Source organism: Gymnogyps californianus, chromosome Z, assembly GCF_018139145.2.
Source record: "Gymnogyps californianus isolate 813 chromosome Z, ASM1813914v2, whole genome shotgun sequence".
Taxonomy (NCBI): domain Eukaryota; kingdom Metazoa; phylum Chordata; class Aves; order Accipitriformes; family Cathartidae; genus Gymnogyps; species Gymnogyps californianus.
Genome location: NC_059500.1, coordinates 44,028,596 through 44,089,543, shown reverse-complemented (window position 1 = coordinate 44,089,543; position 60,948 = coordinate 44,028,596). Strand labels below are relative to the sequence as shown.

At 42.8% G+C, this 60,948-nt stretch overlaps 1 protein-coding gene across 1 annotated transcript; it reads right to left on the bottom strand.

Moving 5' to 3' along the window:
• Positions 1-6,298: 6,298 nt before the first annotated feature.
• Positions 6,299-35,712, bottom strand: ENTREP1 (endosomal transmembrane epsin interactor 1). Its single transcript, XM_050913102.1, has 11 exons — positions 35,353-35,712; positions 32,698-32,754; positions 22,606-22,716; positions 20,641-20,769; positions 19,757-19,864; positions 19,518-19,636; positions 14,910-15,039; positions 14,208-14,280; positions 10,251-10,400; positions 8,102-8,391; positions 6,299-6,958 (listed from the first exon to the last, which is right to left on the bottom strand). Exons 1-11 carry the CDS (start codon positions 35,710-35,712, stop codon positions 6,752-6,754), a joined length of 1,734 nt encoding a protein of 577 aa, XP_050769059.1. The 3' UTR covers positions 6,299-6,751.
• Positions 35,713-60,948: the final 25,236 nt, after the last annotated feature.

Below are 60,948 nucleotides of genomic sequence, written 5' to 3'. Positions count from 1 at the left end.
AAACAAAAATACCTCAGACAAGGCTGAGAGTTTGCTCACACTGATCTAGGGCTGGCTTGCCAACAATGAATGCATGAATGCTTGGAAGGTGTCTGAACTTCTCTTTCGCCACTTAGTCTGAAATAATACTGTATGAGTTTCTGCAGATGTGAACCAATGCTATTAACTTTATTTTTAAAACCTTATTTTATTTTCAGGTAATTTTTCAGGTAAATTCAGCATTATTTTCAGGTAACAAGTGACACTAGTGCTCCTAAATGAAGCTGATTCCTTATTAAGGTTGCATCCCAGTTTTTACAATGTGAAATGTCACCATGTTTGCATCTTCCAAAAATATGTTATTTCAAGATGTCTTTTATGTGACAGAAATATTATTTCATTGTCTGAATAAGTATGCTTTTTTCATAAATGAGGCCTTGCTAAAAATTCTTTACACTTCCTATCATTTCTGAAACCACTCTTTTTCTTCAAAGGTCATCAGCATGGTTTATTCTTAAAGAGCTAGTACCATTTGAATAAATAAAAAGTAGAATTGTAATATGTCTGTCCTTAGAAAAAATCCTGGAACTGCCTGTGCTAAGGCTAAAAAATATTTGTATAATGAGAGATTGATTATGAAAAACATGATGGTATTTGAAAGACAACCAACAAAAGCCAGCAAAGGAGCATTTCTTCAGGTAAGGCTTCATAAGATTTTCTGTGCTTCACAGGTTGTCATGAGTACTTTGAAACTACAGAAATGAAAACATATGCCACAGCTGATTCAGAAGAAAACTAAACGTGGGCCTTCAGCCACTGAGTGGCTATTCGTAACATGAAATACAAATATTGCCAACACAGGACAATGAAATATTTCACCTTATTTGCGTAGATGATAGATCGGAGAAATTGTGAAGTCTCTGGTAAATGGTGCAGCAGACAGGCTGAGCTTGCTTTCTGTGTTTCCCTGCATGCCACCCTCCATCCTCCTGTTTATTACCATTCTTCTTAAAGCTTTACATTCTGATTTCTATAGTAGAAAGTTTTTTGCATTTCAGTGGATAAACCTAAGTCTGACTTTTCCTTTAGCAGTACAGATCCAAATCTCACAGATTTGCTGTCTTCACAGGGGACATTTTTCTTGCCCTCACCTCCAGTGTTTTAATGGTTTGGATCCACGCTGGGAGGACAAGCAGACCCCACCCCAGTTCCAGCACCCTGTAGTGCCTTGGAGGCTGGAGAGGTGGTGCTGTGGGGTGGATACTCTGTGGGGACTGAGGGTCTGAGAACAGGACTGGGATGGTGATTTAAAGAAATGTTCAGTGCGGGAGCATATGGTAGCAATCCCAACCTGAAGAACATTGCACATGGAGGAGTCGGTGATCCACACATCAGTTAACCTGAGTAGGCCCAGGCCTGTGCTGTGCTGCTCTGTGCTGCTTGTACAGCCTGGCCTTCAGGGATATCCCTCGGCCGCAGCATAAATTTAGCTGGTTGATTTTAAGAGAGAAGCCTGCAGGCAGCCCCTGCTTGGCTTGGCACTGGTGGTGACACCGCTTGTGTGTCCTGGCCTTTGTCTGGAGGTGCAGCAATAAGTTCTCATGTGAACATCCTTTTTGTTTGACAGTAGAAGTGATGAATGGAGTTGTTTTTCTTCTAAAAAAATCTTGTAATAGCTCAAATGACGAAAATGGGGTAACCCTTGCATGGATGGGATCTGCACAACCTATTGCGCCCTGATCATACACATCTGTTTGAAGCTGCAAAACTTGGGGTTCCCAATTTTACATCTGAAGGGATACAAAATTAGCTATACTATCCTCTATAGCATTAGCTTTAATAAATAGCATTTTAAATGAGACTTTACAGATTCTGAGTGCCTTTCTTACTGGGATGATAACAAGCCAGCACCTCGTGGTGCAAAACACATATGCTTTGGAGTTTTGGTTTTGGTTCTGTCAGTAAGGCAAGAATAATGTCCTACCATTAAGTGAGAAGGTCACTGAGCCAGAAGAGCAATTCTTTCAGACAGTTTGTATTTTAATTACAGTTTGCAAATTAACAACCTTCTTTTATAAAGGATAGTTTTAGAACTCTGAACACCAGTTTTTCCAGAAAGCCTGCTTTGTATGCGAAGGTCTGCATTTTATGACTGGAGCTTTTAATTTAAACCATAGTACTGATAATTTGCAAGGTTCTTCGATACTGCTTTTGACAGCTGCTTCCACAAGAATGGTGTATAATCATACCCCATAACTGCACAGGTTACCAAACTTCAGAGCCAAGAAAATGTTTCTGTTTTCTAACTTCAGATAAGGTGGCACATAAAATGCCCAGATTGTGAATGTGCATCCTCGTAGATTTTCTTCTTAGCTTTTCAGCAATGTGACAGCCACTGAACAGTGATTTCATTGGACTCCACAATGAAGTGTGACTGTAGGTCATAAGTTGTATATCATAGTCATAGCTCATTAGGGAAACTGTTAGATATTGATACACTTGGTGTACAGGAATAAAGTGTATATATACATTTAGCAAACAGAATTATGTATAAAAGGTCATTATTCATGAATCTGCATGCTGCCTTTTTTGAGGGACGGCAGCAGCAATTCTTAGGAAACCAAAGAATTTTAACAGCATGTTAATTAAGAGAGATGATTCTCAGACCTAGTGCAAAATAAGTAACTGCAGCACGTATGGGAAGGGAGCTGTGGTTCATACTTGAAGAGGTTGATTGTTGCTGTAAATGTCAATCCTAACTACTACTGCTTCTGTAAAACACTCCAGAAGAGACATTTTTTTCCTTCTCCAGTACGATGTTTTTGGATACCCTCATTTTCTCTGCCACTGACCACCTGGCATTACTGCTCTCCTGGAAGCCTCCCCTCCCTTGAAACCTACTATTTTAACTGTTTCTATTCCAGCTCAGCCAGGCAACGTATCTATAATTTATGCTAATTCTCATGCTTTCACAGCAGCAATTTTGTGCGGAATTTTTTCCCCACTGAATGATTTTACCAATGAGCAAATTAAGATGGCAGAAAAATGTGTCTCTCAATCCTAAGCAATTGACTAAAATAGGCTTGTGCCCTCTCCCTTCACCACCCTGTCATTTTTGATAGTCTGTGTGCATGTGTGTATAGGGCTAGGGGAAACAGGGGAAAGACATAAGAATGACTTTCAGAGAAGTAAACTGAAACCAGGTACAATTTTTTTTCCACTTGAAGTCCATCTTTCAAGCTTAGCCTTCTGATAAGCATCCACGTACCACTTATCCACTGATGCTTCTTCATCCCATCTTTACCCTGTCGCAGCCTGCATGTACTCTGCCTTTCCTCCCTGTTCCATCCCATGGCAGCGTCTTCCATGCCTTCTGCGAATTTCCCCGCTGAGTGAGGAGATGTGTGTGCTGCTCCTTCTCCGGAAAGGCATCTTCAGGCAAGACCATGGAAGTTCAGGACATGTACCCTGGCAGCAGTGGGAAGAGAGACAGTGCGACAGGTGATTGCACTGAGTTGTGTGCCCCCTTGTTTTAGAATGAGAAGGTCTCTCTGGGACTAAGAGGGCAGCGTCACGCCCGCTAATAAATTCCCATTGCTCTAACTGGTGGCTTTTCCATTGGGTGAGAGTTGCAGGAGGAGTGGTGAGGGCATCTGTGTTGTTTGAGAGAGTGCTGTTGATGAAGGGAGACTTTTTCATTAGTTCTGAAGGCTGCCTGGATGGGAAATGAGACTGCATTTGCAAAAGGGAAAGGGCATGAGAAGTTTATCTTTTTAATGTACGATAGCTCATAAAGCTGGTAGTTTAAAAAAAAAAAAAAAAAAAAAGCCTCTGGTGGGAGACTGGTTCTGATGAAAAAGATTTGCATAAACTTTTCCTTGACAGATAAAAAACACTTTATGAAATGAAAATGATTCTTCTGTTGCCAAAAGCTGCATTGTCACTGGAACTGTGGTGATTGAAGTTAGCTGCTAGACACCTCGTAGCTCTTGAAATCTGCATGTTTTAAACTTGTTGAAATAGCATTAAGTGTGGTAAGCGTCCTTTACATTCTCTCTTGCTAAGATTCTAATTATGACGAAGAAGAAGAAACTGGCTATGGTACTGTGTCTCTCAGTGCCTGAAGATAATTAAATTAAAACTTGCTACATTGTTTGGATATATGGGTAACATTTTTTTTGAAACTTGCAATGTTATCATTCATCATTCTAATACAGGTAGAGAAACTTAACTTGTATCTTGGAAAACTACTCTGTGAGAGCATTATTTTTCAGTAGATTTGCTTCCTATCTAGAAAGTATTTCATCATCCTTTCTGGATTGGTGTGCCACAGTCAGAGAGGTGTGTGGGGTGCGCTGTAAATTCGTGGCAGTCAAGGTGCGGTATTAGGTGTAGTGGCTGAAGGGGCTGGGCACTAGTGGACAAAACAGAGTCCTGAATGATATATAAACCTTGCAGTTAGCAAGGACCTGCCTGTCCAGTCCATAGCCAGTAAGGTTGTCAAGTCACTGGTGCAGAACAGAGCACAGCCTGGCTACAGAAACTAGCCTACTTGGTGTTCAGGCCAGTCTCCAAGAAACATGGGAATTCCAGTATTTTTTACACACTGATTCAGCTACAACATTTGCAGGTACCTTACATGAGGTACATGGAGAACAGATAGGCTCCTACCCTGACATAAAGTGCCTCAGCTTGTGCGTTCTCCATATGAAGTGAGACTGGTTACTCGTAGTGTACCCTGGGCATAGACCTGGCTGTCAGCTCTCTGGAACACTCCCCTAGGACAGAGAACAGGTCTGCCAGAGAAGCCTGTGATAACAGAAAGGTGAGTATTGTTCAGAAAAGTTGACGACTCTGAATACTTTTTCTGTATCTTTTCCTCTGGTAGAACTGCCACATTCTTTCTCTTGGTGTCTCTTAAAGCATGACTGGCTGAAAAACAGGTCATGTTTTGTGCAGGTCACTAAGGAAACAGCTTACCTGGGTAATAACTTGATTGATACGTTTCATAAATAATTGTGGCACTGGAGTAATTACATGGTCAATTAGAAATTAAGAGCTATGGTAAGCAGGTAATGTATTGAAATCAGATTTTTTTCTCTCCTGTTATCTGAAACATGTACCTGCCTTTTGAAGCACTGTCCAATGGCTGATAACTTTAGCTCAGGTTAGTCCTGTTCCACTGGGATAATGAGCAATTAACCGAATTGTGATCGTGTCTTCTGAAGCATAAGCTTACATTGCATCCTGACTTGGAGGGCAGGGGCCTTTGCAGACTTTTCTCCCAGTAGGGTTGCAGGGAGTTTATGTATAAAGTATGACAGCAAGGTAAGAGCTGTCAAGAGCTACTGGAAGTACAGTTTGCAATGATGGGGTGTGCATAATTTTCTTTTTCCACAACCTAGTTTTGGAAGGGCAACGATTAACTGGGAAAAGGAAGCTAATACTGAAGATCTGAAAGAACTCTCACTTAAGATCATGCATGTAACAAGAAGAGTTGGAGTTTTAAATGTGACGGAATTGCAAAATATGTAACAGAGCTGAGGTAAAAGCTAGCATAACGAAGCAGTGTGTTCTTGTGGTGTTTTCTTTCTTCTCCAAGACAAAACCCCTTAAGTTTTACTTGCTATGCTCTTACTTCTGAGAGCAAAATGTACCAGTACGCCAGTGCTCCAGCAAACCCAATATCCCTAATCTACTTCCTCTACTAGACAGGAAAAATAAAGCACCAATTCCAGTACAGAGATAAGCATTTTGTTTTATTCAAGTTACCATCTTTAGTGAGTCAAGCCATACTGCACAGTTTCAACTTCTGAACAAGCTTAATTAAAACTCACTTTACTTTAAAGTTTTTTGGTTTTCAGGGGGAAAGCTGTTTAATAATTTTTAAATGAAGCTTTATCATTAAAATAGCAGCAGGAATATTTAGCCATTCTGCCGAGACACAGAAGGCTACAACTAGCCTTGCAAATAAAATTTGTGTGCCTCATCCCAGCCTCTGGAAATACTCGTGTATTCCACGTTAGCAGCATACATATAGTACAGAGCTTAACAAACTATCTGCAGTCAACACCTTGAGCCAACTGGCATATATATTTATTAGCCAGAGGGCATCAGCTCATGGGTCACTGTGGCCTAGTGGTTAAGATTGCCAAAACAATGTTTGGTAGTCACCTGCACGTCTGCAGAGGATTTGAGATGGCTGCATACGTGCTTCTGGCACGGATGGCAGCTGGCACATAACAAGCACCTCTACTAGGAAGTAAATTGCTATATGCCAGCCAAAACGGGGGGGGGGGGGGAAAAAGCCCCCCCCCCAGTTTTTTTTTAAAATATCAGTGGAGCTACAGTAACACACACCAGATGAACACAGGCATTGACACTGGCCGTGTTCTCCAATGAGATACAAAGTGCACACATACATTCACTGTCCTTGCCTCACCCCGGTAAACCAAGGCATAGAGCCATTCTGCCATCACTCTTGTAAGCTGAGTAAAAAAAGCAAATCCATCCTAAGTGGTGACAGACAAGAGAGATGTAACAGGACAGTACCATATCACAAATGGACTAGTTGCACCTGAGAGCCCAATAAAGGTCAGCTTGCAATCTCCTTAATAGGCTTTGTAGAACAAGCTTCCCCTTAGGAGCCTGAGGGTATAAAAAAAAAAATGCATTATCAACACACTCTTCCACCCGCTTGTCAGAGATGATTTTCCTGTGCAGCATGTATGTCTAACAGAAGTGCTCTAATGAGGAATAAACAGAAACCAGCTCAAAGTACAGTTTCCCTGACAACACCAATAAGACTGTGAGGCCGTTCATGCTCTGCTCTCTGGATCTTCCTCTCTGCTAGCTGATCTTCATCTGTGGTAAAAGTACTCAGGTCACCACAGCTCTCCAGATGCAGCAATCCAGAATGCCATCTTAAAGGTAACATGTGGGCACTCGATGACATGGCTTGCTGGGCAGATGCTGTCACCTTTAAAAGGAAAAAAAAAAAAAAAAAAGTAAATCAGATTTGTTTTCAGGCTCTTGTTCCATTAAAATAGTTTCTTACCCAACAAGGAAGAAGCTAGTTGCAGTGCTGTCTGTCATATTTAAAGAATAATAAAAAAAGCTGAGACTAAAACTGCTATTTGTCGAGGAGGCATGGGAAAAGCAATCCCAATGGGAAAAGGCATGAGTGTTGTCTTTTTAAAAAACAAACAAACAAACAACCAAAAAAACCTGCACAAGAATTAGCTCACCTCAAACCATAGCATGTCAGGTCTTGCTTAATAGGAACCTAAGTGTTTCTTCCTGCAGAAGCCACTGGACTGTAATAACCTTCAGGCCAGTGTGATAAATTAAATTCTTATGAGGAATTTTTTTTCAGCTGTTTCTGTCAAATCTGTTGAGGCTTTTGTTGCCTGTAGGCTGCAGTGGGAAATCTCACTTTATCTGCAGAGCCTAAATGACAACCTTTGATGTATTTTGCATGAGAACTCAAAGCAAAACCAGTTGTTGCAGCGCATCACTTGTGCGATGCGTGAATCAACTCATCTATCCAAATGATCTGTAAGCTACCAAAACACTTGTTTGATGAAGTCTGTAATGTCTGAAACTTCTGAATATTCATTCCATTAGTGTAAGCACATATTTTCTACTTTCTGCTTTTTTTTTTTCCTTTAGTACTAGGTCTTATTTTTATCCTGGGAGCCAATCACAAAAAGTTGCTTCTAGTGGGTTTACATAAAAATTTCCTTGTCAGCTTCCATTCCTTCCAGTTTATAATAGTAAATGCTTTATAACATCTCTTCCCTCTCCCCTGCCATGCTCAGTATAAAACACTGTCATGTTATTTACAGTTCATGATTCTACCACAGAAGACCATCTCCTTCAGCTTTTAAATACACACATATTCAGTCTTCTGAAAACCTTCCTGGCTGTGTGATTGATAGAGCAAGAGACATCATAGCTGCATAGCCTCTCGCACACTCCCTAAATAAAACTAAAGTACCGAAGGAAGCTAATTGGGTTCAAAAACGGGCATACAAAGCAGAGTGGCAAATGTAAACCCATAGTCTGAAACCAAGGCCAGTTGATTTCCACATCACCTGATAAATACAAGCAATGAAACTACCTGCTCAAGGAAGGTGGCACTGGTGATAGCTTCTGCCATATGTTTCTCATCTGATTTTAAAACAGACTTGATATTTTCCACCAATTCATGTATGTCAGGGCTCATGTTGCAGGAGGGCTGCTCTAGGATCCACGCCACAAGCCGTTTAGTGTCTGTGTAAGACTTGTAGTCTATCAAAGATTGGGGTCTTCCCCTCAAAGCTCTTGCTCTCAAACTCTTCCGGAAGGTCACAGTGCAGAGTTGTGGTTTTACTTCAGCCTGCTTTGCAGCTTCACAGCTGAGCACTGCCCCTGAAGACAAAGATCAAAAAAAGCAAACAATCCCCTTGGTTCATAGTACTGTTGTTCAACAAGTATCCGCTGAGATTTCAATCCTGATTCAGTGATGATGCAGTGCACAGTTTAACCACGTAAAACTTAACAGTCTGGAATGGTCAGGGCAGCACACCAGACTCACTCTGTATCGGATTTACACTAGAGAAAATGCCTGTAAAATAGAGTCGTACAAAGCTATGATTGAGTGCACATCACATGTCAAAGGGTCTGGAGGGACATTTCTGAGAAAGCTATTTGCTATTTTGTGTACGTCGGTTCCTTTCTCTTTTGATTCTGTTCTGAACAGACCTGAAATGAGCATTGAGAGTTAATGTTAACATACAGTTATACAAAGCAGGTTAAGCAAAGCTTGAAGCCTTTTATGATCTCTCCTAAACTCTTTGTAACTTTCAGTTATTATGTCAAGAGGGCCAGTTACAAAACATCTGAAAATAATTGCTTGTTAGGCTGGAAGCTAGTACTACTACAAAGGGGAAATTTAATGGGGGAAAAAAAAAAAATCAAAATTACCTTGCAAGGACTAAACAAGGGGCAAGAGGGAATCAATTCCACTCCCTTTGGTCCAAATAGAAATCCACTGCCTTTGGTCTAAATAACAATCATCAATTTTTTGCCCTGTTCAAAAAAAAAATAAATAAGAGCACCTACAGGTTGTTCAAGAAGCACTTTAATGTTGGCTTTGTGCCAAACACAACAACATGAGGAGGAGATGCAAAACTTTCCAGCAAGAGCACTAACTAACTTGAAGCAACTTCCATTTTTCTGTTGCAGCTGAGTTCCCTTTCTGCAGCACTCATGTATTTAACTCTCAGGTCCAGTGCCGAACAGACCTAACCTCAGGTACACTGAGCCTAAAGCGCCCAAATGCTTCTGACTGATGGAGTCTACAGCAGAAACACTCTGCTCCGCTTTCGCAGCTATGAATAGGCTCTGTGTCATGTAACTATCGCTTCAGCAGCAGATTCTCCAGGGTGCTGTGGTGGAAGTTGATAGGAGGAAAAGAGAAAACACATGATGTAGCAGAGACATAAAAACGTTCCACAAAATGGTAACTGTAATCCAGATAGGCACGCTCCCAATATTCAAAATAAATGGCTGTGACTAACATGCCCCCTCTCCACTTGCATTTTGTGAGCGCTGATATGTATCAGCAGCTACTATGGGGATTCTAATATCTTCTAATAAAAACTGCAAAAAACTCTTGACTAGTGGATTTTTAAGACTATCAACAGAATCAAGGACTTGGCAGTCACACTAGCAGTTTTCCCACAGCAACTGAATTGGATCACTGACACCAAAGTAGCTGCGACCGACTTCATCGGCTCTCCACTGTGGGGTTTTTTTTGTGTTGAGTTTTTGGGTTTTTTGATGCTATGAGGAGCGAGAAAAGGGGTGCAAATTTATGGGCTAATACCAAATACCCAAGCTAATTTTGCTTTAAATTGCTCACATTCACAACTGCCCTTGCAAGCTTTTAGATGCCAGCATACAAATACACTGAGAAATCCTATGTGCTCACTCCTCCTCATCTTCCACCATCCCTCCCACCTCCCCAAACTAGCAATGCTACAGACCCTGTTCCTAGATGTGAAAGCCTAAAGAGCAGCAAGACTAAGGAGTTGGGTGGAGATTTGGCAAAGCACAAACTGCTGTAATGTAGGTACTCTATTGGGAGACAGTAGCTGATTTCTGCAGGTGCTAGCTTCAAGGTACTAACCTTCTGACAAATGTTCTTTTAAGGACTCATTACTTTTATGAGTCCTATTATATCCTACATTACAGGACATAAGCACTGATAGAGAAAATCAAGTCACCTTGAAGCAACCAGCAGTGCAGCACAGGGTCACTTTTAGACTGTTTCCACAAGGGATTGAAGGCTCTCCTGCGTGCTCCTTCTGCAGGCACCAGGCTTGCATTTGAAGGTGAAAGGCTCACTCTGCTGGAAGACACAGGAATTTCTTCACCTGAGTAAGCTGGAATAGTAAAGGTGAAGGAAAAGTAGTCAGAATAAAGTAGATCTGTAGAAGCTGCTATTAGAGATTATTACTGAGGTTTTTTGTGCCCCCCCCCCCAATCTGTAATGATTTGACACAAAAGCCTAGAGGTGCATGTATGTGTGCATATACCCACACTCACCAGTGACACTGGTCTAAAGTCTCCTTAAACATTTGCAGAAACCTGTTCAGCCCAATGCAACTGAAGTAGCAAAAAAATACAGCTTTGCCTAGTATAAACCTCACCTTGAACTACCTGATCAGACAGAAGGGAGCTACAGCTTTCTTGGAGAGAAAACTAAATCTCACAGAGCCTGACATCCTGCATATAAGCAGCTGTACCAAGATATGACAGCATATGGTCACAGAGGTCAGTCACTGTTTGCAATTAGGTAGCTCATAAATCAGTCACCAGTCCCTATAAGGGAATTAAAAATCTTGTTTCATGAGGTTCTTTCTTAAAATAAAGATTTTCCTGAATTCTCATGACGTGTTTCATCTTTCCAATTAATCAACATTCCTCCTTTTCCTTAGGGTGAAATTATGTGCTGTGATTCCCATAACTGCCTTTTAGTGAACAGGACAGGATGAAGCTATGCATTTCTCACCAAGTCTGGTTCTGTGCCTCCATCTGATGGCACCTGGCATATTACAGAAAACAATGTTCTTGCTCATGCAAGCGCAAAAAACCAAATTAATGTAAACAGTCTTTTATTTAGAACATGGCAAATATTTGTGCTGCTACTCTAATAGAAATGTGCCAGTGACTGGAGCATTCGAGAAAATTAAGGCTTGGATGGTATGTACTTGTTGAGCATAGCACCTTATCTCCCACACAAACGCAACCCAGAATCTCTAAAGAGAAGAAACAGTGACACAACCTATAGAAAGCAGATGCCAGCCTGAAAAGTCAGGAGGTAGGACCCAGCAACAAAGCATGGCAGACCAAGAATCAGGCAGGATTAAATAATCCATCACCAATACAAACTTTTTAACACCAGTGGAGTTGTGCTAGCAGTCGGTCCTCGAGGTACAGTGCTGCTGGTACTGTGGAGAAGTTGCGTTTTTTTAATTACTAAACAGATCAATGAACCGATCTCATGATAATTCTTCATAATATTAATGTTTCAGATGTCATAGAGATAACTGGCTTAAGCTGGTGTGTACTGGAAATGCATATACCAAGTATGTGATGATATAGTGCAGCTGCCAAGCATCCCCAGCCATCAGTAGAACGTTGCACATCTTCCTACTACAGTCAGCAGGGAAAGTCCCATTTTGCTTGATAGGAGTGCTTTTAAAGTCAGTAAAACCATTTTCACTGGCACAGAGAAGCTTACAGCTCCTCCTGCAGCCGGCAGCCAGGACTCCCCCGGTTCTGCTAGCAGAGTAGTGCATAGCTTTAACTTCCGTCAGGAGCTACACTTAGTCGATCAGTCCTGATGATGCCAAGGGAATCATGGCATGAGACACAAATGCCCTGGCACGACAGACTACAGGCATAAACCGAAAGTTCAGCTTTTATTTATAGACTGTTACTCTACATCAGCTGAGACAGCCCATGGAGTTACTCTGCTGCAGTTCCAACGTATCCCCTCGTTTTGTATTTCCCTCCTGCTGTGGTTTAACCCCAGCAGGCAGCTCAGCCCCACACAGCTGCTCACTCACTCCCCCCCTCCCAGTGGGATGGGGAGGAGAATTGGAAGAGCAAAAGTGACAGAATTCATGGGTTGAGATAAAGACAGTTTGGGGGGGGGGGGGAGGCGGGGGGGGGGGAACCCAACAAAACAAACCAAAGAAAGACAAGTGATGTGAAAGCAATCACTCACCAGCAGCTGACTGATGCCCAGCCAGTCCCTGAGCAATGGCAACCCTGGAAAACTCGCCCCCAGGTCTTTGCTGTTGAGCATGATGTTATATGGCATGGGACATCCCTTTGGTCAGTTGGGGTCAGCTGTCCCAGCTGTGTCCCCTCCCGGTCGCTTGCCCACCCCCAGCCTGCACTCTGCGGCGGGGCAGAGTAAGAGATGGAGCAAGCCTCAATGCCGCACAAGCACTGCTTCGCGAGAGCTAAAACGTTGGTGTGTTATGAACAGTGTTTTGGTCACAAATCCAAAACAGCACCATATGGGCTGCTATGAAGAAAATTAACTCCATCCCAGCCAGACCCAGTACACCTCCCCAAACACAAATAAAAGGAAGAGATACTGCTCAGCGTATTTCCTTTTCTTAAATTCATTGCCCCTAGGAAGCTTTGGCATCTAGAAGGAGCAGTGTTAATTTTCTTTAAGATGCTCCCTTTCTTCTTTACCTGAATTTAACAGCCAGGCTGAGATTTACAGGCTTCTTTTTGCAGGCCTTTTTTTACAGGCCTCTTTTTTTTTTTTTTTTAATAAAGGACAAACCAGTTGAAAAAATGGGGAGGAGGGTACAATTTATGACATGTACTCAGGTCTGCTTGTGTGCAAAGGAAGTTTTTACATACAAACAATACCTCATCATAGCTTTTTTTTTTTTTTTTAAACACTTTCCTGGCTCTCCTTCACAATAGTTGCATTTTCTACAGTATTCTTTTCCTGTTTTCCATTCTCATAACTTTAAGCAGTCACCATACAGCCTTATGTTTGATATCCTATTTTTGTTTGTGCTCAAAGTGCCCAGAAAAAGCAACAGCAGTTTTATCAATAAGAAGTCCTTGAGAATTAAACTTTTTGCTACAACTCTTCTGAATTTCTTTCTGGTTATCACAACTGATGAGATATCAGAAGCATCCAAGTGCTTGTTTTCAGAGATTTCAGGTAGACTGCCAGAGTGTAAGGGAACTTTGAAAGACTTGTTATTTGGCTAAAGTATGGGTTTATGTAAACAATTTTTTTTCCTGCCACCACTTAGTAGGGACAATTTCAACAGATAAACTTCACACCAAAGTTTTTCTATAGCTTGAGAAGTAGGTTGGCAGAAGAGAAGCCACAGTCAATTAAAAGATTTGGGGCTTTTTTTTTTTCCACGCTGTCCCCCCCTCCCCCCCCAGTGTCTTTACTCTTTATATTCTTGTGGTGTGAACATCGTGCAGATAGCCATCTGTTGCACAAAAGACAATCTGCCCCATAATGGCAAGTTCAAATGAAAAGTAGAACAGATTTTCACCAGGGCCATACCGGAAAAGCTGCCTGTGACTTATCTGGGAGCCAATAATGTTTAACCACAAGCATACACCACAATAAAGATAAGGCTGAAAACAACTTGGAACCATTTCCATGGTTTTCTAAATCCTTGCTGAGCAAATCTTGATGTGGTCTCTATGCGTAGTCTAGCTATGTCCTCTACCAGTATGCAGAAACTATTTAGTAATTCTTCCAGTGCAGGCTGAATAATAGAGTAATTCCCACATTTAGCTCAACACAGTACAGCATTATTTTATCCTTTTCCTATTTTCATCAGCAACAAAATATCAACAGGCACCATCATGTATACAAAACAAATGGAAGCACTGGAGCTGGACATAATTTCTTACAATGTACAGACATAGAATCAACAACTAACTTGTAGATTACTAGGAAGGAAATATATCTTTCTTTTTGTATCTTAAGAGCAAACAACTTTTTATGTATTTTAAACATTAATCCCTGTTCCTACTGCCCAAACCAATCATGATTCTGTATCTCTGGCTTGCAATATGGTGGCTGTCTTTCAAAGAAATAATAATGCTGCTGCTACATTAAGTCATCTGGGTTGGGTAAAAGTGTTCTAGAACAAACTTTAAAATGTACTTTTTACCTTGAGAGGCCTGCCTGTCACTCACTTCCCCCGAATCAACAAGTTCCACGACACTTATTTGTAGTGCACCTTCCTGGAATAAAATAGAAAAGTTGAAAAATCACAAGCCACCATCTTTTTTCTGGTACTTTCTAAGAACTTCAACATCCACCTTAGAAAGTGAACACTTTTGCTTAACTGCACCGTGACAATGGGCTACGTGTTTAATTCCACTGCAAAACCAAGACTAGTGAATGCCTAAAATTAATGCTTGTCATCCAGGTCAGCCAATTTTGTCCTGCTGACTGTTCTCTGGGAAAAAGCACCTGTCTTCTGAAAACACCAGTGAAAAGGGATCAGTGAGCATGGCAAAACCCTGACCTCGTCCCACACGGGAGGAGTACAGGTGTGGAAGGGAAGTAAGGCAAGGAGGCAGCACAGGGGTCCTCTAGAATAACCAGCAACAGGTGTGCTCCACAGAGTATTTTGCTCCTTCTCCCATGCACAGACAGAGTTTTCCAACTGGGGAGAACTTTTCAACTCTAAAGGTAAGTGATTAATCAAATCTTCAGTGAAATTTACAGCAAGCCACATTTGTAACCAAACATATTCTCCTGCTACTCTGAAATGAAATGATACCTGACTTACGTTTACCGTGCCTCAGTGCAACCCTACCCTTATAGTAGAAAAACAAGTTACACTTTAAACTGCTGTGGGCCATACCTGCTCAGAGCTGTTCTGGCTCTGCACAGCTTCGTAAGGAGGAGGTGGGTCCAGAGGGCAGAACACTTCAACATCTTTGATTCGCGCTCTGTAAATATGAGGTAATGGAATCACATCAGAGCAAAGCATCCTGCAACAAACAACACCAAGCACCTCCGTTGGTACGGCTTTCCAGCTGCAGAAAAACATCATCTGCTACCAAACTCCGCTGGCTTTCCCGTGCCAGCTCAGATTTTGGGATCTCATTCACAGCTAGTGAACTCGCCAAGAGCTGCAAGAGATTTTCCCAGAAGATGGCAGGAAATTGCTCCTTAGGAGGTGCCTCTCCGATGTGTTCACCAGAGCTTCAAACATCTTTGGGCAGTACTGCGCCTAGGAACCCATGTCAGTTTTACTTCACAGAGATTCAGTTTTGTTTCAAGAGATTCAAATACAGGTGGTCACTCAAAATGTGACAGCCTAGCTCTGATTTTTGTGAACTACTGAATTCTTAACTGTAACTGAAATTCAAGATACTTCTGATCTCGTGTTTTATGTTCAGATACAGCTGCACTGAAAAAGGCAAACTCAAACTAAAGGCTATTTTTGTGATGATGCTTGACTAAGAATACTATAGTTGATCAATTCACGAAGGCCTGTATGAGGCAAATGTACCTCATGGTTAACCTTACTTCTCAGTTTTCAAAGAGCTCTCTGAAACCTTAAATACAGCAGAAATCCCAGAGACCTTTTGCTGTATCATCCTCCTCTTAGGAAGGTAGCTCTGAGAGGGAAGAAATCAGAACAATGCCTGGAGAAACTCTTTTTGGCAAATGCCGATTTTGATAACCTAAGTTTACATTACCCCATTAACACTGGGACAAAGTGTGGTGGTCGACAGCAGAGCTGCCGAGGGGACCTTCCCCACACAATCTTCAGAGAAGTCTGTGACCCAAAGCGTCTCAGTTTTTCTCTGCTTTTTATTACATTTTAAATTGCTGATTTAGTACTGAGCGGGAACCTCAAGCAACACACAGAAGTCCACGTGTTTTGCTCTCTGGACTCATGTCAGGCTTACAGCTATCACTAGTGGATATGATCTCTCTACAAAGAAACATTACACAAGAGCAAGTCCTTCCTCCCAGAGTTTAGGGCTTCTCTGGACACTGGCTGGAGGGAACAAAGATGACTGTGAAAATGATTTTCTTGCAAGCTGAGAGGAAAGGGCAGAGTGAATGGAAATGCCTATGGAAGGCTGCTTACAGAGGAAAAGAATAAAACTTCCAAAAAGAGAACTGGGGAGCACCGTTGTGAAAGGCTCCTGCCAAGGTAACGGAGGCAATGCTTGGAGAAATTTGAGGAAAAGAAAGAAAAGATTTTGATAACTGGTCATTGCTTTTTTAATCTTAAAAATGGGGGAAATATAACATGTTAAAATAGTTTTTAATTTCAGCCTATTTCACCTGCCCCTAAAAGCTTCAGAATAATTTTGGAGTATGATGGAGACTGATGCTCTGCTGACATTACTTCTTCACATTTTCCAGTACGTTCATGCTGAGCTTACATTCAACGTAGGCCACTGTGTGTTGAGTTTGTGTGGCAGGGTTTGTGCAGCAGGGGACGGGCGACAGGGGTAGCTTCTGTGAGAAGCTGCTAGAAGCTTCCCCGGCTTCAAGTCGGACGCGCCTCTGGCCGAGGCCGAACCCATCAGCGACGGCGGTAGCGCCTCCGTGATAGCATATTTAAGAAGGGGAAAAAGACACTGAAATATCTGCAGCGAAGAGAGGAGTGGGATGCGAGAGAAACAAACATGCAGACCCCGAGGTCAGTGAAGAAGGAGAGGGAGGAGGTGTGCCGCCTCTGGTAAGCAGGACACCGAAGGGGGAAGGTGCATCCTTGGCCACCTCTCGCCCACCTTCCGCCCTCGTACCTCAGCTGCACAACAGCGTCAGGGCGTTGGCCTCCCGGAAACTTTAGTATTTCAATAGCAGGAATACGTTCAGTGGTTAAGAAACAACTGTCAGCAGCATATGGGTCCAATTTGAGACACATACTGAATTTGAGAATACACAACTTGGATAAGCAGATTTGCATTTGGCAAATACCTCTAGTCCCCAAATTGTACTTCAGACTGGGCTGGGGTAGATTTCTAGACCCCAGGCGACTGGTTTGCTGCCCCACATGGATCGCCTCTTCCTTTAAATTCATGTGCCTTATAACACTTTGTATTTTATTCTTCACATGGGAACTCAGCTGTAACTGTTAATGTTGTTGTGCCAATCCTGAAAAAAACCTGAATTGCTATTTCCTTATTTATGAAATAACAAGATTAGAGGTAGGAGTTGACCAGACATTTGTAATGCTAGTTTGTTTTGTCTACCACTAAAGACAAATACAGAAGTTTTCCCATGAACAAATGAACAAACCAATTAATTGGCTTTGCTAGCAGTGCCTCTGGCTCTGTAATTTAAGGGTGGAGGAGAACGGCTACCTGTTCCAAACATGTCCTTGGCACATGTTTTGATCACCGCAGTGTTTCCTGTCTCAAAGGGATGTATCTGTTTTGGAGTCGCCTTAGGTGCAGCTTGCAGATGGTGGCTCTCCACCCTGGATGCAGTTCCTATCACCCCCCTTTCACACAAAGGTTTTGGATGCAGGGTCTGTGGGAGCTCGGCACAGAAAGCCAAGCTTTCACGGATGCAGCATGGCGTTCAGGGTACAGACCAGGCAGGGAGGGGAGGGAGAAGTGCGAGGAGGCTGACCGAGAAAAGGCCAGGTCCCATCTCAGCCACTCTGCTGGACACCCTGGATCCAGCCTGGGCTGAGTCATATTTCCTCATCTGCCAAGAACGGAAATTAGGTCTGTCTGTTGCTTTAACTTCTACATTGCTGCCTAACTACGCTGAGCACCTTGAAACAAGCAGTCTGACTTCAGAAAGATGTCACCATCACTTAAATGTTATTATCAACAAGTTTTAACGCAGTCACAGGCAAGGTAGCTACCCAATATTAGACCGCAGAAGCCTTAAAGAGTGTTCAGTGGCCCCTGCTGTGCTGAAAATAGACAAAGAGAAATACTGCTGCTGAGAAGGAGATAACCACCTAGAATGACATGCCAGACAAAGAACGACAGACCCATTTTAAAGCAGGGGAACTGCGACAAGCATATTTCAATAAATACCTAATCTTCCAAAGAGATCATTAAGCACATCATTCTGTTCTCATAACTAGCTTGAACCAAGACTCACATAGGCGATTTTTAGTAATGTTTGGAATTCAACCCTGGTCTTTAGATTTTAGAAAGAAAAGGCATGTAAAACACTGTTCTTGTGCCATGTTACCATTTTCTAGGTAATCCCAGGATCCGTAATTACCTCTGCAAGGACCACAGAGTCTTGGAAGTCATGCACGCTACTCCTGATGAAACAGTGAAATAAACTAAACAGTCCTGCACACTGCAAAAAGCAGGAGTTTTAAACAAGAGTAGAGTGATACAGTCTGCTTGAGCATCATGATATTTAATGTATAAACATTGTGTGTTCACAGCAGAATAATGTAGCCCCACCTGAGTCAAACTAATAACAAAGTTAACCTGCAAGTTACTGTGAAGAGTGTATAATCACCTGCAGGATGAAGGATAACAAAATCCACAAGTCACCACTGAATTACTAGTGTCTATATTTCTTGCAAGTCCCAGTACAGCAAAATAACAGAGTTGATGCTTAATGGACAAGCTACACAATTTTTAGCCCTATTGTTCTTCAAAAGAACACAACCCCCCCCCATTAAACTTACATTTTAATGTTTCGTAAGACTAATTATACCAAAGGCGGCAGCCTTCTGCAACATAAAAACCTTCTGCACATTTTCTCCTACTCACAAGAAAATTCATACAGCTATTATTTTATCCTGCTCCAAATCCTTCTTCCCTCATCTTTGTAGTAAGGAATTAAAAACCAAAGGGTGGGGGAAGAGATTAGAGTGACTTGTCACTATCCTCCTTCTCTTTCTGATACATGAACTCATCCTCCTGTGTTCACTCTCACTCCTCCTCCGTCCCGCAGCTGCCACTGCAGAGAAGCCCAGCAATAACACCAGGTGCGAACCCTGCCTGACCGCTCATGCCCGAGTACCAAGATAAGGGCAGTGATTACCTGGCCTTGCAGTACCATCAAAACATATCCTTCCGCCAGCCCTAATTGCCAAAGAGGGAGGAGGGGAATCACTCTGGCAGGAAGGTCTGCGGGGGGCCAGGCCACCATTCAGGGGTCTCTCGCACAAGCCTTGCCAAGAGGTTGCGCCTGGCTTTCCATCACTGCCCTGACCTGCTCCTGACAGCATCATAAAAGTTTTCAGCCATGTCAAATTGCGGTTTTTCTCTTACTGAGAAAGAGTTCCTACAGAATCTAAAGTGAAAACCACAAAATTATACCACTCACCCACACTGTATTTATGCTGCCTCCTAACTTAACAGGTTTTTTCTTCTTTTTTTTTCCCCCCCTAAAGTCACCAACCTTTTTCAGTTAATAACAGAGAAAATGGTCTTTAAAAAAACAAACAAACAAAAAGAGAAGATTATGCAGTGTTTCCAAAGACACTAAAGGAAAGGAAGAGAGTGTAGAGCTTTACCTGCAACTCATTTGTGGAGCACAAGAATAAAGAGTTGCAAAATAGGAGGGAGGCGGCACAGGTGGGACAAAATCATCAGGATCCAAAACTTGATCTTGGTCTTCAATATGAGATTCATCCTAACCAAATGAAATTTCTGTTAAAAACCTTCTGAGATATAAAAAAAATGCTGAACTGTGTAATCTAGTAATACTGTTAGTACCACTGTTTATAGAAGGCAATGCCTTGCAGTCACTTACTATGCAGGATCTTCTTGTTGCAAAAATCCGTAAGTAACGCAGGGCAGCTGCTACCATGCAAACTGTGATGGTGAGAGCATTCAGGGCACAAAGAGCAAAGAGAGCTTTCTGAAGAACATGAAGATTATGGAAATTAAAAGATTAAATCAAGGTATTTGTAAATGTCAAAATAATAATAATAATAATAATAATAATAAATTAAACCAAAAACAAACACAGAAAACACAAGGATGATCATACAATTACTCCTTAGAAATGTATGTGATAAAGGCTTCAGGACAGGTAGTCTCCAAGATTGGAGTAATTTGCAAAAGCTTGCTTTGCCCTACTGTGTGTCTTGACAGAGAGATCCAGAAGGGTTTAATACCACTCAGATGTGATTTATAGTCCATCTATTCATCCAAGAATTATAACATTCCTCTTAACTTTTCTGTGGGAAATCCAGATGTGAGAAAATCACCATTAAAAGAAATGTTAAAGCACTTTTATATTTGAAGATGATGCTGTTTGGAAGTTGTATTTTAGCAGTTTGTAAGCCAATAAAGGCTGAGAAGATCAAAAGACCAGTAAAGGCATCAAATCATTAGCTAAATTTTACACCGTATTTACCCATGCAATCTTGTCTGAATTCAGCTGTAGTTTTGGTTGCATAAAACACAGAAAGGACAAGAACTGCATATTGGATCAACAATGCACTGGTCAAAACCCAGAGATGAGAAAAAAAGCCCAAACTGTTACAGAACCATAAACAGCTTCTGACCAGTGTGGAAGACCAGAAAAATAACAATTTTTCACAGTAAACACAGCAGTCACCTCAGCACTGCACTGTCGCACAAGTGTGGACATTATCAAAGCAGTCATGTTAGACAGCATGCACAGGGTACCTTGAGAAGGTGGTGACCAGCACTACATGACTTCATGTGGTATAGCGTCAGTGCAGCCTCTTCTTCTGTGCATTTAGCGAGATGAAATTCTTCACAGCAGAAACAAATCTTGTTTTCACCCATATCCACCTTTAAAAACACAAAACTCCACTTTTTAATTTATTAGCTGTTTTATGCAACATTTTTACCTGCATAAGATACAGCCTATGTGTTAAGCTATACCTCTGACCACAAAGCAGACTGGAAATCCAGGCTTGTAAAATGAAATTTGTACAGTTTGGTACGCCAGTGATTCATGGATTATAAAGCTATATTATGCATACTTCTTATTTGAATGGAAGCATTACTGATAAGCTCAAGACATTTAAATACAACTTAGTTGTAATCAAAGCTGCATGGATTACTAAGCAATTTTAGTATCCATGCTCCTTCAAACGCATTGCAGCCTGGAAATTCTTTGACTGACATGTAAGCCACTGTATATGGAGTGTACATGTTCTGACTCATGAGTATATTTTGCATCTCTACGGATGGAATGAAACCCACAACTATAATTTCAACCCAGTCAAATCACTAATAGTTACATCTGTACACCACTATTGTTTGTAACTTTCAAATTAATGTTGTCATCTTGGTTTTCAAGTAGAAATTCAATGTTTCTGTATCTAGAGATAATTGGTTTTTTAGCTGTCAAACTCTCTAGAGTCATAGTGTCAAAGGTCTTCCACCTACATAAACCATACCACAGAATAATTTATGATTTCAGGAATGCCTTCTGGCTGTACCCTATGCTTCCAACCACAGAGGGCTCTGAAATTCCTGAAACATTTAACCATCTCATCCGGAATAACATTAACAGTTCTCAGTGCTGCTTTGGTACACTGATATTGAGTGAATCTAGATTGCCAAGTACTAGTAATCTTGGACTTCCACTGCAATACACCTACTGGCATGTTAAGGAACAAACAATAGTTTTCTTGAAGCAATAAATGAATGAAAATAAATATTCAAAGACCTTTCCATTAACCCTTAAAGCCCTTCAAGCCTTTACACACGATCCATCTTTATCACCAAGTGACCCTGTATCCTTCAACTTCAGTTATTCCATGGTTTCTGGTTCATAAATAGACATTCTTCTACTTCTTATGACACCCGTTTGAGAAAAGTCTTTTGCATTCTGTCCTTTCTTGCGCAGACTGCTTCCTCCTCAAGCAGAAGTGTTCTGAAAAGCTAGTATGATTTGATCTACCTTAGTTTTTTCCTCACAGTTCTTGCTGTAAGGTATCAACACAAATTGCCCTCACCAGGTGCGGCAAACCAGGAAAAATAATCCCACCCACAGATTAAACTGGCTGAGTTTTTTGTAGGTAGCTCACCAGCACCCACTCAGTCTTTTTTCAACAGTTTATCTTTGTCACATTATTATAAAAATCCTTTATGCTAGTTCTTAAATGACTATGATATTAAAATCAGCGTGTGATGCTGGCAAGAGGGATCTTCTAAAGATATATTTGGGATTCCCTCCTACACGGCTCCATAAAATTGTCTAGAAAGCCTGTACTGAATCAGCTGTGTCTTCAGACCCTGAAGACAGAGGCCAGCTCTCAATGAAGTCAAACAAAACCATTTCTGGGCTAAGCATGCTCTTCTAATGAAGAGGAAAACCTTCCAAAACATAGCCTTTTGGGGTCTTCAGCTTTAGGAGCTGAACACCTTATGAAGACTCCAACGCAAAAAACCCAAGTGTTTAGGAACACAGACAATAAAAATACTGTTGTGGGTTTCAGTGAGTCTGTTCGCAATTTGAACTGAATCAAGGCCTAAACCAGAGAGTTTTCTTTTTTCCCCCACCACACTGTAGCTGCACTACTTGCATCTCTACATTAGTATATTTTGTGATCCCAGCACTGCAAGCTTACGTGGCATGCCATGAAGAAATACGTGTAAATCAGTATGTCTGCTCACCAAATCGCATCTGGGTACACCGGACACAAACTGAACGCCTTGACATCCTAATATAAATCCAGCCAGGTTCAGCAGAACACAGATGATAGACAGCAGAACAAATAGGTTAGCCTGGAACAGCAAAACAAAGTTAACAGCAGTGGGAACAGGATCATGAACGCGACTTAAGGAACCCATGGCAGTGCAAATCCCACTCCCAAATTGAAGCTGGGAATGATACTCCCCTTCTTTTCAAAACTCCCCATGACTTCAGTGCCCCAGAGTGTCTTATCTTAACCCAGTAGATGGTTACTCCAAACACCATTGTCTTCTCTCTCTCTCCTTATTCTGCACTAGTTGTGCAGTAATAAAATACATGCAATTATTGAAAAGTTCAGGCAGCTAAAGATTTTTCCGGAGTGCAAAGTATGATTTGCAAGCTGTCCGACTTCCACTGTATGTCATATCCTTCCATCAAGTCTAGCTCTCAACACATTTAGATCAGTAAGAAACCTGAAGAGGAAACATCTTAAGATGACATTCTTATGCACAGAATTTTCAAAACTGTTTTGCAGCATAAATAAATGAAAAATATTCGCCCTAGTACTGTGAGGACAGAGACACTTAAGGGACTTTGGTTATATGATTTTATTTCCTCCTGGCTACTAAAACCAAAACACTTCCATTCATAAATCGGACAATACCTTCAGTTTTATAAACCATCTGAAAGACCAGCAATGGTAGGAGTAATAGAGTACTTGAAAAAGGGTAAGCAGAAGCAGTGCATAAAATGAAGTCCTACTTTCACGTATGCCCTTACAATCTGCAATCTGTGCTTACATGAGACTTGGGATATGGATTCTAAACACATGAAAGAACTTTTCCTGTCCCAATTCATACATGCAAAATTTTTCTGTACTTCAGGAGAGAGCACTACAGGTAAGACTACTACTTTAGAGACAAATAAAAGTAACAGATTCCTCTCCTGACATGTTTAAGTTTTAAGCACTCAATCCTACAAAGCAAATATCAGGTCTTTAACGTCCAAAAGAATCCTTGTTAATAACAATCTGCTCACTCAGATTCCTTTGTATCAAAATGGCCTAAATTAAAAATGCAGGAGATGACAAAAACCTGAGGAAGAGAAGGAAATCATGAGGGACACGGGCTCAGTTCCGCTCCAGATAGCTTTACAGCGGATCCAGCAACAAGGACTTCCTAAACATGCACGAAGACAGCAATCACTTTCCAAATTAATTTAGCTGACGTAGCATGGTTAACTACCTAGGAAGCTGGATCAAAAAGAAATTGGAGCTGTTGCACAAATTATGATCCCTTCTACTAAGGTTCAGGGAAAAATAATCACCCCTGAACGGACACGAGCCAAAGAGCATTACCGTGCAAGCTCATTCCTTAAATTACAACATCTCTTTACTAGCAGGCTTTACAGAAGCTTGACCATAACATTATCACATAAGGTAGGTTTTAACCTCAAAACCCAATAATTAAAGTAGCCATTAGTACTTCTCTGAAGAGGATTGGGACTATTTTGTGTTCGACATACTGAGAACAATCAATATTAAGAGGAACAGTACTTTCTCCTAGCTTTATAAATATCATAAAACCACAGATAAGAGGTTTTTAATGTTAGTAAGCACTTTGAGTGCCATTTTTCTGTACAAACACAGTATTTAATAATTTTTTTGAAATTAACTCCTTGCTCAGCACTCAAAAGAATCAATACCATTTCTTATGCTTTTATCTAGATTATCTCAGTTACCCTTTTGATTAAAACTACTTTGAGAAAAAGAAAATTAGTAGACACGGGCATTTCATACAAAGAAAGCTTTTCATCTATGTTCAACGCAGGGCACTGCCAACTGGAAATTAGCCAGTTTTATAAGTGAAATATAAGCTGTTTCAACATAAACCATCTTTATAGTACAAATCTCAAGAAACAATATTAAAGAAAACAAGAAGTACATTTGTCCTCTTTCAAGTGATGAAAAAATGGAGGTCCTGAGCAAAGAAGTCACTTGGCCAAAGTAGTAAGTCAAGAAAGATTTAAAAAACAAAAACAAAAACAAAAAGGCAAATTCACATATAAGTTTTCTCCTTTGGTACAGAAGCTGCAATAGAAACAATCCAGTATACAACTATGGAAAAAGTTATATACAAAATCCAGACTTCTAATTGAATGGTCTACAATATCTTGAATAAAAATCACAGATTTTTCTAAAGAAACACATTAAAATGAAAGAAAAAGGAAGAAAAGGAACATTATTATAAATATGCAAAACAAGGATGATAATTTCTACATTTATGTTCTAATAAATTCTACTATACAAAAATGTAATCTTGATCTGTTTTTTATTATATGTATAGTCTATTTTTGACTGCATAAGCTAATATTCAGACAATCCCATTGAAGAGGCAGAAGACAAAACTAATTCTTCTACATACAATCTAAAACACTACCATAATCTGAACCATAACCCTAATATTCACTACTACATATCCAATGGTGCACAAGAGAATATATTGTGCTTTAGTGTCAAGAGAAAAAAACCTTTTTTTTTCCTGCTCCACCACTGGTCAGCATTTTCACAGAATAATTGAGGTTGGAAGGGACCTCTTGAGACCATCTAGTCTAATCCCCTGCTCAAGCAGGGTCATCTACAGCAGGCTGCTGAAGATCATGTCCAGTTGGTTTTCAGTATCTCTACAGATGGATACTTCACAACCCCTCCGGGTAACCAACACCAGTTTTTGACCATCCTCACAGTAAAAAAAGGTATCTTTTCTGTTCAGATCAAACTTCCTGTTTTTTCAGTTGTGCCCATAGCCTCTTGTCCTGTTAGTGGACACTATGGAGAAAGTTCTAGCTCCCTCTTCTTCATTCTCTCCCATCAGCTATTTGCAGAGATGGAGAAGATTCCCTCCCCCCCCCAAGTCTTCTCTGCTCCAGGCTGAACAGTCCCAGCTCTCTCAGCCTCTCCTCATAGGAGAGATGCTCCAGTCTTTTCATCATCTTCGTGGCCCTTCACTGGACTTGCTCCAGTATGTCTCTCTTGTACTGGGGAGCCCAGAACTGGACACAGCACTCCAGGTGTGGCCTCACCAGTGCAAGGAGAGAGGAAAGATCGCCTCCCTCCACCTGCTGGCAAGTCTCTGCCTAATGCAGCCCAGGATGCCATTCGCCTTCCTTGCCACAAAAGCACTTTGCTGTCTCATGGTCAGCTTGTCGTTCACCAGGATCCGCAGGTTCTTCACTGCAGAGCTGCTTTCCAGCAAGGTGTTCCGCAGTGTGTACTGGTGCCTGGGGTCATTTCCCTCAGGACTTTGCATTTCCTCTTGTTGAACTTCATGAGATTTCTCTCAGCCCATTTCTCCAGCCTGTCCAGGTCCCTCTGAATGGCAACATTTGGTGTATCAGCCATTCCTCCCAGTTTTGTACTGCCTGTGAACTTGCTGTGCACTCTGTCCCATTGTACAGACCATTCATTAAGATACTAAGCAGTATTGGCCCCAGTATCCACCCCTAGGGCACAACACTGCTGACTGGCCTCTGGCTGGGCTTTGTGCCGCTGATCGCAACCTTCTGAGCCCGGTCATTCAGCCAGTTTTCAATCCACCTCGCTATCCACTTATCTAACATGTACTCTGTCAGTTTATTTTATAAGCTATATTCTCCTGCAGGTGCAAATTTAAACATCTCCATCACTACTCATGTAAAAGCAGGTGTTCCACTTCATCCCAGTGAAAGAAGATCCCACCCACAGGTAAGCCAGGGGAAAAGTACTCCTCAACTTAGAATAAACAGGCAAAGGCAAACATACTATTTTAAAAGCCAAAACAGAGGTAACTAGTCTTAACTGCAGTGATAAAAATGGAAACAACTCAAATTATGGCTTTAGTTTGGCTCACAGCCCTCATCTTCTGAGCATTAGATACACATGGAGTGTGAACAGCTGCAGAAAGTCTTGAGGAACATTTATATGAATTAAGCTATAGGAAAACAAAGTGTATTCTAATGTTAGACACAGTATTTGCTAATGTCTTGCATGGATGATCTCTTCCAGGTAAAAAAATCATGCACTTTGAGGACTCCACAGCAGCATAAACTTGCGTGATAAGGCTCTGACCCTATCATTCATTCTGCATGGGTAGACTGCTTGTTGTCCTGCTGCTGCTGCTGCCATTGAAGCTAATATCTAATGCTAGAGAGGAACTGCTTTCACTTTAATATGCACACACAGGACTGATGCCCAAGCAGGCACTTAAAAAATAAATGAAAGAAAAACATTTGCTCCACAATCATCAACTCTTATACCTGTTTACATCCTACATATATACTTCATAAACATCCTTCTAGGAAAAGGCAAGTCAACGTATTAATTTTCCATATACACAGCAGCAATAGCAATAATTAGGCATCAATTATGGGACCTTACTAACTTTCTTTCAGTTGTGAGAACTATTTATTGCACTATATGGAGATCTGCAACACAACGATCAACAAAAAAGCCACACAAAGGTAAAAGACAAACTAATTCATTTAATAAAAAAAAAAAAATCACATACTTCAAGTGCAGCATTAAAATACCCCATATGAATGAGAGAAAAGCTTTTTCAGCATAAAAATAAATGATTAAAAAAATCAGAAAAGACCTGACTTTGACCTGATTATAAAGGCTAAAAGCCTCTCTAAAGGCTTTTCATAGTCTCACACTTAAAAGCGTATTTCTTTTTATTTGCTTAGACTGACTTTAAAACCTTTGTATGAATACCATTTTATGACTTAATGGTGGAGACCTGCATGTGAGCCAAGATGTTAACATTGAGCTGTTTTACTTCTAAAATCCAGACAAACAGGCACTACTACAGTAATTCTCACCAAAGCCAAATGACTTCGCTTGGAGAACACATGGATAGGCAGAGATTTTTTTTGCAGGGTTAGGGTCATGATACGCAGCTTCTGTTCACAGTACTTTATATTGTTACTAGCAGGGCTAAAATTTAAGAACAACACTTCACTAGCACCAGAACTAAGTATTTTGGTCTAAACATTAAATTTTGGTTAAATCTATGCAAATTAGTCAAGATGCAGATATCAAGAAGGCAGTAGCTAGCCCTAAGAATCTTTATTTTAAAGCTGCTGGGACATATTTTTCTTCTGATAAAATTTTTCAATTAAATAAAAGGTTTGCTACAAATTTATTCTTCAAAAAATTTCAAGTTTTTAAATAAATACTTGAATTCCATAACTTTTCTGTTTTCCAATGAAGATCTGTAAATTTTTGTTGTAAAACCAAAAATATTAACACCTTTTAATTAAAAAGAGAGAATGTTTCTAATAAAAATTTCAAATCCTTATGTTACCACACTGTAAAACATGAGAAGAAACCCGATTGAACGACTCATGCTGAACATGGGACTTGGACGTTTCCGAGTCAAACCCCACAAACCTTCACATGAAAACTGACGACATGTATGAACACAAAAGCTGGCACACCAGCTAACAGCAGAACCATCAAGCACTTGATGTAGCTGAAAGCCAGAGTCACATTCACCCAGCCTGCATCCACTCTGTTAATTTCTTGATCCCATGCATGGGTACCAAACTGCTCCCCAGTGCTTGCAGCTGCCAGTTACACTCCATCCAGCATAACAGCCTGCACACTTGCACTCCCGTCACTTTTCATGCAATCACAACTAAATCTTCTCTTTAGCAGCAGAATCCAAGCACCAAGCAGCCACCAGAGATATGCTTAACTTGAAGTCTTTGTGAAAAAAAAAACAACAACCCAAAACCAGAAAGCCTCCTAAAAAGTACACTTTACAGGATTGCAACCAATTTGTACGTTACTGGAAAGGAAACGATGCTTCACTAGCAGGATGCTTCTGCATTTAGCAAAGCACATATGGTTCCAGGCAACACCTAGGAATACAACGTAAACTCACAGTGCGTTGGCTAGTCCAAACTGCTATACAAGTAAGGACAGAGGCTAATATAGCAACCATGGCCTATTGAAGATGTGAATTGCCCTCAATGCATACGCCATCAAACAAACAATGAGGAATTGATATACTTTCTGAAAGAAGTTCCTTCAGTTAAAAACAAGACTTAAAGCCCTATGAAAGGAAGGAGTTTAGGAGTAGAGGAAGGAACCAGCTTCTATACAAGTAGAGAGTAACATTGAGCCCAGAACGGTTGAGAGTCAATACCCAAACAACTTGGGGGAGGGGCAGGGTGGAAGTTTCCCTTTCCCCATTAAATACATTCAGACAGGCATGCACAGGAAGAAGCTTCTTCTCTGGAAGAAAAATCAGCTTCAGAGCATAAGCATTACAAGCTGACTTCCAAAGTCGATCGACAGCTGATACCCAGAACAGAAAAGCTTCAGACACCCGAAAGCAAGGTAAGAGTTCAGAGCCAAGGCTTCTCAGCAGCTGTATTGCTGAAGGCCAAGCCTCCCCTGCAAGAACGTCCTTCAAAAAATATCATTATTATTTGATTTTGCCTTGCAGTACCCTGTTTCTGGGACCTATTATTTACCTAGTACCTTCCCACGCTGTAATACAGCCCGGGTGGCAAAAAACAACAGATGTGGCTCTCAATTTTATTTACTCACAGGTCTTATCACAGCCATCCCTCTTCAAGACTGGTTTCCTCTCACAGATGGTGCTACTAAAGGTCCACTACAGCTGTAACTAATGGGTTTCCCTTCCTTTCTCCCTTGCAGGGGAAAAATATGAGCAACCAAAACACAGCAGCCCTCTCTGCCTTCGACACTGCAGCGCACCCCCAGCTCCTTTCTCATGTCATCGCAGCCCTGTGCTCTCTCCAAGGACCAGCAGCAGCAGACCTTTGCCATCACAGGGAAAGAGAACAGTTGGGTTGCTTTTCCCCATGACCAAGGCCTCAGACTGAAGTGGGAGCCATAGGACAGCATGGCCGCTCACAAAGAAACAAACCCAGGCAGTGAGTAATCATCGCCTAAATGGGGAAGAGAGAGAGAAACGTTTTGTGAGCCAAGACACCGCTCCCACTGGAGGAGCTAGACTGCTGCCATGCAAAGGAGCTGCAGGCAAATAGGTGTACACCAGCAGGTTTCAGAGATGAAAATCCTGAAATCCTGAATCAGAGTAGCAAACAGGTTTCTTTTAGAAAGAATTAGTGTTTTTAAAGGGGGCAAAGATAAATGTGAATTGCATTATAAAATTCCTTAAGTACAGCAAACTGACAATCAAAACCAAAAATAAGATAATACAGGAAGCCACAAGAAACAGCATCACCATGTTCTTAAGCCTAAACTCTACCACAAACTGCTCTGAGGACCGGCACCTCCTTGTGGACAAATTCTGTGACACTCACCCATCACTGTAATTCTGTTCAAGACCCAGCTCTGGGAACGAGAGAGGGCTAAATGATGGAGCTCAACCATCTACCCTTAATTACAGCCTAACTGCTACATGTGAGAGCTTTTAGTACACACCATGATAAATTAAAATCTAGATATAATTATCCAACGTGGGCTGAAAACAAAGCTATTTGGGGGGGGTTGGATGCATATGAAGAATTCCAGGGGGTATTTGCACAATTTGAAGAAATTATGAAACTGAACTGAGTGACTGAAAATAGCTCTGCATAAAAAGAAATATGAGAAGAGGCCCCTCCTTATGAAAAAAAGAGCATTTGTAGATTGAGACATAACTATATATGAAAAAGAATAACGATCACTTAATCCCACAAACTTCACACTTTAACTGTTGAGCACAGTTCAAAGTCTCTGCATAAAGACAACTAAATGCTGACATCAGTTGCTGCAACATAAAACTTGGTAATTAATATCACACCTCAGATTTCTGGCATGGCTCTAGCACAGGTACCCAACATGCTAAATATCTGGGTTCAACAGCAATCTGACAAAGCCACCTTCATGTGCAATCAATCCTTTCCACAAAGGTCACTTGCAGCATAAAGGCATTTCTACTCCTGGCACCCGCTTGAGTTAAGGGCTGTCAGGGAGACAGCTGTGCCATCTCTGCTTCCTTCACAGCAGGGAGGTGGCTCTGTGCAGCCACAGGAAAAGGGATTCAGCCCAGAAGTCGGGAGAGATGAATCCATTTGAAGCGTATCTCCAAGAAATAAGTGCAAAGGGCCTTGCATAAGAAGTAAAAAGGGGAGGGCAGTCACAGCTGGAAAAGGGATATGTTTTAGCTCCGAATGCATTTTATAGTTGTAGTTATGAATGTCATAACTCTAAGCCATGGCTGTGTAAGGAGTCTCCTTGCTTAGGTATTTAGGAAACTTGCTTTTACAACTCATACAATTCCTCATAACTCCCAAGAGAAAACATTCAAGTTACTGGAGGGTAGATACATCAGAAGTTTAGCCCAAAATAAATATGCTCCCAGAAACTAACAATCTGTTCTTGATAGACTGTAGCTAGTTCAATACATGATTTCCTTAGCCTCATGAAATGTTTAATGCTAATTTCCTTTTTTACACATAGAATAGAGTATTTCAGTTGGAAGGGAGCTACAATGATCATCTAGTCCAACTGCCTGACCACTTCAGGGCTGACCAAAAGTTAAAGCATATTACTAAGAGCATTGTCCAAATGCCTCTTAAACACTGACAGCCATGGGGCATCGACCACCTCTCTAGAAAGCCTGTTCCAGTGTTTGAACCCTCTCAGTAAAGAAATGTTTCCCAATATCAAGTCCGACCCAATCTGGCTTTCAAAAATCAGACCTCTATAAAATACACATACAAATAAGAAAAACAAAAAAAAAAACCCAACAGGTTCATAGAATCACATCATCATAGACTAACTGTGGCTGCAAGGCAGCTCAGGAAGACTCTAGTGTATCCTCCTGCTCAAAGCAGGGTCAGCTATGAGATCATAGCAGGCTGCTCAGGGCTTTAATGAGTCTCATCTCAGAAACTTCCCCATCTGCTGCACAACATCCCTGGGCAATCTGCTCCAGCACTCAACCATCCTAAAGATCACTTGATATAAATGAAAGGATCAGGAAGAGTTTGGTGCTTTCATATTTAAGTAAAACTAGGAAGGGCGCATAAATTTTATACAAAGGAGAAGAGTGAAAGAGCAACAACAGACAAAAGGAAACTACAGTAACAACATGCTGAAGAAACAGCAAAGAACACAGGCAATATAGAAACAGGGAGCACTGTGCAAGCCTTAAGCATTTTGAGACATATAGCATTTACACTGATTTCCATGAAAATATGGTCCTTCCAGACTGGGAGACCCAGATACCAAGCTCCTCTTTCTATCCACAGAACTGGTAAAAAACTTGCTTTGCCCTGCCTGTGCTAACCAATACACCACTGAGAAACAGCAATTCATCCACAGTGCACACATCTGATCCTTGGTACTCCTCACTGATGATGATGAGGATCCTGAAGCAGCACTGCATAAAAATAAAACAACTGCTTTGGCCTTGAAAAAGTCTTCAGAAGTGACAGTAAGGCAAAAAAAAAAAAACCACAACAAAACCCAATCAACCAACAACAAAAAAAAACCAACCAAAAAACCACTTTAAAACCTTTTTTTCAAATCCCAACTCTGAGACATTGAAAGCCACAGAGCTTCAGATTTCACTTACAAATGGAAACAGCTTACACACCCCGCACGTCAATTTACTTCTCTCAGAGCAATGTAATGTCAACTGTATTTGAAACAGTAACACTGGATACTTACTGTAAGACAGCAATACTTAGGTTAGCTCTCAAACCTGCTATCACACACTAAAACAGTACCACCGAGCTAAGCTTTAAAACCAACTCCCCTGTTCAAGCTCAAGCAGCACTGCCTCAGAGAGCTAAATTATTTATACTAAACCAGCACTTTCTTATACCTACACAAACACAAAAAGTGCTCTGTAAACAACATTAACACTTCTTCCAGACGTAGTCCATTCTTGCCCTTAATGAGGACTCCATCCATGTAGGAAAGAATAAGCCCTTTCATGGGCTTTCACTCCTCTTTCAATAACTATGATTCTACAATTTAAAAAAGAGACTCAACAGTAGATCATCTTCTGATAACTTCCTTCCAACAAGTTTTAAGCCATACTTACCAAAAGCATCATCGGTCTCTTCCATGTCATTATGCCTAAGATTCCACATAAGATTACCTACAACAAAAACACATAGCATCACCAAGAAGCGAACAACTGTTCACAAAATGCCATTTACATGGTATTTATCACCGCTCTGATGCAAGGTACTTTGGAACACTACAACAATGCTGGGAAGACAGGAAGATGCACTTTAAAGCACAGAATAAGAGCCTGCGCTGACAAGGTTCTTCATGCCTAAGAGCATCCCGTGAAATAACACAACCAAATTTTAATCTGCTGTTTTCTTATTTTTTTCCTCCCAGAAAACATGCATGGGGACAAGAAGCTATGCCAGCAACCCTGACCTCAACAATTGCCTAAAAAATTACTTTCAGCCAACTGAGTACCTGTGTTCTGCAACACGGCTAAGCAAATCTCAAAACCAGCTATCTCTTCTCCACCCTCGATTACCACTCCATCACTTCATTCAGTGCCTGCCTCTTCCCTTGTGCTGATTCTGGCCCTCTTCTGACCATTTCGGTGAACTAACTCCCAGAGCACGAATCCTACCAAAACCACTGAAGAGCACCAAAACTATCTCCCTGAACTGACCTGCTATTTAGTCACATGAATGCCAGTATCAGCACGAGGAAAGAAGAGAAAGTAAAAGCCTCCCCTTCTGCAGCAGTAGTCATTAGACCAAACTTGCTGGATCACAGAACTGAACCCTATGACTCTTTACCTTAGAGGGCAAAACAATTAAGGAAGGAGAAGACATTGCTGTAGAACTGAAGCATAGCATACCCAAATACTGTCTCACAGTAAAGATGGGAACCCTATAAAGAAAGGCAAATCAGTTTTTCAGCAAGTCCCGCAAATGAGCGGGTATACTTTCAATTCGTGGGACTTTGACTAAGCCAATTCACACCAAACTCCTACCCTAAAAAGAAACAAGACGACTAGAACAAACAGGAAGTTGCCCACTAGCATTTTAATAAATCCCTTCTGTAACTTCATTCACTTGACATGATCAATCTGATCTAGCGTAACGTGCACATATGACTTGGCCAAAACACCTACTGGTATCATAACTGGTGTTGCAAAACCACATACATAACTCTGCAGTTTCACAACAAACTATTTTTTGAATTCTGTGAGTGCAAAATAGTCATATGATTTTATAACAAAGCACATCAATACTGATGTGAATTCCTGTTTTGCCTTAAGGACAACAAGACTTATCTCATGATATTTGTTAAAGCTTTCAGATACATGAAAAGAAAGCCTTTCTCAAAGTTTTCCTGATCTGCACTTAACCAGTGCATCATAATCAGCATGTTACATCTAAAATGAAAAAAAACCAGACACATCCTCAATTCCAGCTTTTAATTGCCTCTGCCTTTCCTTTCCTTTCTGCTTCTGGGCTAAAATTTTCACTCATGCTGTTACACCTGAAAGGCATTTTTGGTAACTTTTCCGACTGAATGTATTACTGTTTCAGAGCCAGGATTAAAAAAGTAAACACCCTCCATTATTAAACACACTGAATACTTCTATTTTACACATGCAATTTTAAAACATTTTAAAAGCATAAGCATAGTTCTGTGTGCAAGGTTCAAAGAAAGTCCATAGCTTACATATATTTAAACTTGTTTTAATCTAGGGTAAGGAATAAAGAAAAAAAAAAAAAGATGAAAGATCACAAGAGAGATACCAAACATACACATTTGGATGGTCTGAATTCCCTCCCCTCCCTCCCCATAAAGGCTGTCTGTACTTTCACGGACCAGCATTGCTTAATACACATGAATAGGAACTACTTGATCCCCAAACCACAGATCATTGAGCACATTTCCACAGGCTGTGAACAACATCAGAAACGTAATTTAAGTGTTTAAACCGAGGGACAGGCTGATGCTGTTCACACCAGCAGCAGGAGCAGAACACGCCAGCCACAGAACATGACTTGCTCATTGCTCAAGGGCCCACAAACTGGGCACAATCTATCTGACTACCTCCTACTGCTATGCGCTTCTGCTTACTGCTGCCTAGCTTCTGCAATACACACTGTTATATATTCTGTATTTATAAAGGTGCAGTTTAAAGCAGGGCCCGACAGGAGATGGAGTAACTTCTCTCTCTACTCTTTACAAAACTGCCATAAGCCCATCCTTTTTCTTCCCCAGGAACATCACTATTTTCTCTCTCTCACTAAAGTAACGGTATACAATGCACAAAAGCGATACACAACGTCTACATACACCACGCCTTGAGAAAATCCTGTTTCTGACGGCGTATACCAGAGCACATTTTGGTTTTAGGCTAAAACGCACAGCAGGAAACAAATCCCCAACCCAGCTGTCTCTACGTTTGTTACCCCGCTGGGGTTCACGCTGTCACCCTGCTCCGACTGCTACCAAAAGCGTAACTGCTGCCTACTTCCAGGCAAGAGAAAGCTCCCTCGTTGCCGGTACGGGAGCGGGAGCACGCGTTCCTCGGTGACGGACAGCAGCTCCGCCTCGGAGGCCCCGCGTGCTCCCGGCGTAACGCGAGCACCGCGCGCACGGCCGGCGGGTTTCCCAGCGCTCGGCGGGCGCCGGGAACGGCCGGCACCGCGCGGGCCAGGGCGGGCGGGGGTCGGTGCCCCGGTGCGGGTCCGCGGCGGTGGCTTACCGAGGAGCCGGCCCAGAAGGGATAGGAGTTCTTCACCGGCGAGGCGCTGCTCAGCGACAGCGCCCCGAAGTTCAGCGCCACGAGAGAGCAGCCCAGGACGACCTGCAGCAGCCCCAGCGACAGCAGCGGTCGGGCCAGCACCAAGCTGGGGGCCGGGGCCGGCGCGGCGGAGCCGTCGGCGGGGAGCGGGTCGCAGCCTTGCGGCGAGCGGAGGGGCGGCAGCGAGGGGTCGGCGGCCGCGGCGGACAGCGAGCCCGCCGACGCCGCCGTGCCGGCGGTGGTGGCCGCCGCTGCCTGGGGTAGCGGGCCGAGCCGCGGGACGGAGCAGCAGGAGCCCGGCAGCACCACCGGCAGGGACATGGTGGACGGCGGCGGCCGGTGCTCTCGGCGGGCGGCCGCTTTGAGCGCCGGGCCGGGCCGGGCGGGGCCGGGCCGCCACCGCCCCTGTGCCAGCCCACCCGGGCGCCGACTTCCTGTGGCGCTGCCCTCTCCTCGCCCTCTCCCTCTGCCTCTTCTTTCCCCTCCGCCGCGGGAGACGCCGCCACGCTGGCCCTGGCCGCAGCGTCCATCTGCCTCCCGGGGCGAGCGGCCGGCCGGCCGGCCGGCCAGTCGCCCCGCCGCGCCCCGCGTCCGGCGGCACGCCGTCCTGCCCGCCCGCGACCCCGCCAGGCGATGCCGGAGCCACCCCCGCGGCCGGCATCAAGGCCGCCGCAAGGTGCCTCGGCTGATCCTCGCCCCACTGGCCCGCCACCGCACCCCGGACTCTCCCGGCCGCAGAGCCATCCCGCCCCGTCCCGGCATGGATCTCCCTGCTGCTGCTGCTACATGGACCGTTTTGTACGAGTCTTGGCGGGTTTTCCATCTCCCCTCGTTAACGTGCTCCCTCCCACCCCTCCTCCCTTGCCCCTTTTCCTTTGGTCACTGTTGTTACCGAGCAGTAAGCTTGAAGTTTTAAAATAACTCTTCCTGGGAGGAGGGTGGGGGAAGCCACTGGATTGCATTTCGCATTGTTGGCGCCCTTCCCAACAAGAGGAGGAGGTTTGGCAGACAAAATGGTGTGTGTGTGTGTGTATGTGCGTGTTTGCCTGCGCGCATGCACTGTGCCATGTTGTCTGAGCAAAGATAAGGGCAGAGGAATCTCTTTACCTGGCAGAGTTCCGTTTGTTCCTTTTTCCTTCCCCACGTTTTCCCCGGGAAAAGCTTGCCGCGACCATGGTCTGTCCTTCTCTTCCACTTGATGTGCTCCAAGGAAGGAGGCTCAGGAATTTACTTCGGCCGTGTGTGCTGCTGTCTCCAGCTCAGCCACAGCAATTTTATACCTGTTGGGCTTGTCTGGACATGACTTCAAAAAATAGAGAATCTCAGATACAAAAAATAGAGCTTTTAGTACTATAGCAAAATAAGCCGTGTTACAGGTGTCATTGGCTCAGAAGACAGCACTCACTCCTCTGCAGAGAAAGGTGCAGATCCAGCACTCGGGAAAGGATTTCGAAGCTGTGTTACAATAATGCAGAAGGTCTTATACAAAGAAAGGAAAAGATTCATCATTAGAGAGGCTGCATTTGGAGTTACATCCTTTGTGCATCTCTGTTGATTTTCTGTCTGAAGATTCAGGATTTAGAGCACTCCTTACCAAGAAAAAATTACCTGCCAACCTGGACCACCATCTTGCAATCAAGCCCTCACAAATCAACCTTTATGCCAGGGTTTATGGACGAGGGTTTGGAGCAATAGATTTTAACACCCGAAACAACTGCAAGAGGGCTGCCCAAGTGCTACTGCCCTTGCATATGACTATATGCCCTTCCCAGTCTTTAACTCAGCCATTAATTAGTCAACGTGTGACTTTAACCATATATATGAGACTGAAGACTATCATAGACATCATAACTTCTTAGATGACACTTTCTATGATTTTGCCTTTTGTTCTGTTAAATGAAAATAGAATTGCAGATACTGTAAATATGCTGAAAGCTCACTAATACTGAGCCACTGGAAAATGCTATGTCCGTATATTTCAGGGCTTCAGAGTAGATGCCCCAATCTTAGCTTGCCAAATCCACAAAATGCAGCCAAAGATAAAAGGTGCTCCATCAAAGGACAGATTTCAACCCTATCCGACTAGCAGCTTACTTGTAACAAGTAAAAACAGGGTATCTGCACTTCACCTAGTGAATGGGATCTCGTAAATCTTGACATTTATTTCCAATTTCTTCGAACATGCTCTTCTTCTTAACTTCCAAAAATACAAGCTTAAAAAAAGCACTTACGTCAGAACAAAAAGTTATTTTCACTCAAAAGCAACAAGTTGTTACTTCATGTCTCAAAAATGCAAACCTACAATGTACTAACTCATGAGCTCAAAGTTCTCTGTGTTTTGGATCTGCACATTGATTTCTCTGTAGCCTTTTACTGTCTTATCTGAATCTGAGAAGCAGAAAAAGTACCTAGATCCCTTTTCATCACATGCTCCATGCTACTCCAAGTACCTGAAACTCCAAAGAATCATAGAGCGATTTGGGTTGGAAGTAACCTTTAAAGGTCATCTAGTCCAACCCCCCTGCAACGACCAGGGACATCTTCAACTAGATAGGTCACTCAGAGCCCTGTCCAACCTGACTTTGAATGTTTCCAGGGATGGGACATCTACTACCTCTCTGGGCAACCTGTTCCAGTGTCTCACCACCCTCATAATAAAAAAATTCTTCCTAATATCTAGTCTAAATCTACCCTCTTTCAGTTTAAAACCATTACTCCTTGTCCTATCGCTACAGGCCCTACAAAAATTCTGTCCCCATCTTTCTTATAAGCCCCCTTTAAGTATTGAAAGGCTGCAATAAGGTTTCCCCGGAGCCTTCTCTTCTCCAGGCTGAACAACCCCAACTCTCTCAGCCTTTCCTCATAGGAGAGGTGTTCCATCCCTCTGATCATTTTTGTGGCCCTCCTCTGGACCCGCTCCAACAGGTCCATGTCTTTCTTGTGCTGGCGACCCCAGAGCTGGACGCAGTACTCCAAGTGGGGTCTCACCAGAGCGGAGTGGAGGGAGAAAATCACCTCCCTCAACCTGCTGGCCACAATTCTTCTGATGCAGCCCAGGATACGGTTGGCCTTCTGGGCTGTGAGCACACATTGCCAGCTCATGTCCAGTTTTGCATCCACCAGTACCCCCAAGTCCTTCTCCGCAGGGCTGCTCTCAATCCCCCAGCCTGTATTGATACCGAGGGTTGCCCAGACCCAGGTGCAGGACCTTGCACTTGGCCTTGTTGAACCTCATGAGGTTCACATGGACCCACTTCTCGAGCCTGTCCAGGTCCCTCTGGATGGCATCCTGTCCCTCAGGCCTGTCAGCTGCACCACTCAGCTTGGTGTCGTCTGCAAACTTGCTGAGGGCGCACTCAATTCCACAGTCTATGTCATTGATGAAGACATTAAACATTACTGGTACCAATATGGACCCCTGAGGGACACGACTCATCACTGATCTCCATCTGGACATGAAGCCGTTGACCACTAACTCTCTGGATGCGACCATCTAGCCAATTCCTTATCTACCGAACAGTCCATCCATCAAATCCATATCTCTCCAATTTAGAGGGAAGGATGTTGTGGGAGACCATGTCAAAGGCCTTACAGAAGTCCAGATAGATGACATCCGTAGAAGATGAGGACTGAACTGCAACGGACACATTTTGCACGGTGGTTGCATTTGTAACCCAAACCAAGAATATCTGGGCTTATTGTGGGATAGCTTGCCTGACTAAGTGCTGCAACAGATGGATACAAGCCCTTCAGGAGAGACCAGCAGAGGATACAAGAACAGGGCCTGCCCTCTGTCTGAAGGAGCAGCTCAGCTCTATGAGACTCCTCTTTGCAACGGGCGAGAATTTGCGGGTGAGGGTCAGAGGAGAGACCACTGTGATACTGTGGTAGGGGTGTGTTAGTACTGATCACGGTGAGAAAAAGGATGAAATCTTTGAAAAATTAAGAGAAGTCTTAGTGTTGTAGAAACTCTTACTCAGGAGAAGGATATCCCTGACATCTCCTGGAAGAGCAATGTGGCTGGATGGAAGCCATCCAGGTGATATTCTGGAGGATGTCAAGGGTAATTTCTTATACAGGTACTGGATGGGCCAACCAGGGCTGAATCACAGCAAACGATGCACAGCTGGATCTGCTGTTCACTGATAAGGAAGAACTGATTGGGGATGGGCTAATCAGTGGCTGATTTTGATGTAGTGGAGGTCAAGTTCCTGAGGCAAGGGAGAGTGGCAGGGAGTGGCAGAGCACAGACCCTGGTCTTTAAGAGAGAAGACTTTGGCTTATTCAGGGAGCTGGCAAGTGAGATTTCATGGGAGTGAGCTCTGAAGGCCAAAGGAACTCAAGGAAGCTGGTCGGCCTTTAAAGGAGAGCATCCTCCATGCAATAAGGATGGCCAATCCCAATACTCAGTAAACCAAGGGGACACACAAGAATGCAGATGCCCAGGCAAAAAGAACTGCCTACAAGGCAGGTATTCTGAGACAGACCACAAGGAAGGAATTGAGAAACATTGCCTGGGCATGCAGGGGTAGTGTCTGAGAGGCTAGTGCTCAGCTGGAGTTCAGGTTTGCGAAATATGTCAAGGGAAACAAGAAAAGTTTCTGCTACTGTTAGCGGTAAAAAGCTGACCAAGGACAACTTGGGCCTGTTTCTGAATGGGGCAGGTGATATAAAGGCAGCAGACACAGGTAAGGCAATGGTAATCACTGCTGCCTTTGTCATCACCAGCAAGGTCTGTCAGGCCTGTGCACCTAGTGATGCGGCTCAAGGAGAGATGAGCTACCTGTAGGGGATGAAGACTGAGGCAGGGATTGATTGATTTCAAATACTTGATCCACACAAGTCCCTGAGACCTGATAGGCTGCACCTGAAGGTGCTGAGGGAGATGGCGGATGTCCTTACAAAGCCACTCTCCATCAGCTCTGAGAGGTTGTGGATACTGGGAGAGGCTCCCAATGACTGGAGGAAGGCAAATATCACACCCATCTTCAGAAAAGGGTAAAAACTAACCTGAGGAACTTCAGGCCAGTTAGCATCACTTCAGACCCTGAGAATATCATGTGGCCAGGCGTGTTCTTTGTCTGGGCACATGGAGAAGGCAGTGACTGGAAACAGTCAGCATGGATTTATTAAAGATAAATCATGCCTGACCAACCTGATCATTTTCTATGGTAAAATGACTGGATTTGTACATGAGGGAAGTGTAGTGGGTGCCATCTACCTCTACTTTAACAAGGCTTTTAACACTGTCTCCCACAGTATTCTTGTATTGAGGTTGGCATATTACAGTCTGAATGGGAGGACAACTACACGGGTAGAAAACTGGTAGAAAAAATGGTCTGGCTCAGAGGGTCATGGTCAGTGGGTCATATCCTACCTGGAGGCCTGTACCAAGAGTGGTTCTGCAGTGGTCTATCATGGGACCTGTCCTGTTCAACATCTCAGAAGAGTGGATGGAAGGCACTCTCATCAAGTTTGGAGATGACAACAAACTGGGAGCAACCAGTTGATAAAGGTGGAAGGCAGGGCTGCCGTTCAGAGGTGCCTGGACAGGTGGGAAGAATGGACCAACAGGGACCTGAAGAAATACAGCAAAGACAAATACAGAGTCCCGCACTGGAAAGGCAGAGCCCTGCAGTGACACACGCTGGGGCTGGTCGGGCTGGGGAGCAGCTCTGAGGGATGGCTCTGGATGCTGGTGGACAGTGAGCTGAGCTGGGGCCAGCCATGTGCCTGGGTGGCAACAAGGGCCAGCAGTGCCTGGGGTGGTGTGAGCAGAACATGGACCTGAGAGCCAAGTGAGGGGTTGTCACTTCTCCTTCGCACTTGTTAGACAACATCTAGACACTGCATCTAGTTTGCCCTCCACCCCCCTCTCAACCCCCCCCAGTCCAGGAAAGACGCAGATAAACTGGAGTGAGTTCAGTAGAAAGGAATCATGATAGTTGTGGTCTGGAACACAGGATCTGCAAGGAGAGGCTTGTTTGGAGAAGAGACAGCTTTACTCAGACCCATAGGTGCAGTCCCCCAGCATACACAGGGAATGGACTGAGGAGATAGAGCCAGAGTCCTCATAGCGGTGTGCAGTGGGAGCGTGAGAGGCAACAGGCATAAGCTAAAACCAGAGAGATGCAGACACAGTATAAGGAGAAACTCTTTCCCTGTGAGGGTAGCCCAGCTGTGGAACCAGGGCCCAGAAAGTCTGTGTCCTCTCCATCCTTGGAGGTTTTCAAGCCCTGATTGGATGAAGCCCTGAGCAGCCTGGTCTGAGCCCAGAGGTGGCCGTGCTCTGGGCAGGAGGTTGAACTGGAGACCTCCTGCAGTCCTTGCCAGTCTGAATTGTCCTATGATCTCATGAGCACTGAACTGAAGGTGCATCCTTTGGCATAGAGACTACCTTTGCAACCCAGATCTAGAATACCCTGGCTTATTGCTTCTAGCTTTGAGCAACTTCCAGGAAAAAGATACATGAAGTTAAATAGCTTCTGTTCACCATTTTGTTACCTCGTTATCCTGGAAAAAATATCAGCCATAGAAGTGAGAGTATAGCTATATAACTAATCACAACATGGGACCTATGTAGAATCATTCCTAGTGTTGATACAAGCTAAAATTCCACCTGGTTGACAATGGAAACTGATTGACTGTGTGGAAAGGCATTTCCTTCCCCTACTTTGTAACTGTTAAAGATTTGGTTTTCCTTCCTTTTGGCTTCTCTGTACTTTTACTTTCACCTCAAGATGCTTATTGACTGAAATCTCAGCATTCTTGGCACCTGGGAATGCAATTGGTTTGTCCATCTCTGTCTCTCTGGCGAGGTTCTCATCATGTAGGAGAGCACTGGAGGAACTTCCTACAAGTTTCCCAAACTGAAATTCTCATCTTCCATTCAAACTATTTTGGACTTCAAGCCATATAAGCAGGTGAGCTTTTAATCAGTATTTGTGCCAAATAGTTTGGAAGAGAGAAAATATAATTCTTTATTGTCCAAACTTGTTTCCAGTTATGAACATTTAGGAGCAATTAGGAGGAAGATAGCAAACTAGCCTTTACCTAGGCACCATGAAGTTTTTTATACACCCATACAAGCATTTGACAGTGTTTGCTGATAAAAAACAGACTCCATGGCATCAGATCTCATCTGCTGTGGCACCTCTTAAACTCTTATCATTAGTGATTAAATATCAGTAGCACTTCTTATAACTAGGAACAAACATTTGAAAGGCCAAACGTATTAGACATTATATGCTAACATTGTTTCTTTTATTTATTTTAAAACAAGTAACTTTTCTACCAGGACACCTGTAACAAAGCTACTTTTTGGGCCCATTATTTCTGAAGAAAATTTAAAAGGCTTGCCTACTTGTCCACTTTCTTGTAGAGGTTATATTTTTACTCCTTGTAATTTGGCAGATACAATCCTGAGAATTTCATTGCTCAACAGCAGCGTCGCAGGAACGAACAAAATGGTGGGATTCATCAGCTTCCAAGTCCCCTTCTGGCTTTTGTGTAAGCAATGACACCCTTCTTAGGTAGCTTCCCAATCTCTGCATTGGGCGATTGTAGTTACTTTTCTCTCTCATACAGAGCATTGTGTTCCTTGAAGTCAATAGGGAGACACTGTCATATATCTGCTCAGAAGCCAGCAGAAATGTTTGTAAAATACTTTGCATATGATTATCTCCTGTGTAAATATAATTATATCCCCCCCCAAATTATCTAAGATATTTGAGCATTAGATTTAACACCTGACTCGTTACATACATACTCATGTATAAACAGCTATGACAGTTGCAAATAAATGGAAGCAAAACATATGCTAGGTGGGAAAACTTCATACTTACGCTTGAAAATTTATACACCTAAGAAAAAAGAGTTGTAAGAAATAAACTGTAAGAAATAAAAAGATATTGCTGCTTATACAGTTGCTCCAAGTGAACTGGTGGGATTTCTAGTTGGTGAAAGAAGCATCCTTTTTTCATTCCTACTTTTATAGTAAGGTGAAGTAATTTAAGATTTATGCTGACCTGTGCTCCTTTAACACTTTATCACTCTTTACAGATTTCTGTTGGTTCATGACATAACTTGTCTCTTTAATGTTGTTCTTTACCCTGGTTTATCCTGGTTTAGGTTTTTAAGAGATTGATGATTTGCTCTAACAGAGGGAAGTAGTATTTCTAATGCAATCACTGTTAGTAATTCTATGCATTTGCAGTCGCTAGACTCACTTGTCAGCTGGTGCTATTTGTGTCATCAACCCTAAGACACAAAAGTATGTCTAGTATAAAACTTTGAATCAGCTTTTGTACTTTTAATAGTGAGAGTCCACGGCAGTGGTGTTTATTTCTCCTTAAACATATGGAAACACACATGTTCAAATTCAGTGAAGAATTCATCTTCATGCTATCTAAAAATTATGAATGTTATTAAATAAAAAAGCTATTGTGGAGCTATTGTGGAAAGAAGTCTTAGAGCTGTAAGAGAATTTGCTATAATGATTTTTGTTTTTTCTCTAAACACTGCATCTGAGCAGGAATTTATCCACTTTATTCATATGCGGATAATATTGACTTTTACAAAGTCATAATGTGCCCCACAGTTGTTCCTTCTTTGTTTACCCAATGCACTGGCTTTAAGACCCCATTTATTTTTCAAAAATAACTGCAGCCAAAGAAGGTTACAAAATACTTTTTAGTTAATGCAATTTTATACTTTTAAGTGTCTGAGTAGACAAGGAGAAAAGAACAGTAAGGTTTTTTTTTTATAACCCATTATGGACCCAGCTATCCATGAGCACGAGAACACCGTTCACTGAAACTGTGATTTTAGAGATAACCAATTATTTTATATGACTGGTAGTCTTAAAAAGCAATCCCTTTAACAATTACCAAAAGCTGAGATGCTATCCTGTATAGACATACTGAACTATTACAAAGAAAGTTGATAGCCACATGTAAAGATCTTATGTTAGAATTTAAACAGTTCTGAATGCCTACCCTTCAAGAATCTGCTCTGAAGATCTTCCAGATCTGTTTGAAATATTTAAATATTTCACATAAATTTCAATAGGGGGAAAGTATTAGCAACTTTTCAAATTACTACTATTATATCCTGTATTCAGCATTGTGGCTTCAATGAGTCTCTGCTGAGGATTGCACTGCAAAATAGTGACAGAAAACTTAAAGGTATTATATTATCAGACCAGGAAAGCGGAATCCTGCTTCAGAAATAAACCCATGAAGACAGAGCACTACATATTTTGCAGGACCACATTCAGGACAAGAGACTCAAAGTTTCTGAAACGTGGAAATAGGAAAAGTCAAAACCAGCAAGTGGCAAAGCCAGGAGTATGACTTTGCCTTTAAACACGAAAACATCCTTTTGAATACCTTAGCAGTTGGTTTTCATGCTGCGTCAGCCACGTGATAGTAATGACATTTAACTGCAACACCTGTGTGGTGGCAATACAGGCTTTTAGTTGCTAAGAGTCTTCTGCAGAAGATTCTGTCAGGACCTTGGCCTTTGCTATCTGCCTTAAGCATCCCTTGAAGCCGTCATCAAAGGGCACCTTGTATATCTTACTTTTTTGATCTTTTGACACAGAAAACCCTTCTTGAATTCATGCCTCTACAAAAAAACCATAAAACCCTACATTAGCACTCTTTCTCTCTTCCCACCCCTCTTTTTTGGGGTGGATGGGGAAGGAAGCAAAGAAACTCAGCAGTCAGTTACAGCTAAGCAATGTAATGCTTTCAAAATAAAACCTTATTTATTAGCCACCTGGACTAGAGACCCTCAAATCAGCATACCTATGACAAACTTAGCAAAGTACCTGTCAACAAGGAAGCAAACCAAATAGACATTTACATTATGGAATCTCTGAGGTTAAGATTTAAAGCTCCTTTATAGTCATTGAGGACTTGGGGACAGGTGTTAACATTGACCAGAGGAATTCCAGAACTTTCCCATATTCGCCCCAGGACAGAGAGGGAACCAGCTTGCTTCCTGGCATCAGAATATTTTTTCCCCTGTGTGAGGAAGTTCAAGCTGTCCTGCTGACATGAGGTTGACTGAACGTCAAACTTGACGGATGGTATTAACTATTTGCCTAGTCAGCATCCTAAGTAAATCTTGCACTTCAGAAATGCAAAGATAGGATTCTGTCCCAATGAGTTTGCAATGCAATCCAGAAAATGGCAGTGACTATTATAAATGACTGGTAGCCGGAGTACACAGGAAAAAAGGCTGCAATGACAAGGTGTCATTCACATGCTTTTGATATAGCATGTGAAACTAACAATGCATGTAAAGTCAAAGGTATTTGTGACACAGCCTTGAGATAGTTCTGTTACATCACGTCACCTCAGTTTTGGCTCTCTGAAACTTTGGGAAACTGGAAAATCTGTGAAATCTTTTCACAGAGACTTAGGAGAAAAGTTAGCCTGAAAAATTGGATAAAACAGAACTTTTTAAAAACATGAAATAATAATACCGTACAGAATCCACTGATTACAATTAAATTCCCTTCAAGACCAATTAAAATCATACAAAGTAAGTATTTCTAAAGCAAGACCAATCTCTCCAATGACGTGTTTGGATATGTGCAGTAGAAAATTTCATACGTTCTTCAAAGTCCTGTCTGTCTTCAACTCAGACATAAACTTAGGGCATCTTAAAAGAGACCATGACCTCAATCAGCATTCCTCCAGAAGCAGAAACAAAGTTGCATTACATATAGCATATCAGCATTTTCAAACCACTCAGAAGAGATACTTGAAATCAGCTGTCTGGCTTCTTTTTCCCATTTTTTTTAAACAGCCACAGGTCAGCTCAACTTCTGTACTCTGGTTTTTCTGTCTAGACAGAGCCTGGATGCTCCAGGCTTTGGTGTGGCTGTCTGATGTCCTGCAGTCTGTGGCCATCTGCTCAGCAGGGACAGAGTCTCAGTTGCCCAGCTGCCTGGTGCAGATTGATACAGCAATCCTGGTGCTCCTGAGCAAAGGGGAAGGACTCTTGGGGATGCCAGATGAAGAAGCAGAGTCAGCATGAAAATGCATGTACTGTTCACATGAACAGAAAGGGAGCTGATAGATATTATGGTCTGAGCAACTCTGATCTAGTCCTAAAAAAAAATCAAACATATTAGTAAGCATTCGGAGAACTCAGATCCCACATAGCAGGATGACGCATATGCAAGCTCCCCTGTGGGAGAGGATCCCCACATTGTATTGGGGATGAATAGAGAATACCTGGAGAGCAGTGAGTGACTTGTTAAGGCCGTAAGATAACATGAGACAGTGTAAGATTTTTAAGTTTACTAATATTATTTTATTAGTAGTATGAGTACTATTAGTATTACTAACAATATTTTATATTATAATTATAATTATCATTATTATAATTTATTTACTAATTAGATACTTAATAAAGACCTGATTTACCTAAGCAGAATTGTGTTGTGATATGTATGCTTGATGGGAGAATTATAAAGAACCATGACATTAAGTTGGTGTAGTCAGTAGGATCCCTCTGGCAAACCACTGTAGCTCACCAGTAGGAGTGTTTAGCGTGGCTCATGAGGTGAAATAATACTAGTGAGCAATAAGATAGGACCATTGCCATGAGGTAAAAGTGTGGAGTATGTGGTATATGGAAAGATTTAGGGCAAAAGTTTCTAAAGAAGGGATATGATAACCTACGCTAGGGTTACTGCATGTGTAGAATGACCCTATAGCAATTTGGTCAGGTTTAAAAGGTGGAAAAATCAGAATAAATTGAAGAAAGGAAAGGGCAAGTCAGGATTATGTTGGTTACTTGATAGTCAGGTTAAAAGACGAACAAGGTAAAATCTCTTTGCTAGGAGGTGAGAAAGAAAATCTTACCCGAAGCAACGTAACCTATAAAACCAGAAACAGTCAACTGGAAGCACAAATTAAATACTAAAACTTAGAATGTAAATTACAAGCCAAATCATTACCGGAGCTCAACAGTGATGACAGTCACTCAAAACCACTCCTGAAGAGCAAGTAGGTCATGCAGGCTCCGGTCATTACTCTCCACGCAAGGGAAACCCAGTCTGGGGCCACTCTTGTGAGCCTGGAGATGGTCACAGCTGAGTGGCTCATTCTTCCTCCCAGGTAGGCAGTGAGTATTAGCCACACATGACTCATGAAGCCCCATACCCTTGCTCGATGCCCATGGCAGGGTTTGGGGAGTTGCAGTCAGGATGGCTCTGGGTGCAGAGGATGCTGACACAGCCTGCAGGACTACGATCTGCCTCTCTCTACAGGCCACTGTGGCCTCCCCATTATGGAAATGTGTCACACTTGGCCAAGTTAGGACACCTTGTAACAAGTTTCACCATGTATTTTTGGCCATTTCTTCTGGTTCCTCATGTGGAACAACTAAACCTCTTCTCTCGTTGCCACTGTCCCTATTATGAATAACATATTACTGTTCTTGTTCTAAGGAGGAGGATGAGGCACTGTTAGCATTCATGTGAGTGCTCTGTGTGTTTGTCTGTGTTATCTGTGTGGCTGGCCATGTGTAAATATGCATATACATGTTGTATACACATGCTCTGTGTGCATGTGTCTGCTGGGAACAGGTGCTCAGCCTCACTAGCAGCTGGACGTGGGGACATGGAGCTGCTGCAGCCTCACTTCTCTTGGGCTGCTGGATCCATTCTGATTCCCCTAACTGACGGTTTCTCATGAAATCTGATGGTTTTTGTAGTCCTTACTCAGTTAGCTTCTGCATGTCAAAATCAATCTTTCATGAACCACAATAAACATAAGAATAGATCATAAATGCAAATAAATGTCTCTTCCTTAGAAGGGATAGCTACAATTTTTGTGCACAAATTGTTTCTTACCTTATCTCTGTTTTATCATCAAAACAGTTATTAATAAATTCCTATAGTTCATAAGAAATTATCATCAAGAGCACAAGTCCATGTCCACCTCACATCCATCTTCAGATTCCTACTGTTCTTTCCAAACTGTGTATCTCGACTAATTTTGTTTTCAGTAGTACATCTTTGGGCAGTATACCATGTTTACTGAAGTCACTATCACTGGGATCTGCTAATCAGGGCTGCCGGCTGCTCATCTATGCAGATATCGTACTTTGCGGGCATAATATGCTTGATGCAGCAAGTTGATAGGGCCATTTCTGAATCAGTTGGCAAAATATTCCCCACAAATACACACATGAGGCGCACTCCATTGCTTCCTGCTTCTGCTGCGTTCATAAAACAGGATGCAAGAATTCATCAGTAGATTCATCAGCTTTGCCTGGGTGAGCGTAATCTCATAATGAGGTAACAAACCAGGCCAAAAGGGAGTAGAAAAGCTCATCCACAATTCTGGGGGCATGAAGAATCCCCAGAATCATTTCTGAGCTGCAACTGGTTTGCAGAAGTGTCACCCAGGAGAAATCTGTAGCAACTTTATCCGAATGTCCAGATCCTGCCACAAAGATGCTACAACGCCACAATGATACTGCACCCTTTTTAAATACAACTCTTTTTAAGCAGGGTAAAGAAAGAAGGAAGAGGGATGCAAACAGTAAAGGCATAACATCCATCTGTAACTTCAACACTGTAAGGAAGCTTGTTTGATTAGCTCACTCAGAGATTTCATGCAACCTGCTTAGCTTCGTCATGGCTCTTCAGTTCTCAGCTCATAGTTCATCAGGGCAGCAGATTTCCCTCTAGATTTCCCATTCCAAAACTCGGACACAGTATGTCCAGCAGCAAAAGTCTCCACAAAGTAAGCAGCACCCTCTTGCGTTCATGGTGAGCAGAGGCCATGGCCTTGGTATGCTGGAAGGCCGTATTTCAGCCAGTATCATATCGCCCGGCTGCTTCTTCCAGACCTGGAGAACAACTCATTGCTCTGCCCCAGTTGAGTACACGGAACACTGAATAGACATTGAGTACACGTATTCGGAAGAATATGAGAAGCAACTATCATGCTGAATATACTCATTAAGAGCTACATGTATGACTAATTCATCACAATGGAAAATACTTTGATAGAATTTCTGGCCTGGCAGTGTGTCCTGATTGCTATCAAAAATAACGAAAGCATGTAAAAACAACATTGCAGGGGTGTATAAGCTGTGCCAGTGATGGACTCCATGCCACCAGGGTAAGAGCCACCTCTGCCTGTCGCAGAAGAGAAACGATACTGGACACATTTCCTGCTCAAAGGAAGAATAAACAGTATGTCCCTGTGCCTGGACCCAAATCAGCCAAAGCCCCCATTGGACTGCATACAGGAGGGTGAGACTGTGGTGCAGCCGTCTGTGTCACAGAGTCTGCAGAAAGGCCACAACAGAGACTGTTTTTGACCAGATTGGTAAAGTTTTGATAATGCTGCATGAAACTGAATGGTCATCATTGGGGGAGTGTGGGGAGGGGAAAGGGGCTTTCAGGTTTTTTTGGTAGCACAATCCTTTCTTTTTATCCTTTATTCTGCTAGGTAGGGTATAAATTCTTGAAATGGTCATGGAATTTTTTTTTTTTTCTCATATAATAGAAAATATGTTTTTCAATTCTCTCCAAAAATAAAAAATAGAGAAGGTAGAACTTCCTTGTTGGAACAAAGGAATAGATGCATCTCAGATGAGAAAACCTGTGCTGGTCACCATAAGTTGCTTTCATTAAGTCTTTTTACATTCAGATGGAGAGAATTTTTTGTCATTAAAACTTTTGTGCTCCTGCTGTATGTTCTTAGATGTGGGCCATCTGAATTTCAGTACTAAAACTCCAACTCTGAAATGGTTAAGTACTGCCTACATAAGAATATAGCTATTAGTTCAGCTGTGCAATAAGCTAAAATAAGAGATAGTCATGATCATGACTATCAGGATGATACCCTCCACCCAGGATCTTTCTGTCATTCAGTTCATGGACAGATCTCACTTAGCAGGTAAATGTTCAGTTCTTTTTTTTTCCTTTTTTACTGGTATCCAGTATGTGGCCTTACCCTTTATCCGAGTTACAAGTAGTAGAGAAATATGCATTTATTTACTTTTCATAATTTCCAACAGAATCTTCAGTGCACTCCAATGGCTTTAACTGTCTCTGGAAATCTAGAGGGAAGCATCTGTTGAAATATACTCTTCTGTGATCAAGCTGCTATGCCTTGCTTACTTCTGAGTGGCTCTACAAATGTTAGGCTATAGACTTTCAGAGAACTTTGTAGTGTGGGTGACACTAAACTGCCTTGAGATGAAGTTCACTTGTTTGCTTTCTTTGGTGTTGGAGTGAGAGAAAATAATTTGGGATTGCTTTTTCTTTGCTTTGCTTTGTCTACAGAGAAGTGGTCCAGGGGCTTGGTTATGAGTTTGGAATCCAGTCCATAAGCAATTCTTGTGGTGTGGCTTTATTTTGCTCAGACAAGTTTTAAGGGAGAAGTGTTGGCTCCCTCACTTCAGAAGACTTTTTAAGGTGCCATGTAATGCAGAAAAAGTACTACTCCTTCACAGTCTAACAACGGAGTTCAAAGGGAGAAACATTCAGCTTTCACTCTCCTTGCAGTATCAGGGTGTCTGAACTCTGGAAGAATGTTTCAGTATTCTGCAGGATGTGGAGAATTTATGTGATGATGCTAATATATCCTGCTCTGATTATCTTTGAGTCCCCAGGGAAATTTCTGCTAGCATCCACAGAGTAGACTTTGGTCTTGGAATGACCCCTACATGTTGCTTTCCTTGTGCCCCCGTATTATGCTGAAGACAAAAATGTCCTGGGTTTTTTTGTTGTCCTATTTTATTGGGTTTTGTACTAGCTAACAGTTATCATTTGTGATTTATCTTCAATGGAGTCAAACTTTTTTCCCTATGATCCTAGGGCAGCAGTTCCCCTGCCCTATTTTTCTTGTGCTGTTTGACATGCATACGTTCACTGTTGCCATAAAAAACCAATGGAATTGCATGTGTTTAAGCAGCATTAAGTTTGCTTTAGTAGTTTCCCAGGACACATCTGTAGGCTGGAATTTTACCAGGGGATTTCAGCCCTGTTTAGTTCCAGGGAATGGAGTTCAGTGCAGAAGTTTTCCAGTAAGATCCTGTTGGTCTGTCAACCCAATTTTGCTCAGCTCGGGAAAAGCAGTAGCATCGTTACAAGTGTTGTGGTAAATATTATTATGGGCATCAGAGTACAAGATTCTTGCACGAGCTATTTAATTTCTGTTCATACTTACTATCCCTTCCTGTAGTCAAAGTCTAAATTAGAAAATCCAAGCCCTTTCAGAGTCTGTATACTTTTTTCTCATTTTCACAGACATTTTTAGCTCACCAGTTGCTCAAAAATATCAGAAGTTTAACAAAATTAAAGGAATGAGAAAGATCAGGTGATAAACTGGAACACAGTAAATTCTTCAAGATATGAAACCTGGGACTTCAGAGAACTTGACTTTGTTTTGCCATACTGCTTCACTCTATCTCCACCTTGCTACTAGTCAGATTATTGCATTGCTGGATTTTTAACTTTCTTAAATGTTCTTTTTTTCTATATGACTTAACATTTGCATATTTTGTGCACTCTGTCATTGCTTACCTGCAGCTACTGCCTGTAGAAGATTGTGTTGGCTCCTGAGATAGTTCTCATGAAGAGGAGTCAGAAGGACAAATACAAACTCTGTGGATGCAGAGATTTTTCCTCAATCAAGTTAGGGTTTTTTGCTGTAAGTCCATAATCACACATCTTTAGTTCAGGTGTGTTTCAGCACTATTTTATGTGTAGTTTGTTTTTTTGTGGCTTCAAAAAATAATCATTCGTTTTATGAACAGTCTTGTTCTGATCTGAAAGATGGTTCTCCAGCTGTGACATCTCCACTAGAGACTGAGATAACCTTGGAGGTATGCTAGCAGGGTGTGATTCTCCTCCTCCTTTTACACAAGCCATCACTGGATGAAAGGGGTACTGAAGTGTAAGTTCAAGATGCTGCTTTGTTACACACACACACACACACACGCTTTCTCACATCATACACAATCAGCACCTAGTAGAAAGCAGAGGTGGCAGTGGGCAGAGCAACATCTATCCTTAAACTGCAGCATTAGCAGCATCCAGGTAAAGATTCAAAGTCTTTCTAGAGCTCCTTATCACACAACACATTTACTTGGGCTAGCAAGAGATATTAACAAATGATAAATAATCTAAACTCACTATAGCAGTGGACTTCAGAGGCCTCTGCTCTCTCAAAGATATAAAAACACATAGGGAAAAACAGAGGTCCACTTACTTTTCAAGACAGTGGAAAGCTGTTGTGGTTTAACCCCAGCCGGCAACTAAGCATCACGCAGCCACTCGCTCACTCCCCCCACCCAGCGGGATGGGGGAGAGAATCGGAAAAAAACCCCAACTCATGGGTTGAGATAAAGACAGTTTAATAGGACAGAAAGGAAGGAAAATAATGGTAATGATAATACTAACAATAAAATGAAAGTGTTGCACGATGCAATTGCTCACCACTCGTCAATTGATGCCCCATTAGTTCCCGAGCAGTGAACCACCCCTCCCAGCCAGCTCCCCCCAGTTTACATACTGGGCATGACGTCATATTGTCCTGGTTTCGGCTGGGACAGAGTTAACTTTCTTTTTAGTAGCTGGTACAGTGCTGTGTTTTGGATTTGGTGTGAGAATGATGTTGATAACACTCTGATGTTTTAGTTGTTGCTAAGTAGCGCTTATCTTAAGCCAAGGACTTTTCAGTCTCCCATGCTCTGCCAGCAAGCAGGTGTGCAAGAAGCTGGGAGGGAGCAGAGCCGGGGCAGCTGACCTGAACTAGCCAAAGGGGTATTCCATATCATAGAATGTCATGCTCAGTATATAAACAGGGGGGAGTTGGCCAGGAGGGGTGGGTCGCAGCTCAGACATCGATCAGCGGGTGGTGAGCAATTGCATTGTGCATTACTTGTCTTTTTTTGGGGTTTTATTTCTCTCTTTTTTTTGTTGTATTCCTTTTCATTACAATTATTATAATATTTTTATTATTCTTAGTTAGTATTATATTTTATTTTACTTTAGTCATTAAACTGTTCTTAATCTTAACCCACAAGTTTTACTTTTTTTCTGATCCTCCTCTCCATCCCACTGGGAGTGGGAAGGGGTGAGCGGCTGCGTGGTGCTTAGTTGCTGGCTGGGTTTAAACCAGGACAGGGCCTCTTCCTTCATATATGTCCTTATGAATCATAGAGCTTTGAGCTCCAGCATCTCTTAAGAAGGCAGTGGAGAAATTGTCGCTGACCAATACTTGTGGACTCAGATGGCGGTGGGCTGCTCGGATGGCTGCCAGCCCTACAGTGGGGCCTGGCCAGCGCTGGTACCCGAGGTCGAGGTGGGGACCTGGAGGAGTGGGGCTGAGGCAACTGCTGGTCGGGGTGCCTGGATATTTTGCGCTGGCATGTTTTCTTCTGCTAATTGTTTGAGAGTAGCTATGGAAAGACCTTGCAGCTGCGACTGCTTTAAACCTTTATCTCAGCCTTTCTGGCTTCCTGCCTCGTTGACAGCAGTCAGAAGTTGTTTGCTTTTTTTGGCTTGCCCATGGCTTTCCTGTGGTGGTGGTGTGGCGGACACGGGCTGGGGGGGCGGGTGGTGTCAGAGCTTTTCTGGGTTTGTATTACTCAGACTTTAGGTGGCGCTTTTAGACCGTCATATAAGGGCAATATGGCCAACACCTGCTGCAGGGCTCCTGGACACTGAGTGTCGGCACCCACAGCTGACATGGTCGGCAGTGCTGGAGGTTTAGATTTTGGGGCAGCCTCTTCTACTATGGGATGGAGTCCAGCTGCGGTGGCGTCTTGCTACCATGGGTTATTCAGAGCGGTTTGTCCACCACTGACCTATATTCCTCTTTTTTGCAGGTCTAAGATGGCACATTTTCATATTGCCTTTTCTAATTTGCTAGCTTTCTCCCAAAGCCATCCATCTTTACCTCCTCTGTCACTAGCGGGTGAGCTGCAAGCCCATCTTACTGCACAATTCAATAAACTATTCACGTGGATATAGGTTTCTCCAGATCTCATGGCAAACCAAGTCTGTAAATCAGTTAACTCTTGAGAAGTGAAACCACAGGCAGTAATAGTAGTAGGGTGCAGCTGCTGTCCTGGCAGTGCGTCAGGCTCTTCTGTTGTATTTATTTGGTGCTACTCCCTGAACCTTGTCATCCTCTGAGTCAAGGAGTGTATCACAGGGTGCTCAGGGGATAGGGGCTTGGGTATCAGAGGGTGTTCAGGGCGTGGGGGTTTGGGGTTCGGATTACACCATGTATTTGTCTCAAACAATTTCATACATAGCAGTCATAAACTTGACTGGGCTTATTTTGTCAGTTTGGAACAGTTGTTGCCATCACTGCAGAGCTTTGGCAATGATATGGGGTTGTAATTTACTTTCTAAGTACTTATTTTGTTCTTCCTGTTGACTATTTCTAGTACTATAAGTTAGATTACTTTGGGTAAGTTTTCTTCCTCAGCTAGAGATTTTATCTTGTTTGTATCGTAACCTGTCTACTGCTGTCCACAGGCAACTTCTGAGTAACCGGTGTAATCCTGACTTGATTTTTCCACCTCTCATACTATGACCAGATTGCCATAAGGTCAATACAGCTTTCCTCTACCCATTCAATATCCCAGTTATCATATCTCTCCTTTATAAAATTTTGCCCTGCGGCGCTGTGGAGAGCTGGAGACTAGCCCTGCTGCAGCATCGCTGGGGCAGAGACTGATGGTCCTGGGTGGCAGAAATGGGGTCCTGGAGCAGGGGCAAGGGGGAAGCCCTGGGGGGTTGGGCAGAGACAGTGAGGCTCATCAGTGCTCTTACATCCCTGACACTTCCTTATAAATTTTCTGTTCCAGCTGTATGAGGCATATAGACATCAGACAACAGGTAAATGCAACACCACCAAAAAAGCCATCCAACCCTTCCCAGATGCCCTAGAGCATGTATCATGTCCTTGTGGGAGGGCCGAGGACAAGAAAATGAACGTCACATCGTGGTTGACAACATTTTCATGGGTGCTGGACACACTGAGGAGAACATTGCTTATGGAAGTTCAGAGACGGCCTCTGGATCTGCCCTGGGCGCTCTTGGCATTTCCAGTCATGACGTCATGGTTCAACCCCAGCCAGCAGCTAAGCACCACAAAAGACCTGGAACACATGCAGGAGACATAGGAATACGAACATGCTGGTCTGAACATCCCAAGGGTTTTCAAAATTCTCGAGAGCTATTGTAATTTGCCTGGAGGAGAAGGGGAAGATAAAGTAATGTGTCTCCCCCATGGATTGGCTCTCTGATGAGAAAAGGTAAAAGGTGTAATTATTAATAGTTTCTCATAGATGGCTCCCGAAGTACAGAGGTGACGGCAGTGCTGAGTACAAATAGAAGATTAGTTTCACAAACAGCAATTCTATCGTATCATAAGCCAGTGTTACAAAGTACAACAACATGATAACTCTGGCCCAGTTCCCACGGGTGATAAACAGCACAACAGGGAGCATGTACTGCAAGTAAGGTATTGCATAACGCACCTTTAAGAACAAATGCACCAACTTTGAGAGTGACTACATCAACATTGTGAGCAGCAACTATTGAACTAATACAGTGAATGTTTATAACAAATTTGTTCTAACGCATTCCAGATTTGTCGTTATCTCAACCCGTACTGCCCCACGCTGGCTGCCAAAAAAGACTGTTGTGGTTTAACCCCAGCCGGCAACTAAGCACCACACAGCCGCTCACTCACTCCCCCCACCCAGTGGGATGAGGGAGAGAATTGAAAAAAAAAACAACCATGTGGGTTCAGATAAAGACAGTTTAATAGGACAGAAAGGAAGGAAAATAATAATAATAATAATAATAATAATAATAATAAATAACAATAATAATACTAAAAGAATTAGACTATACAAAACAAGTGATGCACAATGTGATTGCTCACCAGTCGTCGACCGATGCCCAGTAGGTTGCCAAGCAGCAATCCACCCCTCTCAGCCAACTGCCCCCAGTTTATATACTGGGCATAACGTCATATGGTATGGAACATCCCTTTGGCCAGTTTGGGTCAGCTGTCCTGGCTGTGTCCCCTCCCAACTTCTTGTGCCCCTCCAGCCTTCTTGCTGGCTGGGCATGAGAAGCTGAAAAATCCTTGACTTAGGATAAACACTACTTAGCAACAGCTGAAACCATCAGTGTGTTATCAACATTATTTTCCTACTAAATCCAAAGCATAACACTATACCAGCTACTAGGAAGAAAATTAACTCTATCCCAGCTGAAACCAGGACACTCGAGGACCTGCTCAGCATGTCCATTCACTTTTCTGTGAACACTGAGCCTGACCAGGGAAGATGCTGAGCCCCGGTCTTGCACTGAATTATCACAGATGTGAGGCGGCTGGAGATGATAGTCACTCATAGTCAAGGTCTGCAGGTGTTGTCTCATTCTGCTTTGCAAGGCCCAGGGGACATCAACTGGCAATGGGCAGCTGAGCTGCATAACATGATGGAGGATTTGCAGATGAGGATTTTTGTCTCTGCACAAATATCTTCAAAAAAATGAGCCTTGGAGGCCGTCACAATGAGGCAAAGACCAATTTACCTGGTATCTTCAGTGCCCAGATACTTACTCTAATTTGGCAGTATCACTTTGCTTTGTTCTTGGTTCATCCCTGCATTTCCACCAGTTCTGTGGTTACTCCTGTAGACCAAATATCACTCCTCTGGTTCAGGGGCCCACGGGCTGCTCACGAGTTTGCACAGGAAGCTTTCAGAGCAGGGGCGGTTTCTTTGTTACACAAAGGTATGCTCTTTCTAACAGGAAGACAAGAATCTGGCATTGACATTTCATGACCACATGGGCTCAGCTCTCTGGCTGAGATTTCCCCTCCACAGTTTTAAAATCCAAATCCATAATGTGGTGGGAAACTCTTGTGGTTGTTCTGAAATGCAGAGCTGTTAAGAAAGCTCTTCACAGAGCTTAGCCATGGCCAGTTTGGCTTAGGGCAAACTGGCCAAACACCTTAGGGCAAACTGGCCAAACACCTTAGGGCACCCAATAGGCACTACACACTGTGCTTTTTCTTTTGAAATTTGGTTATTGAGGGTGCTGCCTTCTTGTGTGCTGCTAGACTATAGACTCTGTGTGACTTGATTACTGCTTATTGCACTTCGGGCAAGTCTCCACAGATGTCTGAGCCCTTTCTTTTCTCCTTATTTCATTTTGCAAAGGAAAGGATCAAAGGAAATGGCTGAGTGACCGAGCACGTTATCCTGTTGTCCACCTACCTGCCTCCTCCTCCCTTCTGCCAGTGTGGGGAGCACAGGCTGGCGATTGCTGAGCCACATGCTCCTGAGAGCTGAAGTGATATCCATCTCAATGACAGCAGGGTGATCTGAGGTGGAAAGTAAAAAAATATCCAGTCCCTTTCACTGTATCTCACTGCTGAGCAGGAAGCAGGACCTCATGAGTGGGGTCATGTTTGTGTCGTGGTGGCTCCAGATGACCACTGCAGGGGACATGGAGCAAGAAGCCACTGTGGCTGCAGCCCAGCCGTAGAGCCATGAACTCTGGAGAGGTGAGGCACAAAATGGTGAAACAGCCTTCTTTTGTGGTACAGAGAGAGAAACTGTGGCAACCCCAGGAAGTCCTGGGGTCACTCTGCAGTGGTCCCAGGCAGAGGGACCTCCTCCAGGGACTACAGATGACTTACATGTACCCCCACGCCTGTGTGGCAGAGGGCATTGCTGAATTCACCAGGGCACATGGAGAAGTCCCTGACGTTGAGCAGTGACATCCCCTCTAACCTGGGGGAAGGCCATACTCTCCCAGTAAGCCCATGTGGGACCCATGGGAGCCCATCTGTCCCCAGCTGCCTTGCTGGCCTCGGCAGCATCAAGCATAGCAAGACACCTGCTTCATTAGAGAAATAGCTGAAAATGGGAGAAGAGGGTGGCAGACTGGGGAGGGGGGAAGGTCAGTGCTGCACCCATGGAGCAGCTGGACCTGCCAGCGACCGGGCAGTCGAGCCAGCTGAGCTCTCCCAGCAGGAGCTGAGAGCTCAGGGCAGCCCGTGGGAGTGCTGCTCTGTCCACCACAGGGCAAAGAGTTCCCACCCCTGCACCTTCTTCTGTCCCACTTGTCGCCAGCCAAAAATCCATGGTGACAACGCCCAACACTGGGCTGGCTGGGCTGCTGTTCTTTAACACAGGGGTCCCAGCTGGCAAGGCAGGTGGCGACCAAGAAAAGGTAAGCATCAGGCAGAAATAGGGATTGTCCTGCGCTGCTGGTGAGATCCTGAGCAGCTGGGCTGTGGGCACCTGAGACAGTCACCCCAGGGGGAGCGAGGGGCCACGGGTTTGTGTTGACCCTTACTTAGTCCATGGGAACAGCTTCACTCTGGGATCAGCATCCCTGCTAAGGCCTGGGCTCTGCGGTTGCCTCTTGGTCAGGAACCTCCATAGGTTTATTGAGTCCCTTCTGAGCCTGTGTCAGTAGGATGTTGTCTGCCTGTGAACGCTGGGGAGATGCCTGAGTGGTAACTGTCCCAAACCGACATAGAGTGTTTTCCTTTGGTCTGAGTTTGGTGGATGTTTTCCTCTCCCACGGATTCCAGCCCTGAGCAGCATGTGGATTCTCTCGTGTATTTTCCTGAGCTAGATCACAGCAGGAGTGCATTCTTTGGACTCCTGTACCACCTGACAGGTTACCGAGAGTCAGTGCTTTAAACAAACTAAGTAAAATCTTTAATAGCTGCAGTCTTCAAGGAAAAAGACAAAAAAATGCATGAAATTCTATGTCCCACATTTGAAAGAAGTTATAATATATCCATACACAGGCATCTGTTTTCTTGGGTGCTGAATCTGGTTTTATCAGACAGGACTTCTACTTAGAGCAGCCCAGAGTCATTCTACTGCATTCACAGTGCCAGTGACCCTTACAGTGATATAGGGCCAAAGGATTTATTTCCATGTTGTTTTTCTTTGCTTTGTACTGTTTATCCTACCCATAAGGAAAACAATGGCATTTATCAGTGTTTATATAACTAGAAAAAAACAGAAAAAACATAAAACAGAAAAAAAAGAAATCCTTGCCTTGCTACTCTGGTAGGTTGCCTTGTGCTCCTGTGTGTGGGCAAGCGTGCAGACCTCACATTCATCCACTTATGAACTGAGCTCTTAGAAAGAAGAATTTTTGGGGCTACAGACATTCTTCTGCTTTTAATTCCCACTGCACAGTTCAGTTTCACTCACTTGTTTTGGTATAAGCACTTCAAAACAAATAGAGATCGAGGGAAGGACTTTCACAAGAGACTCACAGGAGTGGGTACTTCTATTTGCTGATTATGGGAGATAAGTACGAAATTGCCCTTGTGCTTAATGAGAATTTCAGCCTGTGTGTATATGTATATACACAATACCTGAAGAGGTTTAAGGACATGTGTGTCTATGGGGACACAAGAAAGAGTGTCAGGTAGCTGTTTAGCTGTGAGTGGCCCTCATTTCCGGTGTGCCATTACGTTTTTGGCTGTATTTTCTTGTACCACTGTGTGCCATTTTGGCTAACAGTGGATTTTTAGAAGACCTTTCATTTCCAGGAAAATAAAAGCCACAGTCCTGTGGAAAGCTGGCTTCTACAGTTTTTTGACCTACAGTATGGTAGACAAGATTATTTTAGAAGTGCAGCTGGCAAATTGTATTAACCCTTCTGGTTCACTCCTGCAATAGTCAGGAACTGTTTTCTTATCTTTATTGTGTCTCTTCATACATCCAGTCATTCGCTTATCTCACGTATCTCGGGCTCAATCCTACTACAACATATTGTGCCCATAGTCTAAACAAGAGTGGATGTTTCTTGTTGGTAGGGGGACCAACATTCATTCTTGAAACTAATGGGTAAAACCTACAAAGCAGCAGTACACATTTGAAGCTCCTTTATGAGTGAATGAATAACCTTTTGATCCTAGCAGAAAAGGTAAAAAAAACCTCATAAAATTTGTAAAGGACTGAATGTTGGCTTTATGCCACAAAAAATACGAGCTCAGTATTCGGTGTCTGTAGGGGTTCTTCTTTCAGAATATGGGTGTTCCATGGATGTTTTAACAATTAGCTTCTACCTTCTGTCAAAGTGGACTTTCAGCTGGTAACAGCTACATGTTGTTTGATTCCTGGACATCAATAGCTAGATTCCTTTACATTTTGTAAAGGAATTATCATTTTTCTGTAGTTATGTTGCATTTAAAGTTTTCAAGTGCCTGCACACTTCTTACTACAAATATATTTATATTTTACAAGTGACCCTTTAAAGAGGATGTATGATATAATGGAAAAGAAAGAACATTAGCCTATTTTAACTCTCTGAGAAACAGTAACGCCTGCTTTCCTTTAAATTTGCAGTCCATAGTAAGATTTTGGAAAACCTTAGGAAACCAGCGTGGCCTTCTGTGTTTCTGTAAAATCAGATTAGTAAGTTCACAATTTAGAAGTTCCTACAATAACAAGACATATCAGAAATCCCAAGATTACGGCTTTCTGACATTCTAGGTCACA

What these genes read in the sequence shown, in the direction of transcription:
- ENTREP1 (XM_050913102.1), bottom strand. Translation starts at nt 35,712, where the DNA reads ATGTCCCTGCCGGTGGTGCTGCCGGGCTCCTGCTGCTCCGTCCCGCGG. An exon ending in CCTTCTGGGCCGGCTCCTCG is followed by an intron (nt 32,755 to 35,352) that starts GTAAGCCACCGC and finishes TTTTTGTTGTAG; the next exon opens with GTAATCTTATGTGGAATCTT. An exon ending in GCTCCACAAATGAGTTGCAG is followed by an intron (nt 15,040 to 19,517) that starts GTAAAGCTCTAC and finishes TGTTTGTTGCAG; the next exon opens with GATGCTTTGCTCTGATGTGA.